General features: G+C 42.4%; 6 protein-coding genes across 13 annotated transcripts in view; 3 read left to right on the top strand and 3 right to left on the bottom strand.

The window, feature by feature from the left end:
* The window catches only part of mllt10 (MLLT10 histone lysine methyltransferase DOT1L cofactor), a 26913-nt gene extending 13670 nt beyond the window's left edge, over nt 1-13243 (bottom strand). For 3 of the 6 annotated variants that reach the window (XM_085938874.1, XM_085938875.1, XM_085938879.1), the window contains exons 1-9: nt 12886-13243; nt 11452-11531; nt 10762-10816; nt 9082-9191; nt 8883-8986; nt 8633-8726; nt 6332-6421; nt 2036-2134; nt 996-1317 (exon numbers count right to left, since the gene is read on the bottom strand). In XM_085938874.1, the coding sequence (XP_085795000.1) occupies nt 996-1317; nt 2036-2134; nt 6332-6421; nt 8633-8726; nt 8883-8986; nt 9082-9191; nt 10762-10816; nt 11452-11531; nt 12886-13048 (1117 nt within the window). In that variant the 5' untranslated portion in view covers nt 13049-13243. The remainder of the gene's footprint in view (nt 1-995; nt 1318-2035; nt 2135-6331; nt 6422-8632; nt 8727-8882; nt 8987-9081; nt 9192-10761; nt 10817-11451; nt 11532-12885) is intronic. The other 3 variants (XM_085938877.1, XM_085938876.1, XM_085938878.1) reach the window with 3 other exon arrangements.
* A 5203-nt stretch (nt 13244-18446) lies between these two features.
* skida1 (SKI/DACH domain containing 1) lies at nt 18447-21804 on the top strand. The gene has a single exon (XM_085939391.1). The coding sequence runs from the start codon at nt 18724-18726 to the stop codon at nt 20959-20961; it is 2238 nt and encodes a 745-aa protein (XP_085795517.1). The 5' UTR covers nt 18447-18723; the 3' UTR covers nt 20962-21804.
* A 2192-nt stretch (nt 21805-23996) lies between these two features.
* pkd1l1 (polycystin 1 like 1, transient receptor potential channel interacting) lies at nt 23997-43845 on the top strand. The gene is made up of 53 exons (XM_085939785.1): nt 23997-24111; nt 30155-30290; nt 30747-30910; nt 31660-31815; nt 31885-32141; nt 32279-32365; nt 32696-32756; nt 32881-33049; nt 33248-33487; nt 33551-33683; nt 33746-33943; nt 34012-34193; nt 34271-34474; nt 34581-34744; nt 34832-35017; nt 35081-35146; nt 35221-35400; nt 35456-35533; nt 35622-35764; nt 35864-35984; nt 36063-36186; nt 36256-36448; nt 36586-36642; nt 36720-37052; nt 37121-37342; nt 37409-37522; nt 37613-37764; nt 37832-37932; nt 38010-38208; nt 38278-38361; nt 38492-38699; nt 38761-38867; nt 38943-39042; nt 39111-39233; nt 39307-39480; nt 39565-39730; nt 39804-39838; nt 39944-40233; nt 40426-40510; nt 40585-40722; nt 40797-40915; nt 40984-41094; nt 41174-41285; nt 41371-41439; nt 41654-41736; nt 41815-42025; nt 42098-42202; nt 42535-42675; nt 42737-42850; nt 42974-43096; nt 43174-43323; nt 43386-43532; nt 43597-43845. The coding sequence occupies exons 1-53, from the start codon at nt 23997-23999 to the stop codon at nt 43813-43815; spliced, it is 7749 nt and encodes a 2582-aa protein (XP_085795911.1). The 3' UTR covers nt 43816-43845.
* Nucleotides 43846-44220: 375 nt separating this feature from the next.
* pdia4 (protein disulfide isomerase family A, member 4) lies at nt 44221-49978 on the top strand. The gene is made up of 10 exons (XM_085938972.1): nt 44221-44473; nt 44774-44954; nt 45096-45301; nt 47050-47188; nt 47347-47552; nt 47623-47781; nt 47863-48014; nt 48155-48311; nt 48380-48613; nt 48680-49978. Exons 1-10 carry the CDS (start codon nt 44398-44400, stop codon nt 49093-49095), a joined length of 1926 nt encoding a protein of 641 aa, XP_085795098.1. The 5' UTR covers nt 44221-44397; the 3' UTR covers nt 49096-49978.
* LOC147041844 (alanine aminotransferase 2-like) lies at nt 49291-55245 on the bottom strand. 2 transcript variants are annotated; one of them, XM_085938975.1, is made up of 12 exons: nt 55096-55245; nt 54817-54995; nt 52032-52121; nt 51859-51967; nt 51642-51775; nt 51154-51397; nt 51007-51086; nt 50782-50918; nt 50546-50720; nt 49984-50139; nt 49808-49920; nt 49302-49734 (listed from the first exon to the last, which is right to left on the bottom strand). In XM_085938975.1, the coding sequence occupies exons 2-12, from the start codon at nt 54961-54963 to the stop codon at nt 49644-49646; spliced, it is 1476 nt and encodes a 491-aa protein (XP_085795101.1). In that variant the 5' UTR covers nt 54964-54995; nt 55096-55245; the 3' UTR covers nt 49302-49643. The 2 variants fall into 2 exon arrangements, with proteins under 2 accessions (XP_085795100.1, XP_085795101.1); XM_085938974.1 differs by having other exon boundaries at nt 49291-49920.
* Nucleotides 55246-56569: 1324 nt separating this feature from the next.
* tlcd4a (TLC domain containing 4a) lies at nt 56570-63932 on the bottom strand. Of its 2 annotated transcripts, XM_085939505.1 has the most exons (8): nt 63647-63932; nt 63165-63242; nt 62592-62761; nt 61979-62068; nt 61537-61595; nt 61305-61399; nt 58470-58543; nt 56570-58257 (listed from the first exon to the last, which is right to left on the bottom strand). In XM_085939505.1, the coding sequence occupies exons 3-8, from the start codon at nt 62744-62746 to the stop codon at nt 57939-57941; spliced, it is 792 nt and encodes a 263-aa protein (XP_085795631.1). In that variant the 5' UTR covers nt 62747-62761; nt 63165-63242; nt 63647-63932; the 3' UTR covers nt 56570-57938. The 2 variants fall into 2 exon arrangements, with proteins under 2 accessions (XP_085795631.1, XP_085795630.1); XM_085939504.1 differs by lacking the exon at nt 63165-63242.
* Nucleotides 63933-69631: the final 5699 nt, after the last annotated feature.

The raw sequence follows: 69631 nt of genomic DNA, 5'->3' as shown, positions 1-69631 counted from the left end.
CACACCTGATGCGAGCTCAAGGTTCTGATGATAGAAAACACAAAAGCTTAGTTTGAACAGCAATCGACTCGTTCGGGCTCTGACCTCCCCCACGTCTGTGTGTGTGTGTGTGTGTGTGTCTTTTCTCAGACGAGTGGCGAGATTATTGGAGCCGGAGGCCAGAGACAAAACATTGCTATCAAGGCCACACACACAAAAAGAAAATCTGGTGTCTGGTCAAAATCCAGTTGCACGTTGCCAGTGGCAAGATGGCGGCGCGTGCACACGCAGCGGCCTCTCTCCGTCCCTGCCGATCGGTGTTTTTGTTCATTTAATGAGTGTTTGTCAGACAGTTTTATGTGTTTGTCTGCTCGCACCACGTAGCGCTCCGAGTACGGCAGGCAGGTTCTGCTCGACGTCGGCGAAAGCGAGTTTTGCGGCGTTTCGGATTTTGATGCGGGGACATTAAAGTCACTGGGACTACAATGCCTGCATCATCGCTGGACTCGTCTGCTACTCCTTCCCCGGACCAGCAGCGTCGGAAGCGGTGTGCGAGGAGGCAGAAGAGGGGGAAGCGCGGAGGCGTCCGGGCCAGGCTAGCGGCGTGCCCAACTCGCCCGGCCGTGCCTACCATTCTTCTGGCGACTGTCCGGTCGCTGGACACTGGACTCTGCTGTGCTACTGGAGCGGCTGGCGTGCTGTCGAGCGGACCGGGCACTTATTACTTCTTCGTTGCTCTTGTCTGTTCGTTTTTACTCTTTGTGCTATTTGGTGCGAGTTTTGTGTACAGTCTAGTCACCGTGGGACGGTGGGGAACGTAATTTCGATCTCTTTGTGTGCCTGGCATGTGGAGAAATTGACAATAAAGCGGACTTTGACTTTGACTTTGATAAACACACTGAGCGGGTAAGAGCACCAAATAATCGGACACTTTTGCTACCGTTTCTAACTGCAGGGTCTTTTGTATTAAAGGGAAAAAAAAGAACATTCAGAAACATTTGTAGCTATCAATTTACCTTGGTGGAAAGGCCCAGTGGAGGCAGATGTGGAGGTTGCCATGGTTACCACAGCAGAGGTGAGAACTTTCCCTGAGGAGGTGAGAGACTTCCGGCCACCCCTCTGTCCCACGACGTGACTTCCAGCGGCAGTCTTCTTGGTCTTCATGTCAGACACCACCTTCCCGCCGTCACCGACGTGACAGTCCTTGGAGCTTCCCATAGAGTGAGTTGACGACACTTCCTGAAAGTTGGCGTTGGTGAAACGAGCGCTGGCGTCATCCAGTCGCTTCTGTGAGGCTGCGGGGAGAGGTGGACCCGCTGAACTGTTGCTGCTGTAGGTCTGGAGGTACAAGGTGGAAAGGGAACGTCAATGAGGGTTCAAAGAAAAAGGTGGACAGGATTTAAGCACAGACAATGAAGATTTACAAAATTGGGTCGTCACCTGCAAGTGCATAATTTTTCATGTCTCAGTGCGAAACAATTCATTCATTTGCACCTTTTTTCAAGCTAGACAACCAAATGGAAATTGGTTTGGCAGTTGGTTTTTAAATCTAATTGAGCTAGCTACAAAGAAAACATGTCTCCATTCAGGGAAAGTCAAGCCACTGATGACCAAAAGAAGAGATTATTCAGTCGATTAATCGATACAATTTGATTGTACATTTTAATCCAATATAAAATAATTTTCCCTCAAATATTGTTGATTGACCAATTGTTTAGTGACAAAAACAACAACGGTTGGGCAATATGACACAAGAGGGATTGATGTTACTTTTTAAAGTGATTACTGATTTGGTCACTGTGTTAAGAGAAAGCAGATGTGGGTAAATGTCTTTTATTGATTTAACCCCAAAAGATGTCTGTTTAATGAAGCAAAACAGAAATCGGAGCATAATTACTGGCAAGAGGCTGAAATGAGACGATTAAGTTTAAACGATGGCTCCGAACGATTACTCGATCGAATAAATGTTATCATCGATTAGGTATTGATTAATCGATTGATTCGGACACTTCTGAAGAGCAGTTCACTAAAAAAAAGAGAGAAGGCTGCTCCTCACCTTCTCTGGGACCACGATGTTTGGGAGAACAAGGGAGGGGGACATGTCCATGGAGGTCTTCTTGTGTTTGGGTTTGTGTCTGTCCCGTTCTTTGTGTTTCTGAGCGTTAAAAGTACAAAAAAAGGAAATGACACATAAGCAAGGCTTAATGGGGAAAAAAGGAAAAAAAAATTGTCGAAGTCTCAACATGTAACTGTTCTGGGAATGATTATTTTCAAGAAGATTATTTATTTATTATTTATTCGTTGCTATGTCTTGTCACCGTGGGATAGTTGGAAACAATTTTGATCTCTGTGTGTCTTGACATGTGAAGAAGTTGACAGTAAAGCAGACTTTGACTTTATCACAAGAACACGGCTATGGAGTAAATATGTGTGAGTGAGTGAGTGCGTGCGTGCGTGCGTGAAGGGAAAAAGCATTACGTTTCAAAGGCTCACTCTAAGATGAAAGCGTCACAAGCACAAAGAGAGTGATGGAAGAGAGATGGAGGGGAAAATAAAGCTTTGGGAGCAACAGGAATTCAGCCTGCTGAAGTTTCGAGCCGTGTGTCTAAGTGCTTCGTGGCTCAATGCACAACATCCCGTTGTTTCATCCAATCATATCCTCCACCTTGAACCACAGCATCTCAATTTACACCCTCTCCATTTTGCACAGCTCACACCCGTGAGGTGGTGACCGGGTGCTGGCGCATTTACACCTCGCACCGACACCCCACACCCTGACACCTCTTTGCACACGCATACGGACAGACAGACTTTCTACACACGCGCCGCCGTCAGTTGGACAGGCTGTAAAAATATGCATCAATCTCCAGAGACGTATTGGTGACTGTCGTGACAACTAGCAAACAGTGCAACCGCCACCCCGAGCGACTCCACCCTCCCCCCCGCCCCGCGTCTCTCCCCTCAGGGTCTCATTGGGAAATGATCACATGAAAGCTGGTGACAGTTTAGCCAGACTTCCGCACTGAGTGGCAGTTAACAGACCCCCACCAGCCGAAATCGGAGATAGCACTGAAGCCCGCCTTCCGCTAATGCTAATTTTCGGGCCTCGACTTTACAGCGGCAACAACTGAGCCGCCCCTGTTTGTTTCGAATGACATTTGAATGTCAAGCCATACAACTTTGTCTTTTGCTTACATTTAATGAGAATTACTAGAAATGTAAGCATGTTTTCAGCAATCATAAAAACGTACAGTTAGTGAAGCATAAAAGCCTAAAATTGTACTATTCTTGGTCAATCCTCTTACTCTGTTTTTTTGGGGGGCTGAAAATGGCAGGTGTTTTCAGTTAAACCGGTTTGAAAAACAACCTTATCAGCTCAGCATCAAGGACTGGTTGTGGGATTCAACATTGGTAAAAGTCACTCAACTGGTTGACACAATCTCTTGGATGGTTCCTCCACCAGCACTGAGTTTCTAAACCTTCATTTTCTAATTGTTTTTATATGCTTTTTTTTTTTTTTTATCTAAGGCTAAGCAACACAGGTTGTAATTAAAAAAAAAAAATCCCACCAATAAATTTGCAGCGTTGGATACCAGAGTGGTACGGAATTTAATTAACAACGGAATGATGACATGAAGCAATATTGTTTTACAGAAATGAACTTTCACTAAAAGGCCAGAATAAAATCACAGTTAAAGAGACGGGTAAAAATTATTGATGGTGGTTGCCGCAACGACACACACACACACACACACACACACACACACACACACACACACACACACACACACACACACACACACACACACACACACACACACACACACACACACACACACACACACACACACACACACACGCGCGCGCACCAAATGAATTATATACTTTTACCCATAAACAGCGCAACAGGGGTAGATAATTAATTTTAAAATAAATACAATGAGTGTAGGTTTCTACGTCCCCAATAATATATAATTTATATATTATTAGAAATATTATTTGATCACTTTTTAAGAATTTATGGGTAGCGTGTTCACTTGCTTTGTAAAGGATGGTCGGTAAACAGCTACCAAGCCCGAATACAAAAGAATTAAATGAATTCAGAGCTACAAGCTGAGCATAGTTATCATACTACTAAAAACGAAGAGAATAAATATTCAGGTTGTTACAACAGTACAATTCTATCGTTTCTCTGATGTGTGTTGTCTTATTAATGAATAAAAGGATACGAGCCAGAAAAAAATTCTTTGTTGTTTTTCATTAACATTCCATTCATCCATGTTGATGGAGCAGCTAGGGTCGAATATCGCACGCACGCGCGCACGCGCACACGCACAGGCACACACACACGCACAGGCACACACACACACACACACACACACACACACACACACACACACACACACACACACACACACACACACACACACACAAGGCAGCAGGCGTGGGAACACACACAATATAACCTTACACACCCTTATCAATCAGGTCAATTGATTACACAGGCAGAGACAATGTCTTTCAGTATGCGCGCACCCCTTTTTTTCTCCGTTTGCCACCATTAGCAGCAAGCTCATTTGACATGTCCAAGTGCTCTTTGAAAGTGTGTGAGGTAAATATGAGTTTGGCAGAGGCTGGGGTTCACGTCTATTTATCAACAACGCTCCGGACAATGAGAGAACGACAAGAGAGTGACACTCACTCCGTCTATGTAGAATAAAGATGGCAAAACTCATTTGGAGTTGCCCAAATGTATGTTGACAGATGTTTTAGACTCTAAACTGCACATGACAGATACATTTGGGCAATAAATTAAATAGGCCTCCGACAATACACACTAGTATCAATCTTGTTTTGCGGATTTGTCAAACCATTATTCAGCCTATGAAACACTTAATGGTGGTGTGGTGATGGGGGGGGGGGGAACAAAATGATCACAGAAAAGTTCATTTATCACTAGGTTTGATTTGGGCAGAAAATGAAAATGTTATCATGAAATGTATACAACCTACCAGGCAAAATATTCATGTCAGAAATACGGAAATTATATTGAATCTAATATACTGCCGGTTTGTTTGCAAGCATTCAGCACAAAGGCCTGGAGATGAAAAGGAGGAGAGGGGTACAGCGAGCCTGGGGAGGTGAGGGAAGATAGGGTGAAACAGAGGAACAGGAAGTGAGAGGAGTATGGGGGGTATAATCTGCCCTGGTCTGGCAGGAATTCCCCTGCGCCGTTTCCTGCAGGATTTGTGTGTGGGGGGCGTTTGTGCACGTGTTTCCTGGAGGCCTTTTCTAAGCGTCCAGTGTGAAGGTTCTTTTTAGCCCATACTGGAGTTTGACTGGAGGGTCTAACATAAGGTGAGCACAATTGATGGGACAAAAACACATGAACGGCGCACACTCTCAAAAAAGTTCAAGCTCGCTACACATCGCCAAAAGATATACACTAGGACCAGATGTATACAATGACCGACGAGAATCACTTATTGATTCAAAAGGAGAGAATACAATGAATGGTGTGGTTTTTTTTAAAGATAACAGCCCTCAGGGGTGGTAAAATGGGCTGGCAGTTAATTCAGATTTAACGCAATCTGTGATTACATGTGTTGCTAACCTCCATGACTAATTAACAACATTTTTTAGCATTTATTAAAAGCCGCGATCCCTAATTGGTGTAACTGCGGTGTGGGGAATCCCACTCACTGCTAAATCCAAGTGCTGTCATGTGTGCATGTACAATTTTCACCTGAGTCATTCACGAGACAATATGAAACATTAACATCTAAGAAATTGATACACCTCTCAACATTGTCATTAAAAAAAAAAGATGATGATGATAGGGTTCATCCGAGAAAATTGGAAATGTGCATTTGATCAAATATCTTTGCTCTGTTATGAGGAATATGATCCATAAAGTCAAAATGTAAGATTCTGAAGTCCTGCTTCAGTGACGTATTGAGCACAACAAAGCTGCGAGTCTGAGTGGTTGCTCAACTTCCCATGGTTGAAGACATGTTTTTCTTTGTTGTACTGCCAACTGATCGAAACTGTCCCATCTTACTTGACCCCCCCCCTTCCCAAAAAAAGGAAGAAAAAAAAAAAACCACCCTGCTTTGTCTTGTTGGTCCAACTCTTTGAAACTCACCATCTCATACAAAAGAAAGCAAGTAACATAATAAAATTGAGAGCCACTCAGAGCGGCAGTGTGTCTTCGTGGTAGTAGTAGAGCATTGTCTGTCCGTCTGTTCCTCCACAATGTGGGCATGAAAAAGCAACAGTACAAATTTCTGGTGGTGGACTCTCAGTCATGGGTGGGAGGCGAAGAGAGGGTAAGATCTGAAGGCTGTCTTACCTTCGTTTCCTGGTCTGGGGGTCTATCCATACACTGAGAGGAAGAGTCACTTAAGCTTTGAGATCTACTACCGCGGCCCCTGCGTCTTCGCTAAAAAGGTAAAGAGGAACTCCAGGTTACTGGATGAAGTTCAAAGAAAAAGAGGCTTGAGCTAGAGAAATCTAGAATAACTACAGAAAAAATGAGCGGGGAGAAGAAAAAAAAAAAGAAAAAAAAAAGAAAATGACAGAAGGTCAGGTCAAAAATGGAAAAACTAAAGTCTACATCAAAAATCAGTCACATAAAATTGACATGAGCACATTCAAAAGTGAATTAAAAAACTGTGGTAGGAGTGCCGTGATATCTGCAGGCACACTCTCTATTTATGATTGTTATATGCAGCAGACTTGATTGAATCGATACCTCCCTTGCATTGTTACTTTTCAAACCATATTCAGCATACAGACAAGCTAATGGGGGAGGGAAAAAAAAAAAAAAAAAAAAAAAAAAAAAAAAAAAAAAAAAAAAAAAAAAAAAGCTAAAAGAGCAGATTTCCTGTCAATGACCTGCTCAGTTTGACATAACGCATAGCGGACAAGCAAATATAACAAAGACGGCAGAACTAACAATGGGGGCGGGGGGGTGAAAAACGTTCCTCAACACTGCGCCACAGGACGTGCCCATTGTCTTTTTAAGAGTACAATTTTATTAGGTACCCTGGGACACTTTTGGACGGCCTTGGTAATCGATTTTTGTCCTAGTCTGTTTGCTCTTGCTCATAGCGTCTGTTGCCATGGCGATTAAGAAGCGGTGAGATTACCTCCGCGCATAGATTAAGGACTGCATTCAGTATGAGCATTTTGCAAAATCAACATTCGCTCCTGTTATTGTTGACTTTTGGATAAACATGAGTTGTTTTTGAATGTCCCAGTTCTATTCTGATACATTTCTTGCAACACGAATTGAAAGGAAAACAATGTTTTTGTTGTATAAAATGACCGATAAAGTTGTTATGAAGATAAAACAATGAAAGATCTTCATTGATCTGTCATTAATATTAGATTTGGTCTAAAACTCAGCCAAAAAAAATCTTTTTTATATGCTGTCAATGTTATTCAATAGGCATTTTGGGAAATCCAGCCTGCACTACTCATCACTCTCGTACAATCAGTCATACAAATGCAGTATTTTCCGCAACAGCCAAAACCATTTACGCAAATCAATATGACAGCATGAGTTTTCCATTTGTGTTTGTTAACATTCCAAAATATCATCGATGTGCGCTCACATTAAAAAGCCTGTCGGATTTTTCTACCACAGATATTAAAAGAGCAATATTACCAAACTGCTTGGATTTCATATAATCTTAGTATCTACAATATGCAAAGTAACCAACAATATATTTGTCAACAAATCAGAGAATTATCCAGTTTTTGAATGATCTCAAATGAATGAAATGTTGTGTGAAGAAAGTTCAATTTCACAAGATGGAGTGTCACATCAAGGTGAACTCGATTTTGAACACCCATGTCACGCATATAATCTTTCATTGCATTTGTTTTGGTTGACTTAAAGGTGTCATTCGTTGCTAAACAGGAAAAGGTCAACTAGTGGTCAAGAATGAATTCATTGGGGCAAAATTCAGTACACATAAAATACAAGCGCATCCAAGGAATCTGCAGATGCAAAACTCTTCCGACCTGTGTACTCAATGGATGTTAGACATTTCGAACTAAGGCAGTAGGGAATTTGGCAAAGAGTGAAAAGGTTGGACGAGCAAGCAAAAAAAGAAGAATGACAGTAATGACAGTCATTAGAATGGGTGAATGAACGAATGAAGACATGACTGAACGTGAAGGCCAAAAGCCACAATGTTCCAATCTCTAACAAAATAAATGCAGAATTTTAGAAATGTGTGCTTTCTGTCAAGTCATCCTAACTTCAACCTTATTATGTAATGAAGAGGCTAGCGTTGTGTACCACGTGGAACAGACAAACAAAAACATTTAACACAGACCTCATTTATTCTAATCAAGCTGGTCTAATTCAAGCCTAACCTGAACCAAAGGCACAAGCTAATTCAAACCAAAGAAGCTGCATACAGGCAGGCCACTCTACCTCGAACACAAAACGGACAGACAACATTTCAATCGAAATATTGCATCGTATCAAATATGCTACTCTCAGTTGTGATTAAACAGAATTTTTGAATCCACATTGCAGAAAAACTCAAGACTCTTCCCTTGCTTCCTCGGCATTTTAGTTATGGATATATCAAGGTTGTATTTGTGGAATTTGTGCCAAACAGAAAGGTCTACTTACCAATTTGCTGTGGTGGTATTTGCAATAACCACAATATTTGACGTTGTCTGCGTCCGAGCCTTGTTCCTCACACAGCAATCCTGCAAACTGGGCACTGTAAAAAGAAAAAACGAAATTGCAAGAGGATAATATCAAAGCATTTTGAAATCCTGAGTTTTTCCAAATCATAAAAGCATAACCCATGTGTAAAATGACTAAGCAGTCTCCTCCTTTGAGCAGTGATGTAAATGTGATGTGAGGGGAATCTCACCATGTGACATGGAAGGCCTGCCTGCAGCCATGTTTGTTACAGGTCATACATGCTCCAGTGGCCGCTTTACTCTCTCTGCCTTGATCCTCGCAAATGTAGCATGTCTAGACAAAGGCAAGACACAGAAACACACATAAATGGACTAAAGCAGTCCTTTGCGGCAAAGAGGTTCCTTGACGTTTTGATTTATTTTTTTTACCTTGTTATAGCGATCATGGGGCACCGACTGTAGCACAATGGGCTCCATAGTTGAGACATTGGCAAACTCCACCTCTGGTATGTAGAGGGCACACACCACATGGGCCCAGCCTGGAATATTGGTAAAAAGACAAACCAGCTTATTTAATAAATAACTAATTGCTGTGTATTGACATAGACCAATGTGATGTGAATTGACAACTCATCATTCATCATTTTATATTTCCACATTGGCTATTTAAAAAATGGAATTGTTTTTTTTTTTTTTTTTTGGTTTTTTTTAGTCAAATGCCCATTCCTAATTAATATGCAAAAATCAACTGAATTGAACCCTGAACATTTGAATTGATAGATTTGCAATGAAGAGGCTATTTATTGTGCCGCCTAAAAGGCACAGCAGCTGCCTGTCAGCAAAGACAAACTGACGGCAGAATTGATGACAAATTGAGGAGTGGCAGAAGAAGGTGAGCGGGAGGTCAGATGGACTTCTGCCACGTTGGAGGTGTCTGTCTTTCCCCCCGCAGAGGAAACAAAAACAGGCTTAAACTTACAGTTGAACCCCTGACCTGCCTTTGACCCGGCGGGCAGGACAGGGAAACGGGGCAGAGGGTGGGACAGGGAGAAGGCAGCGGGTGTGAAATGGGGCATGTTGTTGTTTTGAAGTCCCTCCAAGAATCTGGAAGAGGCCTATAAAACAGGACTATAAAAGTGGCACGGCCTTGCTCCTCAAGCTAACAATTCACGTCGTTACCATAAAAACCCTTTTGTCAAGCTGTGCGACCAAGACGTCCAATGTGTTTGGACGGTGAACTTTTGTCACTACATTAGTGTTGTGGTTCAAATTCAAGAGAAACCTGAGGCACAATAGCAAATATAAGGTTCGGAGCTTACCACGGCTGTCAGAACCAAAACAATGCGGACCACGCAGCCTACATTACTGTAAAAGCAAATGTTCCTTATAGCATAGAAGATGCACAACAGGATGGATGATGAATGGAGGTGAAGATTCCTAAAACCTTCCAAACATATTTTTTCCGTCTTCTCTCCCTCACAATACATACAAAGGAGTAATTGTCAACATGAGCTAAAAGTGTGTATAGCAAATTGGCGGGATATAAATAAAGGTCCATTTTCTTCTCGTCTTGAATGGTGGGCAAAAAATGTTGGCGAGCAGTTCAACAAGTTGAGGAAGAGGAGCTGACAGGACAAGATAATGAAAATGGAAGGAGAGGAGGGGGGATGAGAAAAAGGACAAGCGAGAGCGGGGTCGTGGGAAGGGTAAAAAAAAAAAGAAAAAAAAAGGAGAAAGTAGTAAAACGGTGTGTGTTAGTGTTGTCGTGATGCCTCCCTGCAGGCCTGGACACAATCCCGCAGCTGTGGCTCTCTCTCGAACTGATTCAATACACACACAAACACACACACCCACACACACGCAAAGAATATTTACATTCTCTACCAAGATGACCTCCTAGTGAACCCGGCAAGGAGACTCCTCACAGGCTACGCACTATACCCAACGTGGCCCACCCCCTCATAAACTTACAAACACACACACACTAACCAAACAGCAGCACTCACAGCACGCCCGAGCCCCTTTAACTCGCCGGCGACACGCAATTAACAACACAAGAGGACGAGCACAGATGCGAGCGTGGTCATGTGCATGCGTGACGCCGCGTACCGCCATTGTCCGTCCTCTTCAGGGCGCCATCTTTGTGGGGACACAGCTCACATCTCTGTGGATAAACCAGAAGCAGCGAGTAAGACACGTCGCCATGACTGGAATCTTTCCGGCAATATTTTTACGTTCCATGCAAAGTTCACACCTTCCCGACAAAAAAAAAGACTATTGTATTCATGTTGAGTATTAAAACTGTATCCATTCAAACTGTAAACACGACCTATGCTTGACACGCTCTTGAGATTGTGAAGAAGACTATTGTTTGCCAAGGTCAAATGAAGTTGAAACTTCTACTTCCACAGATGGGATGCAGAAACAAGGAAGTCTCGTTATATGCCCATAATCCCCTATCAATGCTTGTCACACATATTTAATTAGACGCGTGACACTTGAGAGTAATTGGTGCTGAGCGGATCTGCCAGATTTGCTGTTTAAAATATGTTAATATGCTCTTCAACTAAATGTGGTTATTTGGGGAATTGTTTCAGGCTACAAGAAATTTAACCTAAAATAGGTTTCTTACCATATCTAAGTAGAAAGCACTAAGCATTGTACATAAAAGATTTCCGGCCATCTACATCACAAGAATGCATGCATTTCAGACTGAAAAATTAGGAATTTGACATTTTGACATCTCCCACTCATTCTGTGATTTTTAGAAATAGCTGCCAGATGAAACGCAAGACTCACCACACGGGCAGCTCTCTCCTGAGATTCACACTTTCTGCAGAACCATGGACCAGTGGGCACCTGCACAATGCCATAGCAGGCTACAAAGAAATGAAAACACAGCACAATCAGCGAGTCTCTGATCTGACTATTTCCTAGAATCCAGATTTCTGGCGACATGAACTTTTTTTTAATAGTGAAAACTACTTTTTGACTAAAGGAATTAACTTCATCAGTTGTGAATGCACACAAGCTTACTTTTAGTGCTGAATCTGTTAGATTTGCCATCTATAATTTTCTGTGTCTCTGCAGACTGGTAGTTGGAACCCCTGCTATAGTACACTAAGTGAAATATAAATTAATTGCCAGCCAAGAGTGCTGTGTTGACAGCATTAGTCTTTCACAGTATGTGTCATTTCAACACGTGTAACAATGTTTACATTCATACTCATAATAGACAGGCCCTTTGCGGGTAATTAGTTTCATTGCTGCCATGGACTGTATAAATGTTTGTACTGGAAAAGTCATTGAAACGTATGGCTTGATAATTGTACTCCATTAATGACTTTGGTACTTGCAGTATGTTACGTGACCAAAGATTTTTATTTTGACACTACAATGAGATGACAAAGTTAGTATGAAACTTAAAACTTAAACTTTACTATTTAAACATATCTCTGTGGCAACATCTATAGCTGCATGATACCGACTTTGATTTGACACTGTTACTACCTTGCATTTGGCTAATTAGCATGACATCTTTCCAGTTTTATTTATTATTATTTTTTTTTTACTGCTGTTTCATTACAAATATCGAGGAACATCTTTTTATGCAGTTGTAAAATCAAACTTGAAATTCTCGTATTGTGCCAATACAAGTGTGCCATAGGTAACAACAAACAGTGTTTATTGATGGTGGTTACTGCAATATGGGCTGTTTAAAAAATACATGGGAAGATGACATTGAAAAAGTGGCAATATTGGGGGAAAATATGAAGTTTTTTTTTCTTTGCTCAGCTCTACTGTCTGTTGAGTTTTTGTTTTTGTCGGACGTAGTGAGTCTCCCACATGGTGAGCAGCAGCGTTTGTAAACACAGCCGTCATCTAACTAATGACTTAAGTTTAATTTCACATCATGTCATCGAAATCTGTATTGTAGATAACAAACACTGCTTTATTTTATGGCTTGTGAACTTTCCCATAACTCTGGCTTGGCAATGATGACATTTTGACAGCTTCTCTCTTCTTTGTGTCACAACCGTAGCACTGGAATTCAGCACCGAAGAAAGTAACGACTACGATTTAACATGAGTGCATTACGATCCAGCTAAAGTAGTCAATTGTCCTGCTCTTAAGCTTGGCCTTGGGAGATGGACGCTCCATAACCTTGCACCGGGCTAACTAGCTTGAAAGCTAACAGCTAACCACTAGCTTAGCAGAGAGCAACGAGCTTACCTTGGTGCACGGCGACGTTGCAGCCGTGTCCGTCACAGTATACAAGCGGGTTCTCCGCCCAGCCTCTCTCGTCTGAGCAAACACAACACCCTCCAATCATCTCCTTCATGTTACTCGTCGACAACTGTGTGTCCAGCAGCAGACAACGCTCTCCGGAGACCATCTACGAAGAAATTGAACATGCGGAGCAATACGATAGGAAGACGAGTCGGATCCTTGGGTTTAATGCGTCCCTCGGTCTTCCGGTACGGTGCATTGGGTCACGTTCGACCGAAATTCCATGTCTTCAACGTTTATATGTGTTTTCTTGACGCTATATATTTCACCAAAACAAGCACTTCACGACGCAATGTTGAGGTTAAGGGGGGGGGGGGGGTTCTCCAAGGGGAAACGGAAGTACGTCATGACGTAACGCACGTTTTACTACGTGCAGCTTGTCAAGAAGGAAGAGTTTGTCGTGAGTAGAATGACATTTCCTTTAAAAAATATATATTGATTTATTGTCATGCGAGTGCCATGAATAAAATTCAAAGCTTTACTCCTTGCGTTGACTTGATTTGAAATGTTGAAACATTGATGTAAAGCCATCTGATTAATACATTGCTTTGCATTAATGTTTTAATTAAGAAAAGAATGCAAGCAGTTATCATTTTAAGATGAGGTCATTTTAAATGTATTTATATATTAGATTACATAATACACTCGTTTCGCAATGTATTGACTTAATCAAAAAGGAATTGAAATGCATTGGTAGGCCTACTGAGACATCATTAGAGATGAAATGAACTGCTGTGGTTTAAAACATTTTTTTGTATTAAATTTTCTGCTGAACTTTAATTGCTTTTTAATTTAACAGTGGACCAAGAATATATGAAATGAAATGCAAATGATTAAAACCTAACAAAATATTCATTGATTATTATTATTTTTTTGTCTCTTGTTCTCATGCTTTTGAAAATTATTAAATTAGTTTGCCTATGCTACACATTTTGGACATTAAGCACACATAGACTTGTACTGGTACATATACTAATTGAATTGTTTGACCTTCACTTTAAATTAAATAATTAATTATAAGATTAGCTTTGGTATTATTACAATCTATATGTAAAAATACATTTACAGTTCTTAGTCTTGCATTTATAGAGAACATCATTGATTCCATATGCCTTTCCTTTCAGCTTTTAGTTAGATCAAATATTGTGTGCATTTTTACATCATAACATTTCATTATGATCAGGATTGCTAAAGAAATGAGGAGTAATGTAGATGCACACAAGACAATCCAGAGGACTTTGAACACTCGTAAGAATAATTACATCTGATCCTTACTAAACATGAAGTGATCCCCCACCGAAAAAGTCAGACTTTTACCTATGCGGCTTTTGTTTTGACAGCATCCCCATGGCCTTGCCAAAGATGCAACAGAACACACACACACACACACACACACACACACACACATGGTGTATGCTATTCCAAGTACTCAGCTGCTGCTTGCGTCACGATTTCTCAGAGCAAGCTCCTGCTCTCGGTTTCCAGAGAAACGTAATGACTTGCCAATAATGCGCAAGAGCACACGAGCGTCTTCCGTGTAATATGGTGAGCGAGAGGTCCCTGGGAGTGTCTGGCCATTGTTTGCTTTAATTTCAAATTGCTCAAATGCTCCAGTCGACACTGGGCACTCCACTAAAAGGGGTGTGGGGGGATGGGGAGCTAGGGAATAAGAGGGGGGGCTGAATTGTGTGTGGCAGGGGAAAACCTATTAGGCAGAGAGAACAAAGGGAGGTATTGGAGGGGGCAGTGGTTGTGTGTGGAGGGGCCCATATAACTACTGAAACACTGAAAATTACAAATACTGTCTTTTTTTTTACAACTTGCACGTGATTAAGTTCAAGTCTGCCTGAAGCATCAGTAATGTTCCTCAGGTTGCAGAGAGGGTGTTTCTTTTGCAAAATTCTGTCTGCTCTGGATTGACCTCTTTCCAAAATGGACACTGATGCATTTTAAAATGTTGTTCACACAACTGCAAAATAAGGAATACAGCGTCTATATATGTAATCAAAAGGATTTCCTGTCAAATTTGGAATTTTTAAAGCAATGTATTTTGCAAAATGCAATAAGGTGTGTGAATGTGACAAATAGGTACAAACACACACTAATGTCTTATTTCGTACAGATGTAAATTTTGATCTCCCCACGTTTAAATTCCAAGACTTTTTTCAATTGTTTCAATTGAGTGCATTTGTGTGTGTAAAATCCCACACTTTCATTTTTTTCCCACACGAGGGGCGCGCGTGTGTGGCTTGTAGCAAAAAGTCAGCCGAAGAAGCAAGAATGTTTTCACAGTTTGACCTCACAAGCCTCAACAAATGAGTAGTGACAGCCAAGAGTAGGACATGTATTTTGTCGCACTTATGTTCACAAACAGATGCCATGTGCTTGTTTTACAATAAATGTTTTATTAATGAGTAATTCATATTACCGTGCCATCATAAATTACACTAAGCATCTTTGGTTTCCTAGAATGATAATGTAAAATTAAGACAATAAATGACTTTTTATTTACTTGCGCTTGCATGTTTTTTTTATGTAGTTGTGGCTTTATCTCACCCAATTTTGTGTTTTATTGACTGGAAAACACTGTCATTGCAATGTTGAACGTTAGGTTCTATTGGCTTTTTCTGTGTGGTATGTATTATTCAAATATCATGACATTTTATTGGTGATTGAATAGATTTGTATGACATACATAAATTAGGATTCAATTTGTGAAATGAAATAAATGTATTGTCTAAATTATAAAATGTAGTTGTAGCCGGATAAATAAACTTTCCCCGAATGTGAATATTTCTTTCTTAGTTGGACCACGGTTTGGCTCATCTGTATGCACCTATGGACTTTTTTGTGGTCCAACACGACGGGGTGAAAGGTGAAAGCGAGCCCTCCCCCCACCACTGTCCGCACACTTCAGGCTCGGATTGCATGTGAAATCACATTCTCCCTGGGTGGTGGGGGGTAGAGTGGAATTCATTGTTTTGGCAGGGGGGCAGTGGCTTTGTGTCATAAAAAGTCTATGCTCTTACAAGTGCCCTCACCTCCTTGGCCAGTAGTCAATGCAAAAACAAATGTGCTGACTGCAGGCTGCCAATCGGATGCGTTTGAATTTATTGGTATGGGCATGATCAAGCTGCTTTTAAAGTGGTATTTAGAAAATGTTCACTTTCGTCATGAGTCATAAACTTTCCAAATAAAACACACACCTAACATTACAACGTAGAAATTACAATGTAAAGCTAATTGAAATCACATTTGACTGCAAACAATTCTTGACGTTAACCCTAATTTGCGGTAAACAGCACATGTCAACATGACCTGAGTTGCTTTTAAAGTGCAACTTCTGGTTTGTTGAGGGATTTTCCTCCAGCAGCCAGCGGGGCGTCGCTGTACTGCGTTCCGCGGATGAGCTCTCATTCTCGGCCAGTCGTTCTTCAAACATCCGTGCAGGCACCGGAGGGAGAAGGAAGCAATACGCTATGACATTTGGTGTACATAAATCTACATAACAAATGTAGATTCAAGGAAATTACTTCGGAAATTGCAAAAAAAAAAAATTTTACCTTAATTTAGTGCAATGACATACAAATATAATTTAGAAGAATTGGCCTGAGTAAAAAAACCAAAACAATAAACGCACGTATTTTGTTCATTCAAAAATATATAAATACATAGCCTATTTGCAGCTTTAAGTAAATACTAATGTGTGCATAATTCTCATGAAAAAAATATAGTTTGTGCAAAAAGATGACAAAAGGCTAAAATATGTTGCAATTACCAGTGTGATAGAGGCTTTTATATCTATATTTTTAAAACACACACGCGCGCACACCCGCAGTTACATGTCGCCTACAGATTCACTAATTTGACATAATTAAATACGTGACTTTAATCGTCAAATTGTATTCAATCCAAAATAATAATAAAAAAGGTGTGAAATCTTGCAAGGACCCGTACGTATGCAGGTCCCTCATTTCACAAACCGGGTTCGGCGCAACGTGCTCCGTTGTATGAGCTAAACTTATTCCCTGGGGCACCCGGAAACTAAAGCACCCCCACCCTCCTCCTCCTCCTCCTCCTCTTCCTACCCTCTGCATCCGTAAAAAGTCCGCATGCTCGATAATGTTGCATGTCATGCACAATCTGCGTGTGCAGGAGGGATCCCCGTGCACTGCACATATACGTACCCCGATAAGTCAACATATTCGGAGGCACAGCAGAGAAACAATAGGGGAGAAAAAAATCTTCAAGAACAAACACGACTGCCTCCGTGTAAATTCGCTTCTTTTTGCATGACCATATGTCACTTAAATACCGTTAGGTCTGGTACCTGGAATATGGTGAGCTTCTCAGTTGGTTAATGCGGCTTTGCAGACCGAAGGGACACGGAGTGTATCGTATACAAGTAAATAGGCTTATACATTGTGAAACGCACGCAATCCACTCTTGCCGGCATGTGGATGGGCCCCATCACGCACGCACGCACGCCTCTGCGTGCATGTGGACTGCAATGGCCGCAGGGAACTCACGCGTTTTGGAGCATGACAAAAGATGCAACGTCAAGCGGGGATATGAAGGGGGACACCGGTGTACAAATGGAGGCCCGCAAAGAGGCGAAAGCCGCACAGGATTGTACATGCAGACTTCCGTCTTTAATTTGCGACAAAGCGTGGTTTGCGCACTTCCATATGCTTGCATGCGCGCGCGCAAAATGGGCGCTTGCTATCATCCTGAATGATACGCGGAAACCATATCCACGTGTGTGCGTAAAATGCCTTTTTGGTTATTGCAATTGTGAAATCCTTGTTCATAAATGAATCTCAATTTTGTGAAATGCTTTTTAAGAAATGAAACGACACACTCTAAAATGAACACACAGTAAGGGTTAGGGTAGGTACAATTTTTAATTTACAAAATAGATGCTTATTTTAAATTCATGCAAAAATGATTGTGGATTAAATAGAACAATGCTGGAAGCAGGGAGAGGAAATCACACGCGGATGAAATGCCAATAAGCAGGATTTTAAGAGCGACATTGTGAAAAAGCAACTCAAGTATATCGCCATGGTTTCAATGTGTATTTTAAGGAGAATCCAAAGTGAAAGCAACATAAAAAACGCTCATATATTTTTATCGTCTTTTTTTTTTTATTACAATATATCCTGGCCATGATTATGAGTGATTTACTGTAGGCTGTCGGCGATTGTAAAGTGGATGTGGGAGCCGGGGTGGGTGGGGTTGGAATATCATTTTTATTGCATCACCTGTCAAGGGCATCCAATGGGCGTCGAGTCCGTGAACATTAATTGATGAAGGTGTCTCCCTACTAGCGCACCTCCCCTTCGCTGTCATTTTATTTGCGCTGCCACAATAGCAGCTGCATTTTAGCTGCCCCCCCCCCCCTCTCTCTCTCTTTCTCTCTCTCTCCTCCCTCCCCTCACACACAGTTCTCTCTCTCTCTCTCCCACCCCCCTCTCCCTCCACTCGCTGTTTTATTCCTCTGGCTGAGGCAGTTGTGCACACCTTCCCCTCCGCTCTGCTGCCGACCAGAGAGGGGAGTGGAGCCGGCAGAGGCAGGTGACAGCAAGCAGCCCCCGGCTCGGTGGACGCCTCCGTCTCATTCCTCCACCATGCCGGACTGTGTGCATGTGCGCCGAGCGGATGCAGCCGGCTCATTCCACCTGACAATCGGCATGTCAAAGTTTGTCGTGGAAGTATGAGCAAGGATGCCCTGATGAACCCATAGCCGGGATTAGAGCATTTGGAGCTGATCCATAGAACATGGGGGACCTGGAGTGTGGCTTTGAGGAAATGCAAGGAGTTAGATTGGGATACCTGCTCATCCAAGGCAAGCAGATGTTTGCTTTGTCTCAGGTCTTCACCGAGCTGCTCAAGAACATTCCACGCACCACCGTGCACAAGCGCATGGACCACCTGAAGGTGAAGAAACACCACTGTGACCTGGACGAGCTACGCAAGCTCAAAGCAATAAACTCCATCGCTTTCCACGCAGCCAAGTGCACGCTGATATCGCGGGAGGACGTGGAGGCGCTCTACTTCTCCTGCAAGACGGAGCGAGTGTTGAAGTCCGGCAGCAACAAAAGCAAAACCACGTCGTGTCCGGCTGGGGACGGGCACGGGTCCGTGGGGCTCCTCCATGCCGAAGCCGAGCTTTGGCAGAAAAAAGTTTGGTTCAGTTTGCACGGCGTGCAAGACAAAGCGCGCCGGGGACGGAGAGAGCTCTGCGACTCCAAACTACCTCACTTTTACCACAAAACCCACGGACGAGATTACCGTTCGGCTACCAAGTCCGGCCACAGACACTTTAAAAACTATGAAACCACCAAGTTGCAAGGAAAACGGGTGACTTTCAACCAGAGGCATTCGTTTTTTCGGAGCGCTCCCGCAGCGGCGTTCCAGTCCGCCATGGCTGCTCAGTCCAGGCTGTCTCGCGCAGCCGGCGACTTTCATCACAAAAGGAAGAGGAGGCGCGAGGGGGGCGGCGGCAGCGGCGGCGGCGGCAGGGACGGCGGCAAGGACGGCGTAAGACACCCCTGGAGGAGCAGACACCACCAGCACGTCCCTCCGGTGCTCCTCGTCCAACCCAAATCGTCTTTTGGTGCCTTCCACCTGAGCCCGGATTTTTACCTTCACCCTCATCAACTCCAACAGAGCTTTCCGGAGAGCAGCGATACCGAGTCCAGTACCTATTCGGACTGGGCCTACCCCGACTCGGATTTTGGTTCCGGCTTCTCCACCAGCAGCAGCTCGGAGGAAGAAGAGGAAGATGATGACACCCAGTCTGAGAGTACAGAAGTCAGCTCGGATGAGGAGGAGGAGGAAGAAAGCTCCTCTCATTCAGACTCCAGCTCTGTTTCGAGTCGGGTTTCGGTTCAGAGTATCCGGTTTAGGCGGGCCCGGGTGGGGACCCTCGCCAAAACTCTTAACCCTATAAAGGCGCCTCTGCTTCTGCAGCCCACTTTTCACTACAACCAGCAGCAGCAGCAGCATGACAAGTCACCGCAGCAGGGTCACGCCGCCACATCTCATAAAGCCGAGCGAGCCCACGAGAAATGCGAATTTAGGAATAACTGTGGATCCAAATTCCTCTCGGTTGTTTTCACGGAAAAGACGGGCGCAAACACCGACTCGGTGCTTGAGCGCGTCCGTACGAACAAGGCCGTCTCTGCATCACGCAAGACATCGGCGTGTCCCATCAACGATCACTGTGGCCGGGACAAAGACGCCAAATTCACCGGACAAAGACTGGCCACTCCGCCCAAGAAAATAAAGACCGAGACCGAGGAGCTTTCCGTGACGGCGTCTCCTCGTTCCGAGAGCGGCTGCAAGGTCGCCAGGACGCCGCCCCTCGCTCTCCACAAAGTGAAATTAAAAGTGGAAGACTATCCCGATGAATATGAATACCAGAGCCAGATCGGTGCAATCAAATTCAAAGTGCCATCGATCAATAGTGAATATTCCTCCTGCAAAACAGACGCAGCAGTGGATGTGAAATCCGCCGAGGATAGCCCAGATGTGGCCCCCGCTTGCCCCTTCAGCTCATACGGATATAATAAGAGCATCCAAGACCGACTCGAGGAGGGGGAGACGAGGACTAAAAAGTGCAGGGCTTCAGAGCTGGGGGGGAGATCCAGGCTTTCCAGGGCGCAATCAAAACAAGCCAGGGTCAGCAGGGCTGCTGCCTCCTCCTCTTCCTCCTCTTCCTCCACCTCCACCTCCTCTCACCCCTGCGAGGAAGCGGAGATTTTACCCAACCGACGTAAACGCAGCAGTACGAACGCATGGACGACGTGCAGCGCTAAAATGCCTTTCAGCCTCATGGCAAACTTCCCGTTCTCGCCGTCGCTGGTGGTTGGCAGCGACGGGGATCTATGCCCCGCTTACTCCCTCAACTCTCTGAGGGGTCCCGGGCCTCCCCCTCCGTCTCACCCCGTGTGGAGTTGGCAGCCAGGCGGACATATTCTCCCTCCCCCACACACTCACAAAACAGCGAAATAAGCCGACTGAACGGCGCGCAAAAACAAAACACCAAGAAAAAAAAGACGCCTCGTTCTGAAAAACTCACCCACTCCTATACATTTATTACAATTATATTGCAGCTTAAGACAAGAGTAAATTACAGGTAGTCAATTGACGTTTAAGAATAAAACAAAAAACACTGAGGCCCCTCAATGTGGATTTATATATATATTTAAAAAAAAAAAAAAAAAGAAGCTACCAGCCCTAAGTTCTCATGACTTGACTTTTTCAAAATATTTTTTCTATCTTATTTTTCTCGACTTGTTGGATTGTATTACTGTACCAGGGTGTCTCTGGTTGGTGCTTCATCTGAAAGAGATTGAAAATAGTAGAATCACACAATTCCTTTCGACAAGGTTATACTATTTGAATCAAGCTTTGGTGAATTTCAAAAACATTTATCAGGGTTGTTCCATGATGTGCCACTCCTTTTCTATGTTCTCCCCCTATGATTGATGTGCTGACCACAACGCCCCAATATGCTTCAAGCGTCCAAAAGGGTTATGTCTGTATATCACAGTTATGCCTTTATTATATTTCGAGAATATTCATATAGAATATGCTGGTTGTAGGGGAATTTTCATAGTCTTTTTTAATGCGTGAGCAATTGTTTCCCTGTTTAATTTCTGTGAATTATGCCCACGAGGACACAACACAAGCCTTATGTACAGAGACAATCAAAAATCGTATGGGGAAAACACAAGGCAGAGATTATTCACATGATCGATTCCATTTATGTATCAGTGGTTACACGCGAGTGCTCAGTCGCCACCACACCACGACTTCAAAACAAGAACATTGGAATATATGAGGTGGGGTATATTTTGGTCTCAGTGTAAAGGGGGGGTGGGTGGGGGGCAGCCCAAGGCCACTTGGAAACAAAGCAGACAAAGCACAAGAAAGCAAAATGCACTTTGTTACTGTTAGGGGTCCTGCATCAACCGTGGGCTGCCTGACCAAAACACAAAGGTTGCATTTCAAATAAATAAAAAAAAACTGCCTTGTTGATTTCATGTACAGCCACAATACAATTTGAAATTACCTTTTCATTCAGGATTCAATTTGATACGAAGGTTTCTCTTTGTGAAGCCGCTTTTCATTCATCTGATTCAGGGTTCAGTCAAGTCTGCTATATTTCCTGTTGAGGGACACCAAAAAGAACCCTATTTTTGAAATGTAGCTTTATTTATCAAACACAAAATGTAACCTTCTGAGCACCAATGAATGTAGTGACTCCAAGCTGTTTGTGTGTAGCTCAAATTTCAGCCGTTAAGGCGTCAGCAGGCACACCAGGAAACACGTGGAAATGACTGCGCTTGCACCTTCACGTGTGCTGTGTGTTTTAAGGAAATGTGGAAGATGTTAGAATTCAGGACAATTACGCCCTGCTAATTGGCAGGGTTTTGGTTTTTTTTCATCCTGGGACAGAGCAGATCCGGTGAATGGCGAGGCCCCCCTGGCTGAGTGACATGAACGAAACTTAGAAAAAGGTGGCTCTCATGGATATGATTATATTTAAATGGTGATTGTTTTAAAACTGCTTTAAATCAACGTATGGTCAATGTTCAAATGCCAGATTAAAGCAGGCAGTATACACGTGAAGCCTCTGCTCACTGAGTGACAATTCAAACATTGAGCCCTATTTCCAGTCTGTAAACTGGCTATTTGAAAAAGCTTTGGCCCCCTAGGTGCTACATGAGCAGGCCCATGGATTAAAAAAAACAACAAAAAATGCAGGAAAAGGGTGGAGTGGAAGGGGAGGGGTTGCACACAGTCGAGACAGGGGGTGCTGGCGGGTTGCTGTGTTGCAAGAGCAAAGCTTTCAACCTTTAATCCGCATGTCAAAAGCATCGGCTGCACGGCAGAGGAGGAAGAGGAATAGCCTGCACCCAAATCGCACACACACACACACGCACGCACGCATACACGTTTTCTCACGCAAGGCCCACAATGCACGGCTGCATGGACAAGAGGGTGGTCATGGTCTGATAGCGCAGTGACACCAATGCTATCATTGTAAACAATATTGACTCATGACAATATTCTTCATTGACTTTTTTTTTAAATACAATACTTGAGGTCAGGTATTTTGACGTGGAGTTTGAAGTCACTGGTTGTGAAACGGAATATTTATTTTTGTCAATTTTCTGAGCTTTCTTGTTTGCAGACTTTTTTTTTTTTTGGTTGTTTGTTGTTATTGTTGTTTGCATATGAGACAACTGCACTCAAAATGGAAACTTGAACAGTGGATTTCTAAAGCACTTTCCTTTCTTGTTTTTGTTTTTTTGTATTATTATTAAACACCCATTAAACCCAACTGAGTGTAATAAGACTGTTTTATCGGATCACTTTCTACAAAGAAAACTTGTTTTGGGTTTGAGTTTAGGTGAGATGGTGAGAAACCTACGGCCTGTGGGCCATAAATATTGCCCATGAGAACTTTTGACTTGTCCTGCCATGCAATTCCAAAAACAATAGAAAGTGTTCTCTGCTCTCTTTTTAGTGTTGTCTTTTCAATGATACACAATGTTGGCAATTTTGTTAAATGTTTTTATTGACTTATTGAAAATCTCACACACACACACACACACACACACACACACACACACACACACACACACACACACACACACACACACACACACACACACACACACACACACACAGCATGGGTTCTGTTTTTCATTTTATATTATTTCACCACCACTGAACTAGACAATATACAAATATATATTGTCCAATCTTGTATTAAGTGTATTTGTTTATTTGGCTGTTTCAGGGGCTGTGAGGATTTTTTTTTTTTTTTTTGGCTATACAACATATATGAAATATAAAGAACCAAGGCACAGTTTATACTTTTGCGTCTATAAGTAATATGTGGTAATAATAGCAAATGAAACGAGAATATTTGTATTGGAGATCATATGTATGGTGAAGCACATACCCAAAAAGTGAGTGAAAAACTTTGAGCAGACTTGCTTTTACATGCCATGACAATTGTGCTCCATTGATAAATGGGGATTTCTCTGCCGGTGTGTTCCAAGCTGGAGATCCCCGCCAGGCAACCTCGGCTGGCCGACCCAAGTCCAGCCGCTGGAGCCTGCGTGGAGGGGCCCAAATACAAGCAGAGTCAAATGGCTAAATTCCAGTGCGGATTGAGAACCAACAGACTGTAACTCCAAAAGAATGAAAGAGAATTGAGCAAGGGAAGGCTCACTTGGGGAAGTTATGGCAGATCTACATTTGATTTATTTGATTATCTCTCAACTGTAAAATATGTGCCGGTTATATTCCATCCACACTCAGTTTTATTTGGGTTTAATCCATAGGAATAAAACTATAATGTGTTGCAGGCACACGAGGGTCCACATACAGTGAGCTGATGCACATTAAGCTGACATGTAAAGCTGCCGCATGCCGCAAGATAGCACGTTAATAACATTACACACTTTAATCTGAATGTGTGTGTTTGCACTGCACTAAGTGTTAATTATTCAACAAATCAACAGAAACAACATGCATGCCAGTGAAGTGTTTTTTTTTATTCGTGTTTAATTCAAGCGTTATCTACGGAAGAGGATTAGGGCCAGTGAAGAAAAAAAAAACGAGGGGTGTTCGTTTCCGTAGTTATCAGTTCATTTTCATTTAAGGTTTAAAATAGAAAATTCAACAATTTTGAGAATATTATTTTACAAAGTTTAATTCAAGCTTGATCAATTAATTTACGAAATTATTGCAAGGACAAAAAATAAATAAATAAAAGAATGCATGGGATTTTACTGTCGCGTTCGTGCTTGCAAGCTTAGTAAACTTTGCACTGACTTGTTTTAAAGAGGTCAAATGAAAGTTTACCAGGGTGTCCGCCGCATTCTGCTCAATCGCGCCCGCGACGCTTTAGATAATGGAAAGATGGATGGATAATAGCAATTGGAAATAAATGAAAGGCAAATTCAGCAGTTCAACAAACAATGCACAACATAATTCAGCGCTTTTTAACATCATGTACGTGGTCTTGCAATTCATTAGCAGTTCAATTCCTCTAATGTTGTACGTCACGTCTACAATAGTGCACGAACGAGGTTGGATTAGGGAAGTCAATAGCAGCGGCTCGCTTGTTTTGGGAACCCCCCCCCCCCCCCCCCCCAACCCCCACACACAGAGCGGGCAAGATTTGGTGGCCACAATGTATGGACAATGGTAAGCAAAAAAATATCATCTAAATTACTAAGATATTTTCCAAAATATATTGAGCCAACCGCACGTCAACGTACATATTATCCAAATGATTGAAGTGGCAGCGTTTTATGAATAGACTCGTGCTTCTGCAAGCTTCATTCAAATGCTTACAAGGCTGAAAAGACCCAAGCGGGAGAGATCGGGGGTCCTCCAGGGGGGAGATTGCCCCGGAGAAGTAGGGGAAAAACAGCGCGGAGGGCTTTTGCTCGGTCATGGAGCTCAGCTGAATTTGTTCAGGGCTTTTCCGTGCATTGCACGCAACGCAGCCAAATATCCAGCAAAAACAGCAGAGGAGGAGCAATTGATTAGTATTTCACGAAACAATCAATAAAATCACATTTTACAGGCTCATTGACTATGTTTTATCCGCTTTCAACTGCGATGTATTTAAATGGTGATTAAAATGCTATTCTGCTTATTCAATGGCCCAGAGCTCAATATAGCAGAGCTCATGAATTATTCATCAGACTTAACGAGAATAATTTATACACTGTTATATACCACAATTAAACGCATTACGTACACTTTTGCGTGAATTGATTTTTTTTTTTTCAGTTTGTAGGAATTAAATCCGAATTCAATCATTCAGTTCAATGCAAAATAAATGATGCCCATTCAGAAATAAGATTTTATAATATTAAGAAATGCTCCTTTAAGTCATGTTTTGGTATTTATAAAATACAATACAAATGACAAATAAAAAAAAACTCATGACCTACATTCGGAATATTAAAGTAAATGAGTCAGTTGAGGGGGAAAAGCAAAATAGTTTGCACGAAATTGCAGAGGTATTGCTCATATTGGATTATGGATTTCGTTATATTATTATTAATGTCTGTAATAGCTATCTACATAATTACTGAATTAGCAACGGCAATGTGTTCCACACAAGCACCTTTCTTTGCTAAAATCAAAGCAAAAATAGCACTTTTAAAAACAAGATTGTAGCTGTGAATCATATATACTTGTAGTGAATTTCCAAAATGTTACAAGACAATTTTTTAGCAAAGCAACATTTGTTCTAATTAAAAATTGCAGATGTTTTTCAGATTCAGTCAGTCCTATGGCCTGCAAACAAATATCTCCTTTTGTGAGATGACAGGTCACTTGAGAGCATTAGGCTCTATAGAGGGATTTGAACACGGCCACAAGCAGCGGTGACCTTTCACCCTCCTCATACCAGGGAGTTAGGAACAGGCTCAGGGTGTGGACAAAAAAAAAAGCTTCCAACCAGGAAGGCAGCAACACCTCACTGTCATAGACTTAGACTTATTGATACATGTAATTGTGTGTTATTTAGAGTTTGGAATCAGGGGCAAATATAGGTCAATTATTTTTTATTATTGGCTTGTCAATAATCAACGAGGCGCACAATTTCTTGGTAAGACTTATGTTTGCTGTATTATAAACATATTTGTATGCGTGTGTGTGTGTGTTGACCCATTGGCAGTCTGAATAAAATAATTAGCATTTAGAAAGGTTGACGAAGGTGCACTATATAGATATTAACTACAATGCAAATAATAAACACAGTAAAAAAATAATTTTCTGACAGTGTTAAATAAAAACTGCATGATTATATTTGTCCTGTACTATTTTGTGCAAATGATCATAATATGGAATGTTGAGTCAACTTTAAATCAACCAATAATCTGTGACATTCAGGCCTGATCTTGTTGATCATTGATTGATTAGCAGCCCACATTTTTTCACTTGAGGACCACATGTCAAACATGAGCCAGCTTCAGTTTTTTCATATGGGAAAAAACATGTGCCAATGTGTGCAGAGGAGTGTCCTTAAATAAATGCTTTTTGTTTTTATTTGAGAGTATAGGACACATTCTTTGGGGGAGGCAAGGGGGCTTTGTGCCTGATCAGGTTCCTGCAGCTAACTTCTTTGAGTATTCAGGATGTGGGCCAAAGGGAAAAGCAAAGAGGATCTTTGGAAGTGTCTTGCTGATATTATATGCTTTTTTAATTTTTAATGCATCGATACGTTTCAGTTAATTGTGGTTATTACATTAGATTTCTTTGCTCAACTGCTTTTTCTAACCATGGGGGTCTTCATTAATAAAGTGATGTTGGCTTGTTTGGAGTGTAATCTGAGTGCAAACAGCCCCCTTCCCCCCGAGGGAAAAGGGCATTTGAATAAATATGTTTAATGTCACAGGAGACTAAGAATGAGCATTTGAAATGATACATTGATTTAAGTGCGACACTAATAGTAAGTCATCATTAAATCGTCAGTTTGTTCCATCTAATGTAATCTAAAATATTACTGGCGTTTTGTTACTTTACATATCAGTTGTTATAAAGTCCTCGGAAGGCCACTGAAATGATGTAATTATCAAACAAATGTTTATACACACGCGCGAACGCATGCGCGCACAAGCGCACGCACACATTCGCTTGCCTTATGATATATTTTTTTTCTTTTTGACAGAGCGATTTAAAATGCTTGCAGCTGAATTGGATTGGCTGCAGAAAACCCCCTCAGAGAGAAATTCCCCTTGTGAAGCCTCAGGGACAAGAAGAAGAATCAGGTGTTGTTCTACTTTTGCAATAGATCATGTCTGAGTGAGTGCATGACGTCACTGCAGTGACGTTTCTTTCAAATGAGAGATCTATTCTTCTTAAGGGAGAATCGTGTCACGATGTAAATGGATGTGCTGATGCAGGCAGACTCTGCTATTTGGGGGTTTCATGTCATTGAAACCTCACTCGGTCATTTTAAAAAATATTTTCCTTTACAATAAAAGGTTCAATTTTATTTTACTTTCTTTTTTTCTAATTGTCCAGATCATGGCAATCCGCAAATATTGCTTGAAGGCAGCGGGATTTATCTTTTCTAAAACGCTCAACCTATTAAACGCCACACCATTTTTGGATTCAAGGAGAAACGTCTTCAGCAAAAAACAAAAACAAAAGACAAATGCCCAGTTGCCTCGATTCCTTCTTTCTGGATTACAATACTGAAATTAGTACAGCATGCAGCTGTTCAGAATTAGTTTTGTGTCCTCAAGGGGAATCAGATTAAGTTTATAGAATCATAAAAATGCGAGGCTTTTCTTCGAGTACTCTCGTTTGCATCCATATAAAAGAACATACGTGTAAGGTTTAATTGAGGACTTTAAATGGAATGTTTGATTGGCCCGCCCCTCACCCCAGCGAGGGATGGAAGCATTCATATAAAAACATAATCGACGTCTTTTATATTTGTTATTTGCTTTAAGAGAAACATGTGTAGATAGAATTGTATTATTTTATTATTAGTTCATTGAAGCCAATTCAGTGAGTTGAATCAGTTGCTGTTTTACAGGGACAAGTGGGGAGTAATTCAAAAGAAAAAGAAAATTTAAATACATGTAGTTAAAAAAAATAAAATAAATGTTTTAATGGCGCTGTAGAAAACACGAATTAAACATCATATTACATGATAGACTGTGGGTTAAGATCTCTTCAGCCTATCACGTAGAAGCACAGTCCATTTAATGATTTTTTTTCAAGACAAAAAAGTAAACATTTAAAACACTTTATTGATGGCAGTGTTATGATTTTCCTTTTCTCGCACTCGCTGCCTGTATTTAATTTCACTCACTTTGTCCACCACTTTATAAATAATTCGTTGACACCCTCATTCATCAATTTAACAAGTTTAAAAGGTTTAAAAAAGGCCCGGGGGCTTTTACGTACCAGCACGCTTCAAATACAATTTAGTAAAATTGTGTGCCTGTGGAATAGATTTGAAAAGAAAACGATCTGTCAAATTCCAATTTGAATGAAGACGCACTACTAATTCAACAACAATATTTAATTGTTTTACAATTATTTTTACATTACTTATAATGTAGAGATAAAACACGTAGGTGGTCCTTTGGTTTCTTTATTCGATAAGGAAAAAAAACCCTTCCATTTTTATTTTCTAGTGCGGCTATAAAATAAATGGAACAAATGCAAGATAGTCCCACTTCCGTTGGGACACTCAATTATTATTAAGATAAAACGAAATCTCGCAAATATGCGCATGTTTCTTATATGAAAAAAGAAGAGAGCTCTGTTTTGATCCCCAATGCTCATCGGTTCGTGCTCGTCGAGACACGGGGGAAAAAATGATGCAGTCTCGCTGCGCCCTCTGCCGGCTATTACGAGAAGCGGTTGGTGTCTTAAAGGGGACGTTTAGGAACCTGGAAAAGATTTTTTTAAGGTGGAACGGGAGAGTTGACGGAGCTACGACATCTAGGTTGATTTATTTAACGGTGTTTTTGCAAGTGACATACTGGGAAAACCACAACAAGTTTTCTCTTTATTTTTCACCCTCTAAACTCAAAATGAAAAGACTGAAAGCTAATATGGTTGGACTACGTAATCTTTCTGTAAAATAAACGAGAGAATTGTATCTAATCATCGAATCCTCGATTGAATCGAACGTGCACTTCAACGAACTTAATATTCACGTTTTAGTTTTTCCCGTGTATATATTACACGTGTAAAATAAAAGTAGCACCTTCACATTAGAATGAGTACATGGCCGTACGTTTGAATGTGTATACCCAATATACTGAATACACGACATTTAATATCTGTGGAAAAAAATAGACTGTGCATTGATGTATATTTAGCAAACAAACAGAGGCACATCATTTGAATCAAGTAGCAATTAGATGGTCAATGCACAACTCAGAAGCAAATGTCAAGTTTCAAGTTATAAAGGCAACAGTAAGAGTGAGATGTTCTTGCTTCCATGTGATTCTATTTGAGTCATGGTGACTGAAATCCTCCCACAACTTCACACCTCCTCACCTGCATACAGTCGCTTGAAGGTACCTCCTCTTTTTTCTTGCCATTCTTCCTTCCCGTGAAGCACATTGCCACAGGCTCTCATGAGTTCAAACCATGGCCGCTTTGACCTGCTCTCTTTTTTTCTGCTTGTCTGCAGCAGCAGGAGCAGCAGCAGCCTCCCCTTCTTGGTGGTTCTTAGGGTGCGTCGACACCAGCAGCCTGCTTCATCCTGTCAGCCATGTCCGTGATGACCTTGACCCGGTGTTCTGCTGCGTCTTCTGCCGAGATGAAGGGTGAGGAAACAAGTTAAAAAGATGTTTTGTTGTTTAATTATTTAAAAACAGGCAACGAAACAATTCATTAGACCGTTTTTCTGCTGTTCTGTCATTTCAAGCTTGGACTAGATTTTAAATATGCAGTCATTCTTTGTAAATTGGGGTCGGGAACTTGTTTCCTATTTATGGGCATGCAAAATTGCTAAAGCTATCTCTGTTTGTGTAAATTATGAACATGAGTTTGTTAAATGTAGTCCAGTGACCTTTTATTTGTGTTCGGAATTGTTCAAATAGCCATACATGACCCACAGGCCATGGATTCCCCAGCCCTCTTTTAAATCTTACTTGAAACCCTGAAACTGTCCCTGAGAGTCGACTCAAAAGTTAATTCATGCAAATACAATAGCTATCTCACGTTTAACCTGACATTTGCACAATTTCTGTGTTTGACTTCTTTGTATGATCTCTCTGAAGAGTCCCTGAAGTTCCTATTGGGAACATGGTGGGAAATTTGGCACTTTGTAGGACAGAGGGACCATTTATGTGCCGCGTGAATGTGTCGACCCCTCTGGAGAAATTGCACTTTTGTTCTGGAAGTTTGCGGGAAATTGGTGGGGGGCGACCTGCCCAGGTCACAGGTGAGAGGCTATTTAAAACGCTCTTGTGTGAAAAGAAAGACAGCTTGATGGTTTAGATTTTTAGAGTTGATTTCATGTTAGGCATACAGCATTGATTTATTAAAACAAACAAAAAAAAGCATTTTATATATTTTTAAAATGCAAAGACAAAGACTTTGAAAAATATATATTTTTTTTCATTTCTGCCGAGCACTTCATACTGTATTATAATAAAATATTTTCAGTGTAAACCTTTCGAATTGTGTTAAGGAACCTTAAGAAAATAATATCTAAACGCTGTATAAAAAATACCGTAAAAATTGTTGCTTTAAGCCCATGTAAACATTATAACATTTAAACATTTTTACTCATTAGATCCATTGAGAATCATTAAATCCCCTTTTTGTTTTTGAACCTAAAAGAACCTAAAATAATGATGATAAAAATCAATTTATTGAAACTTTGTTAAACATGAACTGTAGAAAACCTTCGGAAGCTATTTTATTTGTTGACATTTTCATTTAATGCTACAGCATTAGCCTGCAAGCTCCCTGCACATTTTGTTAAAATCGAAAAAAGAAAAATTCCTATATTCTAAGATTGAAAAAAAATGAACACGTCGCAAATCTTAAAAGTCGGTTTGTCGTTAAAATCATTGAAGTAAAGTCAACATTTTGGAGTCATTTGCCATTATCGCTTGGCATTGTATTGGGCCAGAAAGATATTACTTGTGTGTGATCTTTTTTGTGCGTGGATGGATGAATTTTCAGGGATTGTGAGACTGGGTGAACTTAATTACATCACTGTGGAGTTCCTCTGCGGGACCTCTGAGGGTCAAAGTTCACACCAGGTCAACGTGTCAGATGATGGTTCCTTTGCAGTTTCATATAAATGGATTATGCAAGCCTCAGTGAAACATGAAATCAGTATGTCTGATGAAAAACAAACCAGTGTGTCCAATAACGTTCATATTTTTAACCTTCTTTTTTTTTTAGCGACGGTCCCCGAGCCCATTTCCACGCGTTCCTCCCCCCCGAGCCTCCTCCGCGTCCTGGCGCCGTCGGAGATCTCTTTGCTTCACGGAACCCCCCTCCCACAGACAGTGCGGGCTGCCTATGTGGGGGATCCCATCACACTGCGAGCGGACGTGGCTGACGGGCCGGCAGCACAGTTGTGCTGGTTGTTTAGTCACAGAGAGGGGGACGAGAAGGTGGGGGTCGAGAGGACTCGTGAGGGCCTGAATAGCAGCCTGGTATGTGAGCGTACGCTTCCCAATTAAAGGGCTTATGCATGTGTGGGGGGTCTTTTTGTTTGTTTGCTTATTTGAATGATTTTTTTCTGTGGAGGCATCATTTAATCATTGTATGAAAATGAAGTTATGTACTCAAGGTATGGACCTTCTTAAGCAGAGGAGTTTGCATAGTGACAGTGAATGCTTCCAATGAATGTGAATGGACACAAAAGATAATCAACAGTGTGAGTATTCTGTTTTTTGAAAAAAAATGAAATGATCCAATTTCTGTCTAAATGTTTCATTTGTGCATAATAGGAAAAAAAATCACAATAGCGACTAGCATAATTTAAAATAAATTCTGCTTTCATTCATTAACTAGCTTTAGTTACCTAGTCCATGATCAAAAAAATAATCATTAAAAAATTAAATTACAGGCAGACAGTTTTTTTAATCACGTCAAACTCTAGCTTTAAAAAAACATTCATGAAAACAAATGACTCAAAACAGATGCATAGAGCCCTTTAATGCAGAATAATTACAAAAGACTGAAATATTGATTTATCTACTGATAGGTGCTTGTGTGTCCTGCATTCGCGGACCTTCAAGTCACCATTGCCAAAATGATTGACAGATGTAAGAAGACACCCAGCAACACCCGACTGCAACGTTTCCACTCTATTTACAGATTCAATTTCACTACATTCCTACTTCATTCTTTGTTGTGCGATTTTTGTTTTGTTTTGTTTGCCTTTTTTAGCTGTGAGCATTTATACAGCAAGTCAAACCTACCCCACCAATACGAATGTGACCTTCTTGGCTGTGACTGACCTGCCTGAGCCTCTGGACTTTCTCTGGAATTTTGGAGACTCCTCAACCACCAGAACCAATAGCAGGAACGTCACCAAAAGATACTACACTCCTGGAAAGTATGTTGCATGGAAAACATAAAACCTCTCCTTACATTATTTGCTACTGCAATATTTGTATTAGATATGCTCAAGTTACGTATGCATTAATTATACATTATATCTATCGGTGTGATTTTAGCCACGTGCTATACTGAGACTTATATCAAATAAATTCATAGCTATATTTTTTTATTTGTATTTGTTTTTCCTATGGAGGTACAACGTAACGGTGGTGATGTCTGATGGTCGCATCTCCCTCACCTCTGGGTCGTTGTCTATTCTAATGCAAAGAGCAGTGAAGCTCAACAAACTATACCACCAGGCCTCCATTCTTCGAAACCGGACCACCACGGTGAGTTGCCGAGTCAATTCTGGCACCGACGTTAGCTTCCTGTGGAACTTCGGCGATGGGACGACAAGGGCGGGACAAAGTACCGAACAGCACGTTTTTCTCAGGTGAAGAAAGTTTTCAATTTCAAATGTGGATCTAGCACCTGCTAATATGTTCCCCGCTTGTAGGACTGGGGAGTTCCTAATTGAAGTGACCGTATCCAACCGGGTCAGTCGCGCCTCCTTGAGCAGCGTCATTTTTGTATTAGACCATCCATGTCAGCCTCCACCTGTCAAGAACATGGGCCCTCTCAAACTACAGGTAAAGCCTTTCATTTGTCTTACTGTGCAAATTTCTTTTTACCAAGATCTTGATTGATTCAGGCGCGAAGGCGCGACATCATTCATTTGGGGGTGTCCTACGAGGCTGACATCCAATGTGACATATTGAGGGGCCTCCATTACACATGGATGCTGTTTGACTCGGCAGGCCACGTTTTGCCTCTTCCCGATGCTCACAAGCAGAGCCTTGTACTGCCAGGACATCTCCTGCACTATGACACCTACACCGCCATGGCCAAAGTAAGTTGCATCCTCACATTTGTGCCATTTTATTTTCGTGTCCTGAGTTTCTCTTGTTTGACTTGCAGGTGAAGGTAGTTGGAAGTGTGGTGTACAGTAAGTACACTTTGAGAGTTCAAGTGATTCCCAGCCCTCCCGTGGCTTCCATCCAGGGCGGCACCAACATCTTTATAAACAACAGGAACGACGCTATGGTAACACTCGATGGACGGCGTTCCTACAATCCTGACTTTCCTCTTGAGCCCTTCAGGTGGAGGAACTCTGCAGCCCCTTGAATTTGTTGAACAGAAATGGAATGAATGAATTAAAATATAGTTTTATTTCTAGCTTCAAATGGACGTGTGAACCAGTTAGCTCCATCAAGAGTTCCTGCTTCAATCATGATGTACCTTCTGACTCTGCTTTGCTCACCTTTCCCGTGAGCTTCCTCAAACGTCATTTTGACCAGTTTCATTTCACGCTCACCGTCCACAGTGGAGAGCTTTCTGCTTCGACACAAGCTTTTGTCACACTAACACCGAATGTCATCGGGTATGAGACAAGTACACAAATGACAGAAATAACATGAAAATGTAGCTGATTAAAATGCCCAGTTGATATTTGACCTTCATTTGTTCTGTGAATGTTTCCGATTTAGTCGGCTAGCGGTATCATGTCTTGAATGTGAAGGAGACCAAGTCAACAGTGATCAGCCTATCTCAGTCAAAGCTATTTGTGAAGACTGTGAGGTTCCTTCAAACCAGACTCAGTACACCTGGACTTTGCACTTGGTCAATGCTTCATCCAAACCTGTGGTCGAAGGTAAGCGTGGATTATTGGAATTGGATGGAATTGATTGACTCAATGGTTCTAATAAAAAAATCATTCTGTTTTGTGTTTTTTTTCGAGTCCCATTTTGTGATACGGTTGACCTAAGTGCCCCAACGACCATCAAAGAAACAACATCCACGTCAATCTCAGAACTTTATCCACATCGTCCAAATACTTTGGGGCAGAGGGAAATTGAAAGTAAACTTTCTATTGATTACGACTCTTCTGCGGATTGGGACGGTCCTGACGTGATAGATGGACAAGGTATCTCCACGAGTCGCCATGTACGTATCAAGTCTGTGCATTGAAGCCTCCGCTCATCTGCAGATGACGATATTCCCTTGCCAATCGTGGAGGAGGGCGATCCAGGAATTTCAGCTGGGAGACCGACAGGTACACAATGTATACATCATATTTTGAAAAACTGCTTTTAGATTGTGTGCCTAATATTGAGTATGTACTTTTAGATTTGGACGTTCAGACCTTGAATCTAGCAGATGATCCGTCGTTCAAGCCGGAGTCACGTGACTCTGAGGGAAGTAATCTGTTGGAGGTCATGCCCAGGCAGGTCATTCGAAAGCAAACTTTGATCGACCTCCCTCGAGACCCGATAGAGGCGGGGTTATTTGCGTCTTACGCTTACACAGGTACGCAAACATCGCCTTGGTTATAGTTCATCATAACACCATCACAATTTTGCAGGACTTTCCTCTCCATTGCTCAGCTTCAAACCTTTTAGTCTAAAGCCTGGCAACTTGTACATGCTGGAGGTGATGGCTAGTAAGTCCTTCATTCATTCATAATTTTGTTGTTGTTGAAAATAACTGGACTCTGACCACTATGTATTGTTGTTTTTGTTCAAATAAAGAATCTCAAAGGAGTATTTTGGGACGCACTCAACTATTCTTTCGAACAAAGCCCGTTCCTAAAGGAATGACATGTCAGGTACAACCGAGTCAAGGGCTGGAGTTGTTCACACACTTTAGCATCTTCTGCACCTCAGGGAGAGAGGTACAAAAACATTCAAATAGTTCCTCAACTCTGGTTATGTTTCACTCTCAATTTGGCATGTCGCACTTTTCCTCAAGAGTCCTCATGTGTGTTTTGAAGGACTTAGTGTACGAGTACAGCTTCAATGTCGGGAGTGAAGATCCCAGGATGTTGTACCGTGGGAGAAACTTCCAGTACTACTTCAGCCTTCCCTCTGGACACCCCAGTGATGACTATAAAGGTAACATCAAGTTCCACAGGTGACTGACAGAATGATGCATATGTTTGACTGGTTCATGACTTTTGACTCTTGTTCTAGTAACTGTGTACACAAAGATCCGAAGCAGCGTGTACGGCTCGGCCACTAAACTTTGCCCAGTAACTGTCCAAGTCCGGCCCAGCTTCTTCAGAGACGTTTCATCTCACAATCCTGATGTGGCGTTGTAAGTTGTACTGTTTAAAAAAAAAAATTGTTTGACCTTGGTTGGACTGTTTTTTTTTTTTTTTTCCAGATCCCAATCAGGACTGAAGAACCTCTCCGCATTGATCCTGCTTGGGAACAGTGCAGAGATTTGCAACTATGTCAGTGTGTTGAGCGGCATCCTGAATAGACTCAGCTTGGACGGTCGGGCGGATCAGCACGCTCAGGGTCATATGCGTAATGTGCTCATCTCCACTATGTGCCAGCTGGAAAGTAGTGAACAGGTACAAAGAAGACAGCCACAGTATTTTGACTTCTTGCAACTATAGTGAAAAGTTGTAAACAGTGAAACTAGTGGTGGCTTGTAAATTTTACTTTTATTTCATTATTTAAAGCATTCTAACCTGATATTTGATGCCAGGACTCAATGGTGGACAAGTTAGGCATTCTCAGAGATCTTTTACAAGTTACAAGACAGGTAAGTCCATTTTTTTTCTCAAATAAATACTCATAAATGTTGGCTGAAAAAGGACTTGACAGTTATATGCTTCTTAGGTAACATTAGCGAGTGCCAGGCAAGTGGTTGCCCATGTGAAGTTCATCTCAGGGCAGCTTTCCCGACCCAGTGCACAAAAACGGTGCCAGTTGGACCAGAAGACGCTGAACATTCTGCTCTCCGTGTTATCATACAGCCTGGAGGCTGCCGTCACTGCTTATGATGTCACAACGGAATCATCTACATTTTCAGATGTTACATGTAAGGTGGCATCAGACCCACAAGATCCAGGAAAGGACATTAGAGATTCATCCGGGGATGATGATTTGCAAACAAGTAGGACACGCCAACTTGTGGAAAATATTCTACAGACTGCTTCTGACCTGATGCTGGTGAGAGCTCAAACGTCAACATTGGTGACTTCATTTCTTATCAAGTGTTGTTTACTGTCTCGTTTTAGAAACACACCTTGTTCAGCAAAATCCGAGAGCACAAGATCAGCAGCAGCTTCATTTCTCTCTATATTGCACAACAGAACTCATCAGTTTCCGTCATCAGAAGCGATTCTGTGATCTTTTACATCCCTTCACCCCTGCTCCGTTCTTTTCGAGGAGAGTGTGTGCTCAGCCTTATTGCTGAACTCAAACACTCACCTTGGATCTGGGCCGCCCATCCTGGCAAGGTGAGCAAAGTGGGGGCAAGATAACAAAGTCAAAGAAAAGTTTTGTTTGATTTTGCTGTTTCGCAGATAAGTGGACCAGTGGTTGACTTAACTCTGTATAAATGCAGCACGAGGAGAAAAATCTCACTTCGATCGTTTGTTCAGCCAATCTTTGTGGAGATGAAATCAAGAAAAGACAAAGTATGTGGCACATTTGTACTAAGTTTGATTTTTTTTTTTTTTTTTTTTAACTAAAGTGACTTTTTTTTCCTGTGATTGTGTGCCTCCCAGAAGGAATCTGCAAATGAGCATATCCTCCTGAGAAAGCGCATTAACTACCACAGCTTTAACATAAGCCAGGAACATTTACAGCAGGCCATCCAGTTGACTGTTACTTTCACGCTGTCATCTAAGCGGCCATTTCCCATCATGCTGCTCTTCAGGTACAACATTGTTGCAGTGGCATGCTTTTTTGGTATCTTGGCTGATGATTGATTTTTCTTCTGGCAGGATGTTTGCTAAGCCGGCTCCCAACGTGCACCACCTGCATAAAATTCACCTCTGGGAGACCACCATCACTCGCATCACTTTGCCACCATCTTACCTCAATAGTAGGTTTTCTTTTTCAACATTAATTTTCTTGCTGACCAGTTCCTGTGGATTCAACTGATTAAGAATTCACCTGTAGCTCCAGGGATTGGCTACCTGGCGTTATTAAATGGCGACTTTGGGAAACAAATCAGACACAAGCACTTGACCAACCAGATCAATTACACTCTGGCGGTGGAGACTAGCCAATGCGTGTTCTTTGATGGCCTCAAGGGCGCCTGGACGGCGCTGGGCTGCGGCACACACCAAACAGACAGCACAGATGCTGTCAACTGCAGGTACATGTAAGGCCAGTTGTCTTTCCACACTAAGACCAAGTCTCACTGGCTATTTTATGTCTGTCCCAGTTGTCACCAGTTGAGGGCAGTCGCCGTGATGCAGAAGCACATTCAGAGTAGCTATGAAGCCGCTGACCTGGACCGATTCCTCAGGTGATTTCTGAATTGAGACTTAATATTAAGTCAAATGATTAAACATGAGTAAGTCAGATTTGCATTTTGCTTGATACATTGACATGATTATTTTATGAAGGCATAACATTTGACATTTGTGTCCTTTCAGCGAGTCTGCTGATGTGACTGTCCTGGTTGTCCTGTTGCTGTGTGCGTGTCTGTACGTGCCAGCGTGGGTGGTATGCAGGAGAGCAGACGTCATCTCCCGGCACAATAGACAAGTCCACTACCTTAACGACAACTGTCGACTGGACCCGCATCTCTATGCTGTTACCATCCACACTGGCGTCTGCTCTGCATACAGGCCTACTGCCAAGGTCATTTATAACTTTGAATGACTTTCAAAGAAATCTCAATATTCAAAATCACGTTTTCTAGGTTTACATAGCACTCTACGGTGCTAACGGCAACTCGCAGACAAGAGAACTATACGTCCCGGGATGCACTCTGTTCAGGAGGAACTCACGAGACACCTTCATACTCAGGTTGAGCCCCAGCATATTCAAATATCACTTTTAAGCGAGACAAAAATGTAAAGTTACTTTTACGTGACACCACAGTGCAGCAGATAATCTGGGTCCAGTGTGGGGCGTCCACATCTGGCACGATAACTCGGGACCTTCGCCACATTTATACCTCAAACTTGTGGAAGTATCAGAGGTAAGATTGTCTTGTTGTGTTATTTATGTTGTGCCAAGCCACGTTTTGTGATTTTTGTGTGACGACAGCTGGGGCAAGCTCACATGAGGGAGCAAACATGGCTCTTTATAAGCCAGTGCTGGTTGTCGGTCACCAAAGGTGACGGCCGAGTGGAAAGAATGCTTCGTATTGGTGGAATTGGATTAGCTCAGGTACATATTTGGATTGATAGGGTCAAACAATCCCTTTATTTTCTGCATGACCTTTGTTTGTATCTATTTGCAGATGTTGCGCCTGATGTTGTGTGACTACCTGGCTGATTTTCACACGTGGATGTCTGTATACATTTGCCCTCGGCCTCACTCGTTCACGTGTACACAAAGACTTAGCGTATGCCTGCTGCTCTTTGCGGGCTATGCAGGTGCCAACGCGCTCATCATATCACAAATGGATGAAGAGGTGGGTTCAAATCATAAATAAATCATTTTGTGGCGTGGGTGAGCGTGAATTGATATTTGATTCCAATGTTCTTTTATTTCACAGCTGCATTTCGAGATGGGAATTACCGCTGGGTCTTTGACAATGGCAGTATTAAGTGTGGCGGCGGGGTTGCCCATGGCAACAATGGTAGCGTTCCTGTTTCGAATGCAGGAATTGAAGCTGACGACGAATGAGGATGGAACGGGGACTTTTCAGGATCCTTGTGAAGGTCATTCCATCATGGTGAAGAACACTACAGATTGTTATTGCGTGTCTGATTTTCTCTGTGGATGTCTTTGCAGTGGACAACACGGATGCCATCAGAAAGAAATATCAGGTTTATATCTCCAACAACTTGCTAGCTGGGTTTGACTCCTCATATTTTCCTTAGCTCAGAAGTGTCAAATCCAGGTCCAGCATTCCATTTACATTTTTGTTGTAGGATGCAGAAAAGATGGTCACAAGGAATGTGAACAACAAGGACAGTGAAATCCAGACAGAAGTCATCCAGAAGCAGATGGGGCTTGAAGAAGAAACATTTTCCAAGGATGGAAGTGAGGAGGATAGCTTCCATCAGGCAGCTTGTTTTAAACAAAGATTTGTTTGTATTTTTGACAAGCAAAGTTGGAGGAAAATGAGACCAACGTGGCTTTGGTGCTACTACTTGGCCTGGACGCTGTGTCTTCTTCTATCCTTTGCTGGTCTACTGCTTGCTGCTCTTTTGGGACTCAGGTATTTGCTGTATCATTCTTTAACTTGCCAAGCCTTCCTTTAACTCAACTTACAATTATTTTCCAATTTTGCGGACCACCTGCAATAACGCAGAGCACAAGTTGACAATTTCTGGCCTAGAGAATCAAGTCAAAAAGAAACACTTGTGGCGTGGAGTGTCCAGTGAGTGTTGTGCTTTTTTTTATTTGACAGGTTCAACAGCAGTAAGCTGCAACTGTGGCTGCAGTCTCTCTTCATCTCCTTGTTGTTATGCTTCTTCCTGATCCAGCCAATTGCCGTAGTAAAACATTATTTCCCCCTGTAAATAAATATTTGACTTGATTTGTAAATCTTACCTTTTGGCTGCCACAGATCCTTGCTGCTGCTGTGACTGTCTCCATTTGGTACATAAATAGAAGAGACTTCTATCGTCCCACCAAAATCATTTTTGATGCAGAAGAGCTGATCACTTCTGCTTTTCAATCAGAGAGATGCTTAGACCTTAAAAAGGTAATGACAACATGACATTTGAGGATAAATGTGTGATCTGACTTGCACCATTAATAGAAATTCTGGACTTTCAGCTTCTTGGACAGCGCCAACGAGCGAGATTTCTCAATCTTGTGCGTCCACCGATTGTTGCAGAGCTGAAGCTGACTCGAGCACGCAGAAGACGTGAGGCTTTGATTCATAAAACCCTCAGGTGAGTGTCAATGTATTTTTTCTCAGTATTTTCCTGCACGACATACATTTGTTCTTTTTGTCATTTAGGGATTTGTGTGTCTTTGTTGCTCTGCTCCTCCTGATGCTGTGCATTTCCAACAGCAGCTCAGTCAGTGACCACTACCGCCTCAATAAAGCTGTCAGAAAACAGATTATTGGGTGAGTAATACAAACACATCCAGAGATATTGTCCAGCAAAGACATGGTACAAAGTCAAATGATTTGACATTTATTGCAGTGGGAAACAGGAGCCTGCATTCATGTCCATACAGAAATATGAAGACTGGCGAAAGTGGATGCAGAGCAGTCTGCTTCATTTACTATATAAGAATACCTCTTCTGCAATGAAGGTTCATTTGACAACAATTATACATTTTTTTTGTATTGCCATAGAGATCTTAACTCTGATTCATATTTTGTCTTATGGCTCAATAGTATGATGTGTTCCAGCAATCATCCATCTTGATTGGAGAGCCAGTTGTGTGGATGACGCAGCTCTGCACAGTAAGTCAATTCAAAATCACTTATTCATAATCGATGTAAACACTGTGCCTCGACTGTCAAAGAGTGACTAGTTTGTATTTTATTTTTAAGTGGCTAATACTACAATCATGTGCTATGAAATGATAAGTTTTGATTCTAAAAACATTGATATTTTTTGTACTTTTACTTCTTGTGTGGCATCTTGAATTAATCCTCCATGTTTGTTTTATTTCAGAAAAGATGCCTGCCCGCACATGCCGCATGGTGTGCTGGCTGCGACATAGGACCGCGCGCTGCGGTTAGACTCGGCCGCACTAAGTAAGGATCAAGTACACGACAACGGAACGGCAACATTCCCGATTCCCCGAATGAACGTGTCTCTTGCGCCTTCATCAGGTCTGACGCTCTGAAGGCCCTGCAATGTGACGGCTGCCTGATTCTCAAGGTGCAGTTCACGATGTATAGTCCGGCACCTGACTTGTTCACCAGTGTGACTCTGCTAGCTGAGCAGAGCCCCGCTGGCACCATGGCGCCTTCAGCCGCAGTCCACTCGGTGAAGGTTTACCAGTCAGCTACTCAGTGGGACTATCTGGTCACTGTCTGCCAGGTAATAACAATATAGTCAGGACATCTGATGACACAATTTATTAAATTATTCTCACTTTTGTTTTGCATCCAGCTGCTATTTCTCTGCCTATCTCTGCTGCATCTTTGTGTTGAAGTTAGTACTGCATGGCAAAAAGGCTTGAAAGGATACTGCACAGCACCCTGCACCTGGCTGCATGTAAGTGTACCCGGTATTCATTTTTAAAAGTGGTTAGCACGTCTACCTCTCAATTCTGCAGTTCAAGGATTGAATCTCCTTTTTTTTTTTGTGTTGAGTTTGCTGCCGCCTAGCGTTTGTATTTCAAATTGTAATCTTTGTTAGCTCATTTTCATCTCCCCATTGAGTGTATGTTTACTCTTTGTGTACAAATCACAGTAATGCACAGCAACCTTGTTATTGTACCCTGTAACATGTAAAAAAAAATTATATATTTTTTTAAAAAGGTCAAATTGCACAATATGAGTTCACCTCATGATATTTCTGTATATAAAACATGCGTGTCTCTATAGATAACTCTCCAAATAGCAAACTTCATGCACGTTTATCACAACATCTACCGCTCTGTGGAGGCCATGAAGGTTGTGGAAGTGTTGCAGAGGAACAACGGCAAAGAGCATGTGGATGTCAGCCTGCTGGCTGCGAGGGAACAAGTGAGACAATGAAATAACTATGTTGAGTACAGACAACATTGCTGACACTGATATTTTGCAGCATATTCGCTCCCTGCACGGTGTTTTGCTCCTCCTTCTCACTGTAAAATGTGCGACCATGCTGAAGGTCAACAAGAGGTCTACGACCACCTTGGCCTGCTTAATCCCAAAACTTGTAAGCAATAATGCTGCCACTTTCAAGAAGAACATGAGGAGGGAACAAGCAAACACAAACAGTCATAAATCATACCTTCCCAAATCGAGATTTTATAGTCTAATCTTTTCTGTTCTGTCCTAGATGTCAGCTTTCATCGTGCTGCAGGTTGTGCGCTCCCTTCACGGACTATTTAACAGCCGGGGGCTGCATTCTGGATGTTCATTCCTAAACTCTCGAATCCTCTGCTTATCCATCGCTGCTGTGGTACAAGTGTCTCACAATCATCAGCGTTAGTCCAGATTATTGCTGTGCTCCAAGATGTCCTGTTTCCATTTTTATAGATGATGGCCGTCATATCCTCATCAAATAGGAAAAGGCAGCAAAGTAGGAAGCAAGTGTGCACGTGGATGGAATTAGGTGGTTACCTCAGAGGCTGGGTTTGTGAGTTCACTGGACGTGAAAGACGGGCAAGGCCTGTCGTGCAGAGCAAGGTGATGAAAAGCTACTTGATCATTGAGAAGACCCCCAAATCACACACTCCTTTTGGTTTCAGACTTACTACCTGGAGGAATTTGAAACTGTAGTGGATGAGCTACTACTCAGACTAAACAGACTGCAGGCCACACTGCCCTCTATTGACCATCGTGTCCACATTGACAACAGCCCTGGAGCCTCTCTCCAGAAGGAACCCAGCTTTAAGGTCTTAAAAAAATCCACATGCATACAAACTGGATGGTTGTTTGAACTCTTTATCTGTGTTACAGAACAGTGCAAGATCTTGCTCAACAGAATCAGAACCACAGGTGAACGGTTCGAACTGTAGCGGACAAGCAGCGTGTCGAAATGGTGCTGTGGAAAGGCAAACTAGTCATATAACAAGGACAAGTTGCAGATGTTTGCTTTGTAAAAAGTCTGGCAAAAGCATTCAGGCAACACCTACAGAGGTATTGGTCGAAGCTCTGATCCACAACGAGCCTTTGTAAGCATCCCTAAAATTGCAGTTCTGGATAAGTGTGAAAAGGAATGTATTTGCATGAAATAAATACATCTACCTTGAAATGCATGAACGTAGTGAAATCGAGTTTGTGTCTTTGTTCACATGCTGGCATACAAATGATGTTGTGGCTGTATTCTATTTATGATACACAGTGGGATGAATAATATGGAATATACATGATATGCTTTGGTCCTTTTAATTCTATAAATGTATTCCACGCAATTCAAAACATTCATATGAAAACAAAGCAAATTTGGAGCGACAAAGAGGAAACAATTCGATAAAACAGACCAATCTCGCGCGATTACGTTTTCTGTTGCTTCATGGAGTGGCGGCTTGCCATTGGATAAGGGGCGGTAGCGACGGCCAATCAGAACGTGGCAGGTCAGACAAGTTGCAGGCAGATAGAGTGCAGTGATTAGCCAGCCGAGTGGTTATTAGCTTGGTCGAAACCACAAAGCGGTCAGAAATTAGGATTGACCCAGCCTCTCCATATTTGAGGATATTAAAACCATTAGAAAATTAGGGTCAAATTAACTGTTAGTACGAAGCCAACCGTCGTTGGACAATGAGGAAGACTGCTTTACTGCTCATTTTGCTACTCGGCGTCGCTCACTTGATGACTGTATGCAGATGTGAGGATGGTGAGTTAGTTTCAAAACGCAAGACTCCAAAGTATTCCTTAGCATTATGTAACGTTGAATGTACTCGTTTAAAAATTGAATTGGCTGTGTTACATGTCAAGTTGCTCCCATGTTATCTTGCTCCCCGGCTCGAGTTACGACTGTTATTGTAAGGCGAGTTGCGCAGTTTTGTGTTAGGCTAGCCCTAACCCCAACCCTAGCTCTAAACCTAACTCTAACCCTAACCTTAGAACTAAGCCTAGCTCTAACCCCAACCTTAACCCTAACCTGTTTGCTCTCGCTGCCATGTTTCGTCTTCAGAACAATACGAGGAGCATGATGATGATGATGATGATGAGGAGGAGGATATCGACGAGGAGGATGACGATGATGACGACACAGAAGTCAAAGAGGAAAATGGAGTGCTGGTTCTAACCGATGACAACTTTGATACTTTCATGGAGGGCAAAGACACCGTGCTCATTGAGTTCTATGCTCCATGGTACCCTTTAATTTTTATTTTCTGGATAAATAATATTATATATATGGTGCCAAAGCCTTGGCATTGTCATTCTCCCCCGCATGTACATGTGTCTATTTTCCCTCATCAAATCTTAAGTCATTGATTTTGCTTTTTGTGCAGGTGCGGCCACTGCAAACAGTTTGCGCCAGAGTACGAGAATATCGCACGGACCCTGAAGGAGAACAATCCTCCTATCCCAGTGGCTAAAGTTGATGCCACAGAGGCAAAGGACTTGGGGAGCAGGTTTGATGTGTCGGGCTATCCTACCATCAAGATCTTTAAAAAAGGCGAAGCGATTGACTATGATGGCGACAGGACAGAGAAGGGTAAGGGATATGCAGTTAATGTTAATTTGTGGCAGAATAATTTATGTTAAGACAACTACAGTAATCCCTCCTACTTCGCGGCTTCAACTATCGCGGCTTCGCTGTATCGCGGGTTTTCAAAAATAAATTAATTATTTTATCGCAGAAATTTCATCATTTCACGAGGTTTCGCGGCCACTTGAGTTTCTTCATTTTCCTTTAATAATGATAGCTTATGTTTAAAAGTCGTTTTCTTGTTTTGAAATGAATAAATTAAAGAGTCAGTACAGTATACTTTATCGTCACATGTGACTTCAGGGCGTTCTCTCTGTTGTATATTTTGGACTAACTCATGTTCCGTAGTGGGAAAACCCCGGATGTGGGAGGGGGAGCTTCGGGGACGTTCAGTGTTGCGATGTACGGCCAGTGAACTGACTGTGATGAAAGGAATAAAGCAGTATCCATCACGTCGTTGTCCGAACCATGCTTGCTACATCAGAACCTGGAAAATAGTAAAGATATAACACTCTCCACCGGCGGTGGCCTTCATCTGGACATAGCAATACACTGTTAGTCTCGTCGCTAAGGCATGAATGCGGAGCGCACAGTCCATTGATATGAAAGTCCCCTAGCAGCGAGCTGGTTGATGTCAGCGATAAAAATAGAATATCTTCCAAGAATAGCTCAAAAAAATCTAGTTTCTATTTCGCGGAAATTCCCATTTCGCGGGTGGGTCTGGAACGTAACCCCCGCGAAGTAGGAGGGATTACTGTATTCATGTTATTTACAGGATAGTTAGACATGCTTACGTTCACTGTCATTGTGTGTGTGTGTGTGTGTGTGTGTGTGTGTGTGTGTGTGTGTGTGTGTGTGTGTGTGTGTGTGTGTGTGTGTGTGTGTGTGTGTGTGTGTGTGTGTGTGTGTGTGTGTGTGTGTGTGTGTGTGTGTGTGTGTGTGTGTGTGTGTGTGTGTGTGTGTGTGTGTGTGTGTGTGTGTGTGTGTGTGTGTGTGTGTGTGTGTGTGTGTGTGTGTGTGTGTGTGTGTGTGTGTGTGTGTGTGTGTGTGTGTGTGTGTGTGTGTGTGTGTGTGTGTGTGTGTGTGTGTGTGTGTGTGTGTGTGTGTGTGTGTGTGTGTGTGTGTGTGTGTGTGTGTGTGTGTGTGTGTGTGTGTGTGTGTGTGTGTGTGTGTGTGTGTGTGTGTGTGTGTGTGTGTGTGTGTGTGTGTGTGTGTGTGTGTGTGTGTGTGTGTGTGTGTGTGTGTGTGTGTGTGTGTGTGTGTGTGTGTGTGTGTGTGTGTGTGTGTGTGTGTGTGTGTGTGTGTGTGTGTGTGTGTGTGTGTGTGTGTGTGTGTGTGTGTGTGTGTGTGTGTGTGTGTGTGTGTGTGTGTGTGTGTGTGTGTGTGTGTGTGTGTGTGTGTGTGTGTGTGTGTGTGTGTGTGTGTGTGTGTGTGTGTGTGTGTGTGTGTGTGTGTGTGTGTGTGTGTGTGTGTGTGTGTGTGTGTGTGTGTGTGTGTGTGTGTGTGTGTGTGTGTGTGTGTGTGTGTGTGTGTGTGTGTGTGTGTGTGTGTGTGTGTGAGAGAGAGAGAGAGAGAGAGAGAGAGAGATAGCTCTACACAATTGGTATTTGATTGGAACGTGTGTTGTTTTGCCAGGAATGCTATCTTATGTGTGTTACCACTGGACAAAGGATTATATTATGCATTTTCAACGTCCCGTCCCCATACTTTTGAACGGACACTTCAGTCTTGCTCCGCCTTTGTTTTGCCTGTAGCTATTGTTGCCCGTGTCCAAGAGATTTCCCAATCTGGCTGGAAGCCCCCACCTGAAGCCACTCTGGTGCTGACCAAAGACAACTTTGATGAGACGGTCAACAATGCCGACATCATCCTGGTGGAGTTCTACGTTCCGTGGTAAGGATCCAGGGGTCTCGCACCTTCTGTCTGTGAGGACCTGGTTTTGGGTTTTGCATTTAACGCGCATCTAGGAAAGGGAATAACTCAAAATTGCCATCACCTGTATTAAAAAAAAAGAAAAAAAAAGTAACACTTGTGTATTGTGCACCTTCTAGGTGTGGACACTGTAAGCGCTTGGCACCTGAATACGAGAAGGCAGCCAAGGAGTTAAGCCAGCGCTCGCCGCCCATCCCCCTCGCCAAAGTCGATGCCACCACAGAGTCTGACATTGCCTCCCGCTTTGATGTCACCGGCTACCCCACCCTTAAGATTTTCAGGAAGGGCAAAATGTTCGACTACAACGGGCCCAGAGAAAAGCACGGTACGTGGCGTTCCTGTTTTCCGGCCAACACAAACACTTGCGCTTACTTGCTGCTTTGTGTCGTCCGCAGGCATTGTGGACTACATGAGCGAGCAGGCGGGGCCTCCCTCCAAGCAGGTGCAGGCTGCCAAACAAGTGCAGGAGCTACTGAAAGACGGCGACGATGCCATCATTGTCGGCGTCTTCTCCGGTGAGGAGGATGCGGCGTACGAGACCTACATCGAGGCTTGTAAGTAAAAACAAGACCAAAATTGTTGATTGCCTTCAGGGAATGTCTTGTTTGTCTGATACACTGCTGTCTGCATGGCAGGTCATTCGCTCAGGGAAGACTTCACCTTCCGTCACACCTTCAGCTCCGACGTGGCCAAGCTGCTCAAAGCGTCGCCTGGCCAGGTGGTCATCACTCAGCCGGAAAGGTTCCGCTCCAAATATGAGCCAGCATCGCACACTCTTGCACTAAAGGTAACGACCCCCACCTAAACACACGCATCTACGTCTGAATAATTTTAGTCATTATTTATATTTGCTCAAGGAGTCTCCAGAAAAAAAAAAAAAAAAAAAATATCTGCTTTTTTTTTTTTTTTTTTTTTCCTCTCTGTCAGGACTCCACTTCAGTGTCAGATGTGCAAGAGTTCTTTAAGAAGCATGTGACCCCTTTGGTGGGCCACAGAAAGCCAAGCAATGACGCCAAGCGCTACACTCAGAGGCCACTGATGATCGTGTACTACGGAGTTGACTTTAGCTTTGACTTTAAGAAAGGTATTTTGTGTTACCTGCGCTCGTAATCAACGCGGCGCAACATTTAAACCGGTGTGGTGCGTGTTTAGCCACACAGTTCTGGAGGTCCAAGGTGTTGGAGGTGGCCAAGGACTTCCCCGAGTACACGTTTGCCATCGCTGATGAGGAAGACTATGCGGATGAGCTGAAGACTTTGGGCCTGAGTGAGAGCGGCGAGGACGTCAATGTTGGTATTCTTGCGGACGGTGGGAAAAAGTTCGCCATGGAGCCTGATGACTTTGACTCTGATGTGCTGAGGGAATTTATTATGGCTTTCAAAAAGGGTGAGTTTTTTTTTCCCGTCTAACAGAAGAGTGTTTCGCAACAAACACATGCATGTTTTTCAACAGGGAAGCTGAAGCCCATCATCAAGTCCCAGCCTGTGCCCAAGAACAACAAAGGCCCAGTGAAGGTTGTGGTGGGAAAAACCTTTGATGAAATTGTCATGGACACCCAAAATGATGTCCTAATCGAGTTTTATGCTCCTTGGTGCGGACACTGTAAAAAACTGGAGCCAGAGTTTCTGGCCTTGGCCAAGAAGTACAAAGGTGAGAAAAACTTGGTGATCGCCAAGATGGACGCCACCGCTAACGACATTCCAGACGACAAGTACAAAGTGGAAGGTTTCCCCACCATCTATTTTGCCCCGAGCAATAGCAAACACAATCCTGTGAAGTTTGAAGGAGGCGACAGAACAGTGGACGCCTTCAGTAAATTTTTAGAAGAACATGCCACAAAGTTGTCACGCACAAAAGACGAGCTTTGAAAAGATCACGTATGGACTCAAACTGTGCCGCCAAAGTCCCAGCTAGCGGCCCAGGAACACGTGGGGAAGGTGAAGGGAACCAAGCATCAGTGTCAATTGTTACTGAGTTGCTATGATTAGAGTTCATCCATCATTTTAGTTCATTCATGTTAATGTTTTTGTTTTTTCCTGCTTTCTGAAAAGCATGTGGGTTCTGAGAGTTTTTAAATAAAACAAAACCATGGCTTTGTTGGCCAACACTCTAATGTGGCTCATTTTAATTGTACCATAAAAAGCAAATGTTACAAGTGTTGTAATCACATTTGAAAACCACTTTTTATCTTCCAGTTGACACCTCTGTTTGATCATTAGCCCCTGATTGTTACACTACAGGACAAAAGCATTTCTTTGTGGCATTTTGTGCAATTATTTGGCAAGGTTACTGTTTAGAAAAGTGCATTACGAACTAAGCTATTCAAATAGCTACAAATACTAATGATGTCATAGTTAAGATCTTGATGCTACTTGTTCGGATAAAGGCACTTCTTGAAGTTTGCTACTTCCAACGGTTAAGAAAACTCTTGAGTGAAGCGTTGGTGGAAGGCGCTGATTTTTTGCAGCACAATCTTTAATTTCTCAGTGGGTGGTAAGATGGTCATCCTGGACAGAGGAAGAAAATTGGTCGCTTTCTGTTGGTTGTTTTGTTTTTAACTCTAGCTGTAAATGTGCTAACCTGAAATGGAAAGTTCCTTCTCTCTGCCCGAAGCCGCTACCTGGCACAAGGCAGATGCCCTCTTCTTCCAATAGCCTCATGCAGTAATACATGTCAGGCACCAGACCTTCTTCCTGTCAAGTCAGCATTGTGCTCAGTTAAAAAAAAAAAAAAAACGTTTAAAACAATGTACACACCTTGGCCTTATCAATTGCTTTCTGAGGTAGAGTGATGCGGGGGAACGTGTACATGGCTCCTTGCACGGGGTTACATGTGATACCGGGTACTGCGTTGAACATCTGCTCAGTCATCCTTGCCTTTTCTGCCAAGGCGTCCAACACAGCAGTACGTTCCTGAACAAACATTTCAATATGTGAAAATGTATTTCATATCAATCAGCATGTAATAAAAGCAGCTATGAGTATTTTTCAACCTGACAATGCATTATTAAAGGTGTATTGACTTTGTCTCCCTCTTGTGATCAATGTTGGCATGAGCTGAGTGAGTGATCATTCTAAATGGATGAGGAACGTTCTCAAAAAGATTTTTACACCGTCAAAATTGTATGAGTTAAACAAAATCTATTGGATCCAATAAAAGCTTTCCTTTAGACAAATAACACCGCTGAAAACTACAACCGCAAGTTTGACATATAACTCGTTTTGTTGGCCAAGTGCGCCCTCTAAAGGATATTGGCAGTAGTCCACGTAACATAACTGCAGTTGAAAAGTTGACATTTTTGGTGGCATATATTCAGACCTTCATGAACGTGTTGTAAGAGGGCTCATCAGGCTGAGGGGGATTCACCACCAAGTCAAGGAGAGCTTGCCCAGGGACGGGAGGACATAACCGCACTGAAACTAGTTTGAGAAGTTGAACCTTCACCTCCGGGTCCATATTAACGACCTCCATATATCCTCCACGGAATCCACACCTGATGGCCACAAACACAATGAACAATGTTGTAACGGCAACAACATCAAAACATGACTTACTCTCCCATGTAGCATTTGGAGGTAGAATGGAAGGAGGCCAACTCGACAGTACCCGAGTACTCTGGTCCCATCTCAAACAGAACTTTCTTAAAGGAGTGAAACTTGCAGCCTTCTGCATACACGTTATCTTGATAGACCTAAAAAAACGGATGGAAGTCACACGGATGCAATTTGAAGCATTATGTTAATCAAAGGAATGTGCTATGATGCCATGATCCTAATTACTTCATCAGCCATGAGAAAGAGGCGCTCTTCTTTTGCAAAACGAATCACGTCTTCAACGCACTGCCTGCTCTGGACCTGACCTACAAAATGGCATCGTCAGATATCAAAAGGAGCAAGTGTGAAATGAACAAATACTAGAAATGTCACCAGTGGGGTTTCCGGGGTTGATGATGCAGAGTACACGAGGATTACAGTGCTCCCTCGCCGCTTTGAGGGACCTTCTCAACTCCGCCACGTCCAGGCTCCAACACTTGGCCTCATCCAAATAGTAACTTATCTGCACCGCACCCAGTTCGGCGAGGGCGGCCGAGTACAGAGGATACTGGGGGATGGAGATCATCACCCCCGTACGGGTACGACCTTCGCCGCTCACCATCAACTTCAGCATGGTCTGCGAGGTGACGAATGAAGAAGGGAGACGTATTATTTGGAATGTTGTAGACAATCGGAAACACCTTGAGTGGAAAGCTCAAGTGTCAAGTGTCCCTATACTTTTGTCCACATAGCCAATTGTGTACTGAGCAGGGAACAAACTGGTAGAGCAAAGAGAGACGAGCAAAGTACATCAGAGTATATAATTAACTAGAGTGCAAGTCGAACGATGGAGAAATCCCATCAAGCAGATGACATCATACCACGATGGCATCGCTGGCCCCAGTGGAAAGGAAGATGTTGTCCGGACTGGACGGGATCCCGCCGTCTCTCTTCTCGATGTAGCGTGCCACATCCTGACGAATGCACTCGATCCCCTGGCTGGCGCTGTACGCGCCTTGAATAAAAATCAACCTTTTAGCGGATTGCTCGTGTAAATGATTGACGCTTGCGTTGAGTTGAAAAGAAGACGATTCTGACCTATGCTTTGACCTCCGCAAGCCTCAAGAATCCGCCGTGCCCGTTGCTTGGCGTCTTCTGGAAATGCGCCGTCCTTTAGGAGCTCCGGATAAGCGCAGATTGCCAACACCTGAGCGAGAGAAAGAAAAGATGAATGTGATTTTGCTCTGATTGTGAAGCAGGCTGGACCCAACCTGTCTTAGAAATGTGATGGGCTTCTGGCCCATTGCGTGGGCATCGCCGATGTTGGCCTTGATGACTTCAGTGAAAGGTTTCTTGGCGCCCTGCAGACAAAATACAACAGGCGAGTTAAGCGTAACGAAGCGCAATAAACATTTGGCCTTCCTTGTAAGAGGTTTTGAATGTCAATTCCTGGTTAAATGAAGGTTGAAAAAAGAACAAGGGTTAGGATTTCAAAGTAGGGAGAAAGCTAGGGTTAGGGTTTCAAACAATGGTTTAAAGCTAGGGTTAGCGTTTCAAGCTAGGGTTAGGGTTTCAAAGAAGGGTTCCATACCGAACCCTAGCTTGAAACCCTCGTTTGAAACCCTAACCCTAGCTTTAAACCCATGTTTAAAACCCTAGTCAGAAACCCTAACCCTAGTTTGAAACCCTAATTAGCCATCCTAAAACTCATTGGAAACCCTAGTTGGAAACCCTAACTCTAGTTTTAAAACCTAGTTTGAAACCCTAACCTTGGTTTAAAACCCTAGTCGGAAACCCTAATCCTAGTTTGAAACCCTAATTAGCGATCCTAAAACTCGTTGGAAACCCTAGTCAGAAACCCTAACCCTAGTTACAAACCCTAATCTTAGAAACCCTAATCTTAGAAACCCTAAAAGTAGTTTGAAACCCTCGTTGAAAACCCTAACCCTAGTTTTAAAACCTAGTTTGAAACCCTAACCTTGGTTTAAAACCCTAGTCGGAAACCCTAACCCTAGTTTGAAACCCTAATTAGCCATCCTAAAAGTTGTTGGAAACCCTAACCCTAGCTTTAAACCCTGCTTTGAAACCCTAACTCTTGTATAAACCCTTCCTTCTAAACATGGTCTTCAAGCTAGAGTTAGGGTTCCAAAGTAGGGTTTCAAGCTCTTATTTATAAGCTAGCTATTTGATAAAAAGAGCATCAGCGGGTAATCAGCTGTGCTCTGGTTTGTGCTCTGGTTTCTTCTGGCCGCCACCATGCCGCAGCTGCTGCCGTTGATCAGATGACGCAATGTGACAATTGACTTTGCAAGCGACTTTGACTTGGCTGCTGTCCAAATAGACTTTGCCTTAAGCTCGATAGCTGTCAAAATCAAATTTGGACACGCTTACTTGTGAAAGCAGAGACTACTTGTGAAGATGCTGCTTTCAAGTTGTTGTGAAGGGAAGCTCCACCACAATGGCATTGCATAACGCTGAACTTGAAGACGTTTGCTGACCTCAGCCCAACTGGCTTTCATTTTCTGTGCAGACCAAATGACTCATCTCGCATTTTGAAGAGCTCTTCTCTGAAAATGACTGATTGGTCTTTCGCGGCGGGCTGCACAACAAAGAGGCTGGCTGGCGTTCACAGCCGAGGAGGACGCCAGCCACCAGCCAGGCGCTGATTACGCAACGCTGACCTGTGAAGCAGACCAGGCCAGCCAACCAGCCAGCCACAGGAAACAACGCTGCTTACTTTACATTTGACTACTTCTTACTAAGCATTTTTCCAGGTGGACTGATCTGAGAATGCCAAATTCATTCAAATGTACTTACACTCTGTTGGCACAAATCCGTGCCAAGAGTTAGTCAGGTGACCACCACGCCCAAAACATGCCAGCACACACACACACCTTGATTCTGCTGAACTGCCCTGAAAACTGTTTGCAGTCAGGAAGTTCTTGCTCAGATTACAACTTCAGCATCCAAACCCTCCTGACCGATAAAGAAAACATGAACATGGATTCACAAGTAAAACTTGGTTGAAGCTCTATTATCTATGGCTTTTTCATTTGGCGAGCTATAATTTGATATATTTGTATAATCTCTCCATTTGTGCAATGCCATTGAAAATGGAGAGCAGACATTCAAAACCAAAAGTATCCATCACTTTGCATGACTTTCTCAGAAGCTCCTTACGGAGAAAACAAACAAAAAGCATTGAACGCCGCTGGGCCTCACAGCCGGAGTGTCGTCCAATGAACTCGGTCGGCTGCGGGGAGGAGAGAGCCACGCAAAGCCAGTGAGACAAAAGAGGCCAGAGAATGTTCCTTCACTTCTTATGTAATAACTTTTCCAAATTGACCACATCCTCCTTCTCAACTCAATCAGGCGCTTAAGTGCACTTTGAGGACAAAAGACTGCCTGGGTGTGTTGCATTACGCCGACTTAGCAGAACACAATGGATCGATACGACCGCAGGAAAATGTCATCGGAGATGTTTATGCACTGTGGTGGGTAGAAAGAAAATCTGGATGGTTATACGATTGTTCCTCAGATGTATTCAAATCAAGAAAATATAGGAGCATTACAAATGGATATTTGTTTGATATAAATCATTTCTGCTTTGGCTGAGGAGACTCAATTATCTTGTCGATATCATGATTGCATAGGTTGAAGCTCTTGCAGGTACCGTGTACCTGTTGATCAAGTTTTGTTGGCTCACTACACATGTTATGCAAATGGTAATGAACCTGTAGCACATATTAGTTGAAAGCACATTCAAAAGAAATATAATTAGTCTGAAGCACGTTTAAAAGAAATGTAATTAGTCTGAAATGCTTTGAGGAAGGTGTGGACATTGCACATTTTCATTAAGGACACCCATTATAATGCCTAGGGCCGGCCCTGGCCTTACGTTGTCGCCATAGTAACGAAACGCCATCGCAAACCGAGGACAGTTTCATGAGTGTGACAACTTGAGACGGAAGTACTTTGCCGTTTCCATAAAAGAGCGCTTAAAGCTTTTTTTTTTTTTTTTAAATGCTACTTCCTTGCAAGATCAAGCAAACTTACCGCTTTGAGTTCCTTGTCAAGCTTCACTGCCCGCTGCACGATGGCACCACGAACCGCGTACTCCACTTGCTTGATGTTGGGGTTCATCGTGTCCAAAGTGAGCACCTTCCCTCGAGAGGACGCCCCGTTGATGACCGTCTGAGACATTTTGTGTCAACGTTGTGCAGGAATTGACGCTCCTTGACAGAAAGTAAGACAAAAGATGAGCAGCGTGAAAACAGGACAGGACAGACCAGACGTGCGTGCGTGCGTGCGCGCGCAAGGAGGTAAATGTTTTACCACTTGTTCAAAGCAGACAAAGACGGACGAGGAGAACGACAGCGTAGTGGTCCCGCTCTACAAATCTTCTTCGCCTCAAGTGACTATTGAGTCTGTGCTCTTTTCATATTGACGCACGGACACACACACACACACACGCACACACACGCCTTCGCCCTGCAGAGCGCGCGGTTGGTGGATTTCTCAACATAGTTCAATGAGGGGCGTGACGCCTTCAGGGCTTGTCGGAAAAGAGACACTCTACGGAGACGCGCTTACAGGACACAACATTAGGTACAGTTTCGCACCAAATTGCGGGAGCTCTATGGGCTTTAGAACATTTATATATTGATTGCTATTACGACTCTCACTTTTGGGTGGGTTTAGGAAAATTTGATTTTTTCTCTTGCAGGGATTTCAAAAGCAACATCAAGGGCAGAAAATGGCATCGTCGTCAAGACAAAATAAAGTCATAGTGAGTTGACGTGAAAGCAACTTAGGAAAAAGCTGTCACAAGACTGCAGTGAGCTTTGAATACATTTTGTCCGGCATTATAAGCGCAGTTGAGGCACATGTTAATTAAACACATTGGGATTTAGGTTTGACACTCATTTACAAACATTTCTGCAAGGTGAAAAATGGTAGCTGGTTTGGCTTTGTGTCGGCGCAGACACTGGAAAACATCTAAAATCAACAACACCAACCTTCTGAAAATATGTCTAGAATAAAACTCTAAGGAAATAAATGTGCATTTCTAATACTCAGAGAGTGAGTTTGCTGTTTTGTGTGAGTTTGTATAGAGAATGAACAGTATGTGACCATCCAGTCAAGCACAGATGTCCTGGAAGGGGCGTAGGAAAGACATTTGATACTGAGACTAAAAACAGTGTGGCGCATGCTTGTGGGAAGGAAGCATCATGCAGCACACAAACTATTCTACTGACCCACTGTATAGCATTCTTTACAAAGGTCAAATTGCAAGGATTTGCATCGCAACTCACTTTCCTCAATGGACAGCCAAAGTCAGCAGGACTTTTGCGATAAGTGCCTATGATGCGCCACAGTTCTATTTAAGCTTCAAGGCAACGGAGGGTGTCACCAACATGTGGAAAACAAGACACTGAAACACTCTGGGGATTGGGAAGGTTACTCAACTTTCTCTTCCTGACTGCGAGGACATCTAAAGCCATGGAAATGTATCAACAATTTATGATAAACACTATGGCAAATCAATGAATCAATTGCCGATCGATTGTTACCGCAGAGGTCAGGGTAGCTTGGAATGTGAAGATGTGGCGGTCCTGGTCTGATGCGGCTCCATGGGCTCTGCAGTCATGTAGATGTACTGCCAAAATTGTGCAAAACGCCTTTGGCTTAAGATTGAAGAGGGAATATTCATTTTTTTATGGGAAACAGCTCTGGTGGACGGACATTCCTGCACTCCCTCAAAACTTTAAGCAGCATCAGATGAAAAACCAGAAAGACAACACACAAGTCAATTTGTCATTTATTATAAGGAACACATTAAAATGTAATGCTCATTATTTGCTCATTTCCCAATAATACATTCACAGAATGTCACTTTAGCCTCCTCTTGCCTACAGCCAATCCTCTATCTATTAAAGGGAGGCCTTAGGACTGACTTACGTTTATGGATATCATGAAATAGAATGGTTGATTGATATTTGCACTTCCCAGATACTTCAAGTATTCCCTTGCTAATTGTTTCTCAGCTGGATATGAAAATCACTATACACATCAGTTTTGTGATGTTCTGTGTAAGTAAGTAAACATTGTGTACATGTGTCTTTGTTCATGAGAACAGAATGAAATCTGTTAAGAGTGCAATCCCCATGCAATATGACATGCAGTTCGAGCTGGTGCACCAAAATGGCCTTTATCGTGCATTTGAGTTCCAACCCAATCATAGTGACTATAATATATGAAGAGCTGCAAAGCCAACAACTCGGCACAGCTGTGAACGTAATACAACGTATTGAAAAGCATCAACTCGGCTCGGTAAACCGTTAAAACGCCAAATGGATAAAAACCACAAGCCTGTTATCACATTCCGTCAGACAAGGCAATCTTATGAAAAAAACAGACAAATGTGCGATTACATTTTGGTTAAACAAGGCAACAAAAGATGGATGTAGTGAGGCATCAATTGAAGCAAAAAGAACATAAAATGTTTTTCTAAAACAACCTGTTCGTGATAAATAACACGTCCTTTACACGTTAATTAAATCAATGTCTCATTAACATTGATGTGACTGTCATTCTTTGTGAATCTTCATTCTGATTGACTCATCCGATCCGTCATCGCTTTTGTTAGCATAAAAACGGTAGTGACATTTGGTTTCCCTTTCGGGATTTCCAAAGGTACTCTGTGCGTTTTGTTCATTAGAAAACTCCAGGCTGTATATAGCACATGTTAAAAACAACAACAGTATGTTTGAAATTTCATGCTTTTCCTATAAAAAGGCTACTTTGACAACAAGTCTCTTAAATAACAGCATCACGAGTTTAGTCAAACTTTATCCTTTGTCCCTGAAAAATGATGTGACAACAAATAAAGACATTTAGGTGTGGACAAAAAAAAAAAAGGTTCATCAAGGATTTGATGGGATTGATGACTGATGAAGATCTCTGGCAGTAATAGTCTTAACCAGACCAGTGTAAGCGTCTTAACCAGTGTATGTAAATCATTTCAGTTTGGGCTCCGTGCTAAAATGTTCCTTTAAAAAATAATAAAGCAACCCAGAGTATTGCTCAGAGTTCATTTCATGGCTTGAAGGTGGCCCGTCATAACGGGACCAGCTGTTCCTCCTCGGTACCTTTAGCATCCCAACACTTCCCGGTCACTAGTCGACCTTTCCGTTTACATGAGGCACGCCGGCTTTGGTCCGGCGTGCCGACTGCAGCACTTTGTAGCAGCCCCGGGCGATCTTATGCATCCACATGATGTTCATGATGTCCAAGCAGATGCTGGAGCAGATCCATGCCAGGCGCCCGCCGTAGGGTACCAAATAAAAGGCCTCTGTGCCGTAGACGGCGTACATGCGGCTGTAGTAGACCGGCATGACGGCCACGCGCACCGTGAAGAACACGAGGGCCATGGCCACGCCGTTTGCCATGTTGGGTCGGGAAGTCCTCGGGTAACCTAGAACCTCAAAGAACCAGCTGCAACAGTGACAACAACAACACATTCAAGATGCATCACTTGTCTGAGTGTATTTCATTTTGTGTCCGGTAGACAGCACAATGAGTTTTTAGCAAAGGGGGGAATCTCAATTTTCTTAGTTTAAAAAAACAAAAAAACAGTCCAAGTAGTTTTGATTTCTTTTCAACAAGGCATCCTTGTTGCATTCGACACTCTACTGGATTGTACGTACCGCTGGTTCACGCATGGAGTAGAAAACTCGGCGAGCAGACGGAAGTTAGCAAAATAAGGCAACATGCCTTGGCCCTGCAAGGAGAGCAAAGAGAGGAAAACAACGTAGACGTAAAAAGGTACACAAAACAAGACAAGCTCATTTGGGAGGTGCTCACCACTGACACCATTCAAATTCCAAAATACCATTTCACACCTAATGTATGCAGAAGCAATCAATCGATATTTGAATTACGTTGAAAGGGAATATCATGACCAAAAAGTGCAGGCTACATGCTGATTGGTACTTCTCACTAGGATAGAAAAAGTATTCCGCTTTTATACTACACCTATTAGCAGCTATTCAATGAGATGAGATATCTGCACGTTCCAGATGGAAGCGCTAATTGTACTCCCATTTATTTGTTTGTGCTGCCCTCAAGGGGTGGAAAATTTAACATGCAACCATCATGTGCTGTCATTAGAGGCTATCAAAAATTATGGAGAGATGCAATTATTATACACATCCATACATACATTCAGCTATGCGGACAAAAATATGTATATTCTTTTTTACAGTCCATTCATTCTCAACATCTTCATGAAAGATACTTTCGAGTACACAATTGCAAGTGGCCAAGAAAAGGAATGAAAATGCCGTATTATCCTCGTAAAGGCACAATTGTCTATTTTTGAATCTCAATAGTGGAACTAATTGATTTGCTACAAATAGGAAACTTACCTGCTTGGCTGAAATAAAAGTGATACTAAGAGTTACAAATCAACATCTGGTTTGTGTACAATACTTTCCACCTTAGCACGAGCACGCTAGTACCTCTAGGAACTGGTAAGTCCATACTGTGACTGGGCATCACATCTGCTCAGTGCAACCAAACAGCAATAACAGCAGACAAGACAGGAATTCAAAAATAAAAAAGGAGGCGCTCTTCATCTAGATCACAAGCTTCCTTGGCAAAAACACACACACACACACACACACACACACACACACACACACACACACACACACACACACACACACACACACACACACACACACACACACACACACACACACACACACACACACACACACACACACACACACACACACACACACACACACACACACACACACACACACACACACACACCATTTTAGTAGTTTTTGCATGAACTGCGTTTACACAAACAAACTTGGTAGTCTTTGCATGTTGACTTTGAAGAGGGGCGATTAATGTTTAAGAGACAGAAAAGAGAGAACAACAATAAAATGGCAGAAAATACTGGAAGCAAATATGAAGCGACAAATAGAAACAACGGCAAATTGAGCATGCATGGAAAAGTCTCCTATTGGTGCAGGTTAAAACAAGACAAATTCTGGTGAGTCTTCGTCCCCAGACCTTTGTGATGAAGGACAACAATGAAAAGATAAAACGATGCGAACTTGTACCTTTGACGCTTACAGTAAACGTACTTAATGATCCGTGTCGCTAAACGAGATGAATCGCACATATTTGTGCTTTGGAGTGAACACTCACACATCGACACACGCTAAAACGGGAACTAATACAACTTTGACAACAAATGACAAGTTTGACTGGTTTACCAAAATAGTACAAATGCAAATAAAATCTTGAGTGGAGACAATTTTGCTTGTCATCACTTGGAGTGATTTGAAAACTTTTGTACCAGATGACAGTCATGAGTGTCCAGTGACAGTATGGATGTCTCTTCAAACTTCTGTTTGTATTGAGACCGAAATAAGGCTGAGCACTCCTGTTTAGACTTGCCAATGCTCTGCTCACCGGACAGTTCTTTGCATACACACTTTTCCTCCAAAACTGGTAAGTGACATTTTTTTAACCACGTATTTTTGCTGCCCCCGTGTGGCTACAAATGGAACTCGGGAGTTAAGACGAATGACATTAGCAAACAGGGATGCATGCTTTAACAAGCTGTGCAAGCATCTCCTTGAAGATGAGATGATCTAATTGAAAGGAAACAAATGGATGGAATTATGATATGGAGATCCAGCAGTCGCTCATGTCAAATGATCAAAAAACTGAAGGCAGAAGACTGAACGCTGTAAACATTGCCAATCACTTAAGCACTTCATGTCTTTGCCAATTTGAAAGAAAAAGTGCAAGGAAAAAAAAAAAAAAAAAGCCAGTGTCTGGCACAAAAACAGATGACAAACGCTATTGCAGATATGCAGCCAGTTGTTAGGTTCAACAGTTTGTCGGCATGCACAGTAACAGGAAACCCCAAAAGCCCCGCCGTCGGCATGCAAGGCAGGTGTTGTGCTAAAATTTAAGAGTAGTATATCGAGAGAAGGCTGGGGGCAAGGTCAGTAAAACAAACCAAGGACAGGAATTAGAAGTGAGGCAGAGGGAGATTGGGGGGTCGACAGCCAAATACCCTTTGGAGCATTCCATGCAAAAAATACCATGTAGTCAGTCATTTCCAACATCATTATGCGACCATCTAGACAATTTGAGAGTCAACCAAGAGTGAACTTGCAGTGACGCGTTTCCGCAACCAACGAGAAGTAAAGACGATCATATTACATAATATTATTAGACTTGTACTTTTGCGTCCATAAGTGAGGTTAGAGGCCTTCTACATGCTGTTTGCTGTTTTTTTTTTTTTCTGGTCCAATCACGATTTAGCTGAAATGTGTCAACCTGCAAATTGAATGAAAATGAATACATTTATGTGACATATCTAATTCTTATTATTCTGAATAATAATTGATTTGAAAATGTCAATGGCCAGACTGCCACTGCTGTTCACCCTTGATGGTCTCATTCCCATCTTGCCTGCACGTTCTGCTATTGGACAATAGGGCACTCACCAGTACATAGTAGTAAGCATACAACGCTGCCAGATGGTGCACTACAAAAAACTTGTCTCCTATCGCCTTCCAATAGTAAAATATTAGCAACAGATCTGAAAAAGAGGAGGATAAGACGGGGGAGAGAGCGGGATAGGGACATTAAAAGAGGAAAGTATAGAAAAGAAAGCAACTGATTAAAAATATAAAAAATAAATCATGTTTAATGCATTAGCAGTGAAGCTTCCCTTACCAGATATGAGGTAGCCTGTTGTGATAGCAACGTTGGTCTTCACTAGAGTAGGATCTCCCCTGTGGGAAAAGCACATATAATGTTCATAATAAACTGATATTGAATTGGAATATTTAATCTCCTTTTTATTAGTGAGTGAGGGAATGAGTGAGGACATACTGAAGCCATTTTGGGAAAACCTACTTTCTAGAATGAAATGTAAATATTTTTGTGCCAAACGACTTATTCAATAATGTCGTTATTGGGTCTTATGTGAAAATTAATTCATTACGTTTTTGGAACAAGGCTGTGACAATAAAATCTAGAAAAAGTGAAGCTCTTTGATGAGAAATGTTGAAATAATTACTGGAGTCAGTTTAAAAACAATAAAACATGTGTGTCAAATGAAGCATTTAAAACAACACAAAAGAGGAACATAAAATTCTTTTTCAAACACTCTTACCAGACTGGGTCTTTGTTGACGGCGTCATCAAAGAACAAAATGTAAAGACAGAAGATTCCCACTAACAGTGCGTGAAGAGTCGATACTGTCCTGAAAAAAATAAAATAAATAAAATCTAATCAAACACAAATCAGAAAGACATTTAAATAGTGTCATTATTTCCGCCGCAGACCTTTTGCATCAATGGTTTGGCTAATAAGGGGTGAGCTCCCAAGCCACAGTGACATCAGCAATATCGCTGAGTCATAGCGGAACCGGCCGCCTCGGAGCCTGGACCCATCCCCGCTAATCATTACATTTTATTTTTCCCTCATAAACCATGTGAGCATTTTAATTTCATGAGTGCTATCATGAGTAATAAAGCGATAAGGAGCGACCATGAAAATGAGTGAATCATCTACGTTGGCAAGAGTGGAATTGTGTTGTATCGCATCCAACCAATCTGCTCAACAATGTCCTCAAAGCGCTCCCAGATCTTAGGACAGGACGTGTATTCTGCAGTGTTCCCATAAAAGCTTGGAACATCAACAGAGTGGCGTCCGGTCTTGAAACGAAATCCGATCAAGTGAACAAGTTTTGTCTGTTAACACCATTTCATTTTCTTGCCACTCACCTGGAGTTCCATTCCACCTTCTGCTTGTCGCTGAGACGGAGGAAGCCCGAGCTGACGCGTGTGGACACCCAGGGGCTGGCTTTGTGGAAGAGCCACTGGAAAGTGAAGAAGCTGCTCACCGAGATGGTGAAGATAAGCTGGCTGAATGGGTCCATGGCCACCCGGCTCCACTGTGGAGGAGAGAAGAAGAATGAAGACAGTTTGATCAACTGATTGACAGAATTGCCAAGGAACGGCAAGCAAAGCGACTGTGGTGTCTTCACACATGGCCAGTTGGGTTGTGAAATCTCCAATTGAACCTGCTGTTCACTGTAGTTCAGCCAAATCTTGCTTGGAACATGAAACCATTTGCAGAAAACAGGCAGGAACAAGACAATGTTGTGATGCAATCCAAAAGTCGTTATTATGATGAGCAACATACATTATTAGACATAGACAATGGATTTGGAGATAAACACTGGAGACACTGAGCAAAAATGTGTCTGTGTGAGATAAGTTGCTTGGTTTTTGTTATGACATACAACATTCCTTCTTGAAAAAAAAAAAAAAAAGATGATTTTAGAGATAACTAGCCTGTTTCTGTAGGACTGACAGGGACGCGTTTCCTTTTGTGGTCAGTTTCACCTCCAGATCGCCATACTGGGCTAAAACCTGTTAGTATTATTATGAGAAGCATTTCCTTTCCAGACCAAAAAACATGGATGAGAGTAGTTTCTAGATTTTGTCTTGACAGCTTCATGTTGAGACTTAACATTGGGCAAGAATAGGATTGTATAAGACGTGCCACACAAAAAATTGAGAGAAATATATGTTTGAGCAGCATGCAAGTGTTTTTGCTTGGTCTATGCTCGTAGCGCACATTGGTTCAAATGCGCATGGTGAGGAGAAAACACAAGTTCGCCTTCAGCATTGCATTCCTTGCACCAGACAACGATTGTTTGCCACACTGACCAAAAAACCTCCGTGCAAGGCCAAATCACGTCCCATTGCCGAGGCAGGCAAGGCGGGCTTGACGTCGTCCGTCTCACGTATTGAGGAGAAAATCTTGTGCTTACCTTCCGACTTTCATGAAGACACCCTGCTTGGCTCTTCTGCAGCTGCTAAAGGTTCCCACGGCTGGAAGCGTTGTGTAATATCTCCGGCCATCATATTTGCCGATGCTGGATAAACAACGCACACTAGCTAAAGAGAAGCTTGGCGCAAAGGCCTGGAGGAGCTCCTCGTCAATGTGTTTATCCACAAACTGTGTTGATGGCTAACGTGCATATTTGCAGCGGTTCCACGAATGATTTTTTTTTTTAGAGGGTTGTTGTGATTGGTGCATGCTTGCTTGTGCCAGGGCCCGCCCCAACTTATCTTTGCTCTGTCGGCCTCAAGTTACAGCAGCAGCCTTCTTAAAGCTACACGAAAGAAATGATCATCTATCAACTATCGATGTGCATTCATTCCAAAGAATCGAAAGTTCTTGATGATGTAATTTTATCATGATAGTTTCTTTTTATTCACAGCAACAATTAGATTGAACTTGTGCAACTCTGCAAGGAAGAATGGGCAACTATGACCCAATCGTTGTGTGCAAGGTGACTTTTAAAAAGCCTGTTATTCAAAACGGTTTCTTGAAACTACTTTTTATTTTCTACTCATGAGAGACATGCCTACCAAATTTACTCCAAAGTGCTGCCTTCAGGGGCGGGGAACTGAGAGCACTCCGATGCTACAGTAATGAGATTTTCGAATTGTTGAAAGGACAAAAATATTAGAGATTGAAACTCAGTATCTGCTGCGTCACTGACAAGTCAATACAAGGTACCTTGGCAAGAACGCGCTTGGTTTCATTTGAATTGAGCTTTCTCGGCTACCGTAGGCACGCCAGCTCTACCAGTGACTACTAACAAGTCTAATGAAACGTAAAATTTTGTAAAGATAATTTAATCCGTGCTTTGAGTTATTTGACTGTTTCCAGGTGAATTAGCAAATGGGCAATTAGTTTTAGTAGTTGTGGTCAAAAGACATAGCAATAGGTGTGGGGTGGGTGCAGTACAAAATGTCTCCCGCAGAGGGCGCCAACGCTCTATAGTTGACTATTACTGTTTCGGTCCTTTCATAGTTTGTTATATTCGATGTTAAATAAAGTGTTAAAAATAGGAGAGTGTATTATTTAAGATGCCAAGGAAATAGTTTAACGAAAAGAACACTTGGCTCTCTTTTTTTCCTGACTGCCTGGGCCAGCGCCACCTGAAACAATAAACTGGTCCAGCACTTTGATTAGTCCAATTTGTCATTGCAATAGGTTCAAACCTGGAGCTTTGACTTCAATCCATACAGCAGTCAGGTACCAGGTCCTTTGGCACCACCTCGTGGACAAAACGGGAAGAGAATGCACACGCTGAAATAAACTGGATGAGTATTTATTTCCATGCAGCGTTTCAGCTCCAAACACTGTTTGGGAATACATGTGTGACTTGAAAGATGACAACTGTAGAAAAAGCAAGAGATGGAAAAATGAAGCTTCAAATTTGCTTCATGAACCAGTTTAGGGTGATTACCTACCACTATATGTTGCTGAAAAAGAACCGAGAGCAATTCCAATTCTTCACTTTTAATAGGTGTCCACTGTATTGAGTGCCGACATTTACGTCAAGTTGCCATGGCGCTTCTGGACCTTCAGTCTGACTTTTACAGTCTAGACCGGAGGGTTTATTGGGATGACAGCAAGTCCGACCCATTCACATTGTCCATGCAAAATTCCAGTTCGTGTGCCAACATAACCAGGACAACATGTGGATTGCGTTAGGAGAAAAAAAATCTCAATTGACAGATCTACAGCTGGACTGTGTGTATGGCAGCAAATGTACACTTCACCATCAATGACTCTTAATCAGCTTGATGGTGCTGTGATTCTCGCTTCCAGCGCCAGGTTTCACTTTCAGAACGTTTGCAAGCAGACAGCCAGGAATTAGATTTGGGATTAAGGTACGTTTGTGTGTGTGTGAGTGGTTTCACATCAGCTCTCCATCACTGTAAGTGGAATGGATGAGTCAACTCCTACGCTGTCTCAGTGTCCCTTCATCAATATGTTGATGCAATCTGTTTACAATATTCAACAACTGCTGTTTCTGTTATTATTACAATTTTGGGTTTGAAATGGACTCATTTCATGTCTTTTCTCATTCACTGTGAGTAAAGCTAGGTGAAGGACATTTTCTTGACAAGAATGATAGAATATCGCATAAATTGCATAGCGAGGGATAATTACATAAGAACCACAATTAAAATTTATGCTAGAAAAGAAATCTTGGAAATGTGAAGCGAAGGTTAGCTAACTAAAATAGTATAGGAATCCAAACTTTTAATTTTCTTTGAGCCAGTTTCTTGGCTGCAAATTTGTTCATGTTTGGATAAATTCTGTCTTGTGGAGATTCGACTGCAGGTGTTCATCAGTGCGACAACTCCTATGCGATGTTTTGTCAATTTCCATCACAGAGACCAGCTGCTCACACAGATATGTGCTTCCAAACATTTCACCTGCATCCAACAAATTGCAGGTTAACTTCATCTCATTTCACCATTGCGCCATTAAAAAGATGTGAACTGTGTCATCATGTCTCTTTAATGTGTTCATATGTCGGGATAATAGTTAAGTGGCGCCCAGGTTATTTATTGCTATTTTCTTTGGGGGCGGGGGTCTGACACAATGAGCAACAAATATCTATGCTCTTAAGTCTGAGTAAGAATTAGTAGTGTGTGCAGTGCATGAATGTGAATCAAAATACTGGAACACACGATGAAGGCAAACGTGTTACCTGCTGTCAATGGTTGAGCGTGGGAAGGTGGAAGTAAGTTTGGATGAAAGGTGGAAGTAGATGTGGACAAGTGGGAGGAGGTAGATTCTAAACAGGAAGGGGCCTAGGAGTGAGCCCTGGGGAACACCAAAGGAAAATGATAAATGAAAGAAAGAAAAAAAAAAAACATGAGCATGTGTTGAAAACAATGTAAGGGTTGCTCCCATAATACACTCTTTCAAACCCAAATCAACGTCCACAACTTGCGCAACTGCAGCTTCTAACCTTGAGAACCGGCGCTAATTAAAATGAATGAACTTATCTATTGTGCTGCAAAAACAATCGCCCAAGAGTCCCCTTCTCTTGTCAACATGGCTCGTTTCCCGGGTGAAAAATGGTGAATATGTCACCCACTTTCACAGCTGGAACAAGTGCGTAGATGATGGATGCCTTTATTTCCAATTCTTTCTAATGAGTTCCTCTTCCATATTGCAGGCTCATTAGGAGAAAGGGGATCTCTGCATTACTGAGAAGAATAGGTAATGATAATACCCCGGTAATGACTGTGATAATTGTCCTTTAATGCACATTCTGTGTGCTATTTCTATCCTGCTCCTTCTTTTATGTTTTTCTTTATGGGGCAGTAAACGCCCGACATCTACAAAAGTCATTGCTTATCTTAAGAGACACATTGAAGCAAAGGATTCATATTTTGTTGTTATGTCACCCATGTCACCAAATCAGAAAGAGTCTTATGACTTTACGGAGAAAATATTGTGCAACGATGTGCGCTCGGCAGTCTGCAAACTCTCTTTATACACCCATCGTACTGCGTCGTTATATAACGTCATGAAATATTTGTCATTTAAAAATAAAGAAATAAAAACATTTGATGGCTTCTCATGGAAAAATATTTAATAGAGGACCTACTTGGAAAATATAAATTTGAACTCAAAGATTGGCGCAGGCAATATTGCTCTTATGAATTATGTATACTTATTTTAATTTAGTGCTGCTGCCCTTTAAACTGCATATGCGGTGTGAAGATTACAATGCAGCGGATGGTGCCAATTGTCCCCCACTGTGGATTACACACTCCTTAGAAACTTGCAGAAGTGCTTTTATTTTTCTAGGAATTTTATTTTCTATCTTCTTAACACAGACAAACCATAAGACAGCACACATGTGTGACTGTCCTGTGCAGGCTGCAGCTTCCTCATTTTGACGTTAATTAAATTTCCCAACTGCCCTTGGGGCAGAGACCTCACACCTCCAAACGTTCAATTCCCATGATTGAATTTCATCTCTCTCTCTGGACCTTAACGTTGCCCACTCCCCAATGGCAATAGATAGACGCTGTATACATCACGGGAGGACAAAGAAACATTCCGATAGGTAGAATTTCAGCAAGAACAACAACAAAAAAGAAATAAATCAAACAAGACGACCCCCCTGCTTGACCTTTTGAATGATAGTCTGCTGTTTATTTGTTTACATTTGGATTGGATGCATTTCTAAGGGACTGATTTAATGATAAAAAAACAAAAAACAAAACTCTTTGATGGAGAAGCGTTACAAGCACAAAACACAATACCAACCGAAAACACTTCCGGCAGTAATTATTTTTTTTCCATTTTCTTCTCGCTAATAAACATCAGCATGGCATTTTGTGTATCATTGCTGAATTAACCATTTTATCATTTTATGCCGAGTTGAACATTTCCCCCCGGTGGCGCACATACGTCCTCCCAGTCAGGGACAGTTATGATCTCGTCACCCAATCCTTCTTCAACGGAGCGTGACGATAGAAGTAGAGTGCGTGGACTCGTCAAGGCCGTGGCCGGTGCCGCAAAAGGGCCACGGTGAGGCTGAGGGATGGATGACGTGGCGTTATGGCTACGATGGCTCACTGAACGTGTTAGCCTGGGATGAGCGATGGCTGCGTGCTTTCACACCTCAAATAGCCTTTGCCATTTTCCTTGTTTTCACTTGCTTCATTCATTCCAATTCTCACTCCTCCTACAACTTTTTTCTCTCCCATTTATCACTTTCAGCACTCCCAGCAGGTCAACATACAGTGTGTGTGTGTGTGTGTGTGTGTGTGTGTGTGTGTGTGTGTGTGTGTGTGTGTGTGTGTGTGTGTGTGTGTATTTTACTTGCTGCTATCTGTCAGCAAAGGTGAGCGTCTTGGGTCTCCGGTGTGTGTGAGATGACCTCAGGCTTGAAAGCGCTGAGAAGAAGTTGAATGACTAATTGCTCGTTTGGAAGGTTCAAGTTTCAGCCCACACAACTTAGTCTACTGTGTAAATCAAAGATTCTGCACTCCGCTGATGTGTGGTGGATGTCGTGAAATATTGAGAACAGCCCTCTGAATTTATTGAACAAATCAATTCAATGTCACACACAGACAATCGGGCGTTGAAGGTGGGCTCAAAGTGCCCATTTGGCACATAACAATCGGATTCCACCCAGTCCGTTATACTTCCGTCATGTAGACTGCGTCTCTCCTGTGCTGAATTTAAAAGGAATAATGAGAGCTGCTCTGATTCCCACTACGGCGCAAACACCCCTTTGACCACATCCATCTATGAAAATGCCCAAAGAAAGAAACTCCAGTCGAATTATGTCAAGATAATGCTCGGAGAAGAAAGTCAAGATTTTGACAAGAAAACGTTGTACTAAAGAGTAAATGCCAGATGCTCACTGAAAGCAACACAACATAAGATGACATCACAGGGATTAGTATTCCAATTAACATTGTGCCTTCTAAAGATAAAAGCGGCTTTTCAGCATCTTTCATCATGGCGGTACTTTGAAAATATTTAGTCACTGCTCTACGTGGACTAGCAAAAACATGTCTTCAAATAACTAAATGATGAAACACACACACGCAGGACCAGGTGAAATTCAGCCTTAAGATTTTATTGGGTTGCCTGGCAACTTCACTTAGGTTGCCTCACATCAAAACAAAAATTCTGAGCAACAATACACACACACATGAAGCATAGATTCGATTCCATTTTTATGAGGCTTCCTTCCAAGAGAAACAATCATCCATCATTGTGCCTTACGGCTCCTTGAGACACACTGCATTGTTTTTTTTTGTTTTAAAGATGAAACTTACTCGCTCGCAGCACCTCACACAACTGAAGACTGGCTCTGAAACGTAGCCGCAATACCTTGGGTTACCATTTTGGCCGTGAGCAAATAACACGTCTATTGTGCGGGCGAGCCAAGCACACAGAGAAAGGAAGGCTG

Source organism: Syngnathus leptorhynchus, chromosome 19 (genome assembly GCF_054491065.1).
Source record: "Syngnathus leptorhynchus isolate UIUO chromosome 19, UIUO_Slep, whole genome shotgun sequence".
Lineage (NCBI taxonomy): Eukaryota > Metazoa > Chordata > Actinopteri > Syngnathiformes > Syngnathidae > Syngnathus > Syngnathus leptorhynchus.
Note: the sequence above shows the minus strand (reverse complement) of the source record. Positions and strands in the feature narration are given on the sequence as shown.

Coding starts and splice junctions, on each gene's coding strand:
- skida1 (XM_085939391.1), top strand. CDS start 18,724: ATGGGGGACCTGGAGTGTGGCTTTGAGGAAATGCAAGGAGTTAGATTG.
- pkd1l1 (XM_085939785.1), top strand. CDS start 23,997: ATGGGGATTTCTCTGCCGGTGTGTTCCAAGCTGGAGATCCCCGCCAGG. Junction 35,765..35,863: donor TCTGCACCTCAGGGAGAGAG/GTACAAAAACAT, acceptor TGTGTTTTGAAG/GACTTAGTGTACGAGTACAG. Junction 40,511..40,584: donor TCCTGATCCAGCCAATTGCC/GTAGTAAAACAT, acceptor TGGCTGCCACAG/ATCCTTGCTGCTGCTGTGAC.
- pdia4 (XM_085938972.1), top strand. CDS start 44,398: ATGAGGAAGACTGCTTTACTGCTCATTTTGCTACTCGGCGTCGCTCAC. Junction 47,553..47,622: donor CGGGCCCAGAGAAAAGCACG/GTACGTGGCGTT, acceptor TGTCGTCCGCAG/GCATTGTGGACTACATGAGC. Junction 48,614..48,679: donor TATTATGGCTTTCAAAAAGG/GTGAGTTTTTTT, acceptor GTTTTTCAACAG/GGAAGCTGAAGCCCATCATC.
- LOC147041844 (XM_085938974.1), bottom strand. CDS start 54,963: ATGTCTCAGACGGTCATCAACGGGGCGTCCTCTCGAGGGAAGGTGCTC. Junction 51,087..51,153: donor CAACCCCGGAAACCCCACTG/GTGACATTTCTA, acceptor GCCATTTTGTAG/GTCAGGTCCAGAGCAGGCAG. Junction 49,921..49,983: donor AAGCAATTGATAAGGCCAAG/GTGTGTACATTG, acceptor CTGACTTGACAG/GAAGAAGGTCTGGTGCCTGA.
- tlcd4a (XM_085939505.1), bottom strand. CDS start 62,746: ATGGACCCATTCAGCCAGCTTATCTTCACCATCTCGGTGAGCAGCTTC. Junction 62,069..62,591: donor AAGGTGGAATGGAACTCCAG/GTGAGTGGCAAG, acceptor TATTTTTTTCAG/GACAGTATCGACTCTTCACG. Junction 61,596..61,978: donor GTCAACAAAGACCCAGTCTG/GTAAGAGTGTTT, acceptor CTTTTCCCACAG/GGGAGATCCTACTCTAGTGA.